Source organism: Pleurodeles waltl, chromosome 3_1, assembly GCF_031143425.1.
Source record: "Pleurodeles waltl isolate 20211129_DDA chromosome 3_1, aPleWal1.hap1.20221129, whole genome shotgun sequence".
NCBI classification, from domain to species: domain Eukaryota; kingdom Metazoa; phylum Chordata; class Amphibia; order Caudata; family Salamandridae; genus Pleurodeles; species Pleurodeles waltl.
Genome location: NC_090440.1, coordinates 53,424,390 through 53,496,478, shown reverse-complemented (window position 1 = coordinate 53,496,478; position 72,089 = coordinate 53,424,390). Strand labels below are relative to the sequence as shown.

General features: G+C 43.6%; 1 pseudogene; it reads right to left on the bottom strand.

Annotated features, from left to right (window-relative positions):
* Nucleotides 1-21,547: 21,547 nt before the first annotated feature.
* Nucleotides 21,548-50,245, bottom strand: LOC138283299 (homeobox protein Nkx-2.5-like; annotated as a pseudogene).
* Between the last annotated feature and the right edge of the window lie 21,844 nt (nucleotides 50,246-72,089).

The window sequence follows — 72,089 nt, the reverse complement described above, 5'->3', positions numbered from 1 at the left end:
AGAGTTGCGGCTGAGGCTTCAAGTGAAATCTCTGTAAAGTTCTGAAGCAAATGTGTTACCCTTCCTGTAGTAAACCGGCAAATTTGTGTTGTTGTTAAAGGTGCTCGCAGTAATTTTGCATTAGTATGGTGTGAGTCCAGTGATGGGCGGACGAGCCGCAAGACTTTGTCAGCTGCAGTGTGTGAGTGTAACATCAGTGGTGCCGCGCTGAGATAGGCCAGTTGTCGAGAGGGGTCGCGCACGGATTGGCTGCCGTCCGTGAGAGGCAATAGGTTGAGAAAGGTAGGTGAAGAGTGTCCTGGGAATTATTAAATACAAACAAAAGAAAAGACACAAATGATGAATTTTGTCAAAGCTTTTAAGAGTGCTGTGAAAGGAGATGCATACGCGAGTGAAGGGGAGCCTACACCGCCTGAGGGAACTCCAGCTTACATAGTTATGGAGGAAAAAGGTGTCGCGCCTTGATTGTGGATGAAACAGTGGAGCAAATTGACAGTAAAAGAGGGATGTTTGGCGTTCCCAGAACACGGGACGTTCAATACGAGAGTTCTAGAGAATCTAAGGTGGATGTTAAGTGTACAGAAACCACCTCCGGGGCCAGCTCAGTATGAGGCTTTAGTGATTTGGGATTTAATGGCTCTTAAACAGAGAGAAAAGAAATTCCAAAGAAGAATAAAAAGGGCAGAAAAGACTTATGCGGAAGCTAGGTGGGATAATGAAAGCAAAATGTGGAGAGCAATAACACAGGGAGATGAGACACATGGAAAGAAAGCCACCTGTAAAACAGACAAAGACTCTAATAAGCCTAAAGAAACTAAGAGATCTTGGGAAGAAGAAGAAGATTCAGATGATGAAGAATTCCTAAATCAGATATTACATGATCGCCCGCCACCTTATGCGGTAAGCGACAATGTCCCGAGCACTAGTGCAGGTCTTGGGAATCAGATGCAGGAGAAGGGAGTTACTGATACAGCACAGACTAGTGATACGGGTTCGATACAGAATGGTGTCATTGTACCCACTGCACCAGACATGCAGATACAGTTGCAACCTCCACCGCAGATACAGAGAATCTACCCAGACGTCCCGGTACTAGAGATTACTACAAACCTGATAGTGCCGCCAGACCCGATATATACAAAATCGAGGTTAATGCAGATTGAGTCAACTCCGCAATTGCTGCCCCAGCCGCAGCCACAACTGATACCGGGGTATAATCCAGCAGCAGGTCCTCCATTAATACCTGCCCCGGCTTCAGAAAATCAGACCTTTGGAGTTACTGCTCCACGAGGTTTGGGACCAGGTCAGACACCAGCTGCGATATCATTGCCAATTACTGTTGGTCCACCGGTGCCATTGTATGCACAAGGTAAGCCTGGTGAATGTGATCAGGGAGTAATGACCCAAGATGTAATAAGAGGAGGGTCTATAGGAACCCCTCAGTTAATGGCCCCAGGAGAACAAGCGGTTGAAAAACCAAGGTCTTTGATAGACCATAGCCCAGTTGAAGCCCCGTTGGAAGAAATGAGACAGGCAGGGCTAGGAGTGTTAACCCCACAGACAATAAATACGAATGCTTCACAGTCGCCAATGATGCATGCAGGAAACATTTCCTTACAAGGTTTTACGGTACAAGAGTTGAATGAGTGGTTAGAGAAAACATTTAGTACGCAAAAGACTAAAGTAACCGCAGTGGAACCGGAAAGGTTGGGAAAAGATGAGTACCTGAATTTTGTGAGACTGGACGTGGAAGCTGCTGAATTAGTGGACGGAACAATGGGGGTAAACAGATTAGAGTCATACACAGAAGCAGAATTGAGATACCTGTGCCCTAAGATTACTAAAGAAGTAGGCAAGGTACATCAGAAATTAGCCAACCTGGCAGACAAATACAATATTGACATTGAGAATACTAAACATTTGAAAATAAATTACAGGTTAGACTTTGACTCAAAGGACTTCGAGCATATGAGGTCTGCCGGAATGAAAGCGCATTTAAAAGAAATATTACAAAGTGCACAAATCTGGGGAGCATTAGAAAAGTGGGAAGGCAGATGGGCTAAGAAAAGAGACAAGGAGAAAGGTGACAGCCCAGGATCAAGTAAAGCTAAAACTACACCAGAAAAGGAATCAGTGAAAATACTACCAATGAGAGAGACAGCTGGTGGGGTTTTAATTCATGTACTGTGGTCCAGGGGAGACATCCTATCTTTTACAAATGATTATCCCAGGTTGAGGGAGAAACCAATCGAGTGGTCCCAACAAACAGATAGGTTTGTGAAGCTTGCGAAATGTCTCTGGGAAGACCTGAATACCTTGTTTGAGATCATTGTTCCGCCCGATTTATGGCTCGAGTGCAAGATAGGGGTAGACTGGCCGACACAGGAACCAGCAAGGGATAAGGTGACCGGAGCACCCTCTGAGAAGGTGATGAAGTACTATCATAAAGTGAATGAGTTTTTGAAGCAGAAAGTGTCGCCGAAAGTGACTGATTGGCAGAAAATCGGCCGGACCTCGCAGGTGGTTAAGGAATCAATACATGCTTACTATGAGAGGTTATTGAAGGCATTCAAACATTACAGTGGTACTGAGACCATTGAACCGAAAGACATGAACCATCTTGTGTTCAGATTTGGTGAAGGGTTGAGACCAGAGGTTAGCCAGATGATTAAGAATCATTTGATCTGTTGGCAAGCGAAGCCGATTGATGAGGTGTTGCAGTATGCAAAATACTGTAGTGATGAGACTGAGCTGAAACAGAAAAAGTTGAAGGAGAAAGTGATGGTGATGCAGATAAGGGCTGCACAGGCAGGAATGCAGGGAAGTGGGGTTCAGCAGATGATACAGCAACAACCACAAGGTAATGGAGTGTTTCAGGCACAACCAAGAGGTCGAGGTTTTGTGAATCGCGGTCCAGACTTAAATACTGTTGTGGTTCAAAATGATGCACAAGGGATGAAAAAGATGTCACCATGTCACGCGTGCGGGTGCTTGGGGCATTGGAAGCGGGAATGCCCAAATGTGGTGCAGGATGGTGTCGTTCAACAAAGCACTAATGTCAGTACATTACAAAATATGAGAGTCCCAAAATTGAGAAATCAAAACCCACATTTTCAAAATAACATGGTTCAGATGCAGGGGTTACAGCCCATGCAGCAAATGCAAATGCTGCGCGTTCAGCCAGTGCAAATGCAGAAAGTACAACAGCAGGTTCCCATGGTACCTAGACAGCAAATGCAACTAGCAATGGCTCCAATGGGACAGCAGCAGGTCACAGGTCAGGTGATGAGCCAAAATAATACAGTACAGCAATTCCCATTGCGTGGTGAAGATGGAATGAATGAGGAATGGTCGGATGACAGTTCAGACAGTGAAGAGTGCAGGCTTGCAGCGTCCCTAGAGGTAGATCAGAGGGGACCGTATGTAGAGGGAAAGGTAATGGGTATCAAGGTTTCATTCTTGGTTGATAACGGAGCTACACGCTCTACGGTCAGGAGTGCAGAGGTTCCGAAATTGGCACTTTCGGGGCATACCATAAGAGTGGTCGGAGTAGCAAACCAGTACTTGACGAATCCAATTACAGATCCGGTGCAAGTTGAGATTGGTAACTTCCAGGGACTACATAAGTTTGTAGTCTGCGATTCAAGTCCGATATCCCTACTGGGAAGAGACTTGCTGTGCAAGACAAAGGGGGTGATTCTCACCCTGGCGGGCGGCGGAGGCCGCCCGCCAGAGTTCCCCCCTCCAAAATACCGCTCCGCAGTCGAAAGACCGCTGAGGGTATTTGGGCTTTTGCACTGGGCTGGCGGGCGACCGCCAAAAGGCCGCCCGCCAGCCCAGTGCAAACCACCCTTCCCACGAGGACGCCGGCTCAGAATTGAGCCGGCGGAGTGGGAAGGTGCGACGGGTGCAGTGGCAACCGTCGCGTATTTCAGTGTCTGCAAAGCAGACACTGAAATACAAAGTGGGGCCCTCTTATGGGGGCCCCTGCAGTGCCCATGCCATTGGCCCAGGGGCCCCACGACAACCCATACCGCCATCCTAATGGGCAGCGGAAAACCGGCGGGAGACCGCCGGTTTTCCGCATCTGACCGCGGCCAAACCGCCGCGGTCAGAAATGCCCTGCGGGGCACCGCCAGCCTGTTGGCGGTGCTCCCGCCAACCCTGGCCCCCAAAGTGTTCGATTACATGTTCCAATGATGGGATTGAGGTGCAGACAAACAGTGATGATGAAGGGGATGATGGTCAGTTCTCAGAGTCGGAAGCAGAAACCACAAATGAAGATTACCCTTTGATAACATTATTCCTGATGCTTACAGTGACTGACTTACCAGCCGAGTTGCAGGGAACAGTGACAGAGAAAGTGTGGGACTTGACAGGAAAGGAAGTGGGACTGATAAAAGGAGTGGAACCAGTTAAAGTTCAAGTGAAGCCAAATGCAGTGTTTCCCCAGGTGCCACAATATCACATGGCACAAGATGTTCTTATCTAGGTGGCACAAATAATTGCAGACTTTGTGAAACAGGGAGTCTTGAAGGAAGTATTAAGCAGCCCATGTAATTCACCGATAATGGGTCTGAAAAAGCCTTGTGGGAAGGTTTGAATTGTGCAGGACTTGAGAAAAATAAATGAGATTGTGGTAAAGTGTTGCCCTACAGTGCCAAACCCAGCAGTGATCATGTTTCAGGTCCCGTGTGATGCTGAATGGTTCACCGTTGTAGACCTGTCACAAGCTTTCTTTTCAATACCTCTTTATGAGGACAGCCAGTTTTTATTCAGTTTCAAATTCCTGGACAAGGTGTACAGTTGGTGCAGGATTCCTCAAAGTTTTTCTGAATCACCGTCCATCTTCAATCAGATATTGAAAAAAGACTTAGAATCCCTAGTACTGCCTTTCAATTCGACTCTAGTACAGTACATTGATGACTTGCTGATTGCGTCCAGGACAAAAGATGACTGTAAATATGACACAATTGCCTTACTGAATCATTTGGGAAAGAACGGACATAAAGTGTCACCCAAGAAGCTGCAGCACTGCCAGAAAGAAGTGAAGTACTTAGGACATTTGATTGAGAGGGGGTCCAGGAGAATATCGAAGGAAAGAGTGACTGCTATTTTGCAAATGAACCCCCCGACAACAAAGAGAGATGTCAGGATGTTTTTGGGACTGGTGAGCTACTGTCGCCAGTGGATACCCAACTTCTCGATTATCTCAAAACCATTGATAAAGCTGACAGGCAAAGAGATTAAGGATGAACCATACACTATAACCCTATCAAAAGAAGAGCTTGAGTCATTCATGGAATTGAGAGAGTGCATGTGCAGGGCACCAGCTTTGGGTATGCCTGATTACACGAAACCTTTTCTACTGTTACCTTACCGGGTGGTTTGCGCGCAGTTGCAGCAGTTGGTCAAAGCCTCACGCAATGTGAAGGCATAGTGATGGGACATCCCTTGACAGTGAGGGTTCCACATTCAGTCGACATTTTGTTGACTCTAACTAAAACTCAGCACATGACAAATGCCCGACTTACCAGATATGAGACAATTATATTGGGGTCACCTAATGTTTCACTGAAACAATGTACTGTATTAAACCTGGCAACTCTGCTTCCTGTTGAAAGTACCAAGATTAATAATGAAGAAGAAGTGGAGCATGATCGTCTTGAGGTAACAGAACTATGTACCAAGCCCCGACCTGACATTCAAGATACGCAGTTAAATGAAAATGACTGCATTATGTTTGTTGACGGATCCTGTTTGAGAGACTCAGTTGGAATGCTGAAAGCTGGTTATGCTGTGTGTACCATAGCTGGTATCATTGAAGCTTCCTGGCTCGAGAGAGTGTTTTCCGCACAAGTGGCAGAATTAATTGCCCTTACTAAGGCATGCCACGCAGCTGAAATTCTGAGAGTCACTATCTATACTGACAGCAGATACGGATTCGGAATTGTACATGATTTTGGCCAATTGTGGTCACAGAGAGGTTTCATGACCTCTTGTGGTTCTCCTGTGAAAAATGGTGAACAAATTAAGGATTTGTTACATGCAATTCAGTTACCTCTTGAAATTGCTGTGGTGAAATGCAATGCTCATGTTAAGTCACAAGACTTTGTGTCCATGAGAAACGGCTATGCAGATCAAGTCGCAAGGTTTTGCGCATTGAACTGTATATCGTTCAAAGATCAGTGGGAATTGTTACCGCAAACAGAAAATGACACGTTTGAACCTTACATTAAGGGTGGTTGATACATTAGACGAGCTAAAGACACTACAGGGTCGTGCTAGTAAGTAGGAAAAACGCTCCTGGCATAGCATGCAATGTTCACAAACAGCTGATGACTTATGGGTCTCAGAGGAGGGGAAAATGGTTTTGACAAACAGTCTTCTGTCACAATTTGCGAGGCTCTACCATGGACAGGCACATCTTGGGAAAGATGCAATGATCAGGTCATTCAAGATTGACTGGTTTAACCCAAAATTCAGACATGCCGCAGAGGTTACCTGTCACAGGTGCATCATCTGTCAACAGATGAATGCCGGAAAAGGGACTGTGGTAACTTTGAGCCACATAGGGAGAGCTGGTAGTCCATTTAGCAAGATGCAAATGGATTTCATTGAGATGCCTGTTTGTGGAGGATTGAAATACGTGTTGGTGATTGTGTGTGTTTTCAGCCACTGGATTATAGCTTACCCCACACGTAGAAATGACAGTCTCACAGTTGCAAAGCTGCTGCTTAGGGAACTAATACCCAGGTTCAGGTTTCTGGTCTCTATAGAATCAGATAGGGGCAGACACTTCGACAATGAGGTGATCAAACTCTTGTGTGCTGCATTAGACATTGAACAGAAGCTGCATTGTAGCTACCGCCCTGAAGCATCAGGACTAGTAGAACCAATGAATGGTACCTTGAAGTCGAGAATGGCGAAGATGTGCGCAGCTACCAATATGAAATGGCTAGATGCATTGCCCTTAGTGCTGATGTCGATGAGGAACACCCCTGATAAGAAGACAGGACTATCACCCCACGAGATCCTTATGGGTAGAGCTATGAGGCTGCCCGCAGTACCTGCAAATGCTCTTGTAAATATCACAGATGATATGGTGTTGGACTACTGCAAAGGTTTGGCTGATGTGGTTCGCTCTTTTTCTCACCAGGTGGAAGCTAACACATTGCCACCGATCAGTGATCCAGGTCATACCCTGCAAGCCGGTGACTGGGTGGTTGTCAAGAAGCACGTGAGAAAATCGTGTTTGGGGCCATATCAAGTAATATTGACAACAACCACTGCTGTGAAATGTGCAGGCGTTCCAAACTGGATACATGGCAGTCACACAAAGAAGGTAACATGTCCAACTGATGAGGAACTTGAAGTTTCTGACTCAACAGTTCCAGAGAGGGAAGTCTCAGGGCCTGAAAATAGCCAAGAGAGAACTGAGACTGCAGGAGAGCCCGCTGAGAACAGCCTTGTCCCTCAAACAGTAAACGAGTTTGAAAGAGGTGACAGTGTGCTTATCTCAGTAGAGGCAGCAGGAGAACTAAATCAAGGAGAGGTTCTCCCAGAAGCAGACGGATACGGGTTAGAGCTTGAACCCGTTACAGATCCAGAAGAAGAAGGGGAAATAGTAGAAAGAGATCAAAGTACACCAGCATCCCCTGAGCCAGTTGCAGGTCCATCAAGAGAAAACACCATAGTACAAGAGGAGGGTGCTGTTCAGCGTCCTGAAAGAACAAGCAGGAAAAATACGCATAAGGGAGATAACTGGCCAGAGAAGCAGGCTGCAAAAGAAAAGGTCGTACCAGGTGAAACAATAACAGAGGAAACCGATACCACAAGAACAGAAGATCTGAGTGAAGGAGAATTTCAAGGCGAACGCCAATTGAAAAGAAAAAGAATCTCAAATAGAAGGTACGCAGGTCCAGAATGGGCATATGCAACAACATCTGAATGGCAACAAGAATTCTTAGCATTCTGTTTTGATCGAGAAGTACCAGGCCAGTACTACAGTACCTGAAAGCAATCAGGGAAAGAGACTGTGTTGGAACAAAAATATTGAAATTGGAAGGTTGAGAAAGAGACTTATAAATTACCGGATGCGACACTGATAACATGAATTGACTTTGAAAACCTGATTATGACAAGCTGCTAACCTGAATTGACAAAAGGGTTCTGGAGTAAGTGAAACGCTGTAAATACATGCAGAGAGAAAGTGACTTTTGCATAAAAAAAAAAAAAAAAAAAAAAAAGGAGAGTTTATATCATCCTCAAGTTGATTGTTGTTCTGTTATCTGTTTCTTTATAGACATGGCTTATAATAGAGGTAGTAACAAAAAGGGTAAGGTGTGTGGTTGGTTGAGTCTTATATTAGGTATTGTGAGTGCGATAATAATTGTAGGTGTGATTGTGGGAATGCCGTGGTTGGATAAGAAAGTGACTAACAACGCTTGAAAACCTGAGACTACAACACTAACACTGTGGGAAAAATTTGAGCAGGATGCAAAACACTTGCATGAGGGAACTAACTCAAAGGGGGAATTTTCCACTAATGTTTTCTATCGCTTGCTGAATGAGTACGTTGAGACAATGGATGCGAAAAACTGTTATGTGCGTACCAAGATTCCTTCATCAGTGCAGGGGGGGGTCACTTACCATAGTCTTCCTCTGACTTATGGGATAAGTTGTAGCTTACTATTAACAAGATTCTATAATCAAGAGCATGTACAATATTTTTATTCAAATTTGGATGTAGTGTTTTCTTTTGTGCCAGTGATTGAGTTCCTGAACAAATTAGCAAAGGAGCATAGTATAACATGAGTTAGGGGTTTCTTTGAACCAACGCTTACATTTGGGACAGCTTATGCACACCGCAATAATCTGACTTTCTTATTGACACCTGTAGAGAAAAGCTTTTTAGATCACACTGATGATAGACGCAAAGCATTGAAGGAAAGTTTAGAAAAAGGGTTAGAGAAACGCACATATGCAAATGATTATGCTTACACTGCAATAAAGACGCAAGGCAAACTAGCTATAGATGCATTACATGTAGGATGGCTTTGTATATACAGGCCAAAATCTGAGCAGGACACTTTATTTGTGGGAACGAGTGAATGCAGGCATGTGTTTTTGTTTCAGAGTAAATGGACATTCATGTTAAATGGACAGGATCCAGCGATCCCTTGGATCTATTATATCTGTGGACTTAATGCTTATTACCGTCTCCCTAAGGGGTGGTATGGGACATGTTATTTGGGAATAGTTTTCCCAAAGATTTACCAGATTGATGACTTAAAACAAATACCTAAAACGTCTGAATTACAACATGCTAGACAAAAACGAGAAACATCGGCTGCTGTCGTTGGTGACATATTTGGAGCCATAATTTCTTCAGTAGGGGTTATTTTAAACTCCATAAAGATTCAAAAGTTGTCTACTATTGTGGATAACATGCTGACAAATTTTACAGGGGCTATACTCCTGGTGGATACTGAACTTGCTGCGGAAAGAGCTATGACTCTTCAAAATCGGCTTGCTTTAGACATTCTTTTAGCAAAAAGTGGCGGAGTCTGCAAGATGCTCAACGAGCGTCATTATTGTTCATATATACACCAGATAATAGTAAAAAAAGTTGAGGTATGCTTACTAACCTAACTAAAGATAGTACAGATTTGAAGGAACCTGGAGTGTGGGAGAAATTAGGAAAAGGAATTGCCAGAGTAGGGAGCTGGTTTACCAACATTTGGAATGGGGTACTTGCAAAAAGTTTAGGGGGTCTATTAATCGTTCTGGCCAGTCTATTAGGATTATGGGGAGCATGCAAAATTTATGATAAAATTAAAAGAAATTGGACAAAGAGAAACAAGAGAAATGAGGAAAGTGAAAGGGAGAAAATGTTTAATGAAATTTGGGAGAGTTCAGATAAGGGACAAGATGTTGAAATGAGCATTGTGCGTAAAGTGAAAAATTAAAGTGAAAGGTCAAAGGAAAAGGCTTGTGTGATGACTAACGTAATCAGAGGAGGGACTGAGAGAGCGTAGCTTATATAATCTATATTAAAATGAAATATTCATGAATCAAAGTGTGATAATGCTGCATAGAAACTATAATGATAGTAATTTTGCTTAGACGTGCACTTGAATGGTGACCACGGGGAGTGGCCACCAATGTATATGTAGACTAATAATAATGACCAAAATGTTTATATTATGTTTAAATGAGTTTATACTAATGATTGCGTTATTGAATCCGTACTGAAATCCTCATAGGCCTTAAGTTAGCATGAGCTGAAGCTTAGCTGCCTTGGCTCTCATATTAAATGCATTTTTCTATTTTTCAGTATGCTGACTCACAAGGGGACATGACCCTGCGTGTTTTTTTTTTCTTCAAATTAGAAGACGAATGTAACCATGTTAGATCCATTCTCACAGTTTTCTCTCGTTTGCAGAATAAATGTTAAAAGTAAATTGAAACAGTGTAGATTAATGTTATGTACAAGGTCATTCAAACCGGTGAAGACAATGGAACTGCTGACCAAAAGATGTGCAAAGAATTACAGAAGGATGAAATCATACCGGACGTGCCACCTCTGAAGACGTCAATTATGAAGACCAATCAAAGACTTGTAAAACAATATGGGGTGAAGAGTTGGATTACCTAATGTATTTTCTGATAGGCTAAAGATAGTGGGGTATAACAGATGACCAATAAAATTTTGGGGGAATGTACAATGGAAAAGGGATAAAAACCCATGTCACGGGGAGTTATTAGGAGGTGGGTTAGGGAATGCTATTGATTTTATCCAGAAACTTTGTCACCCTGTTTGGTGACTTGTTGGTTTACTTAAAACCATCCTCACCCTTAGAATTGTCTATTTTACACTTTACCTCCTTATGAGGAAAGAGACCTTTTTGCTCCGGAACTGAATCCTAACTGATGCCGATTTGACTGATGTCCTTAGGACGAAGACTGATCCTGTGCGCTGACCTAAACTTTGGAGGGTAATTATGACAATACAATTGTGATTTGTCTGTTTGCTTTTACTTTCTAGGTACCAACTGCTTACTTTTGACAGAGACCTTAGATAGATGTTTTCCAAAATAGTGTTCTAAATTGTTTTGCATGAAGCCCAACATGCGAATGCTAATCAGAGGTTAGAACAGGTGTTCACCAAAACTGATGCAAATAGACAAACGACTGAGATTATGCTTTGTTGAACTGACACGTTATTGACACTCTGCTAAACTTGATCTATGTTCACGCCGTGTTATGTTCTGATGTTTGTGATTCTCGCTTTAATGAAATCTTGCCAAAGTTGCCATATCGTGACTATGCTATTATGTTTCTTGGCTTTGAGATTGACATATCTGATATTAGAATTGTAAACAATAGGGAATAAAACTCACAAAAGTCTACTAAACAAGGTGTGCTTATTCATGGCTGAAAGGTCATGGTAGTGTCTTTGAATTGATTAATGACTTTGACTAAAGTGAAATGCATTGTCATGATAAATATTGATGACATTATTGGTTAATTGATTGATATATTGATTAGCTATCTCGTCCTAAGGTGTCTCTCAACTGGGTCAAAAGATTCATTGGCCTAAAACGAGTCCTGATGTGTAATAAATTATCATAAAGGGACGTGTTAACAGTTGCATCATTATTGATGTCTTGGGTACTTAGTGGAATTCACTCTCATTATGACTATGTGCTTGCTTTAGTACAAACAACCATAAATACATTCCCCAGGTACCCCAGGAAACCATAATTGACTCCAAAAAAATAAGGAAATGCCCAAAATGTAGAATTGTGAGATTAATTATTAAACATTTAACTTCACACGCTTTTAATATTAAACCTTTGAACAGCCACTTTAGTCCATGCGTACTCCACAACTGCAGGATCATTGTGGATTAATTTTCTTATGGTGCCCTCACAGGACGCAAAAGGATAATTCTTGGATGCAGTTCTTCTGTGCTTCTGGGTTTCAGTTAAAAGCAAATGCAGGATGATTCTCACTATCAACAGGAGAAGAAAAATAGCAAATAGGTTAAGACCCAGGAAGAGACCTTTGATCAAATTATTGATTTTTCATTTCCTACCCTTTCCGTGAACATTACTTTAAGGATGATCTCCATGAATTCAAGAGACTCCAATGTCAAACGAAGTAGGGCCCATATTTATTCTTTTTGATGCAAAACTGCGCAAATGCAGTTTTGTGTCAAAAAGTATAGCGCAGGCTTGCGTCATTCCAGAGTGCCAGCCAGGCACCATGTTTATGGAATGCCGCAAGCCGGCTCAAAGGGTCTGCTAGCGTACAAAAGAATGACGCTAGCAGGGTGGGGTGGCGGTATGGCGGTATGGGAGAAGGGGATTTTGCACCAAAAAAATTATGTTAGGCTAGTTAGAGCCCAGAAAATGCCTCTAACCAGCCTAACGTCATTTTCTGATGCACAACCATCCATATCACATGACTCCTGGGCATTGCCATTGCACCCTGTGACATGCAGGGTGTCCCAAGTGAGGCCCCGATGGCACTTTAATTTAAAAAATAAAGTACTTACCTATACACACCCTACTTACCTGGGATGGGGTCCCTCATCCTCCGGTGTCCCTCTGGTGTGGGTGTTCCTGGGACTTTAGAAGGGCACCTGTGGACCCATTCCATGGCGTTCAACCATGGAATGGTTCCACAGGTCCCCTAACACCTGGTCTGACCCAGGCGTTTAATAATGGTGCAAAGCAAGCTTTGCACCATTATTGAGCCCTTCCTCCCACCCGTGCATCATTTTAGCAAAGGGGGATACATATGGGGCTATGGGGTTAGCATCATTTTTTAGATGGGAACGCCTACCTTGCATGTCATTTACGCAAGGTAGATGCACGAAATGGTGCTAACTCCAATATTTTGACACTAGACGTATCTAGCTTCAAAATATAAGTATAGAGTTAAGTTTGCACCGAATTTGCATACAAAAAATTGCCCAAATTTGGCACAAATGGAGTATAACTATGCCCCCAAGTTTGTTTGTGTATCTATCGTTACATCATCTTCCCCGTTATAAACAAACATGAAAAGCAATATTCACTGCATGTAAAAGTCTCTATATCTCACAGGCATGGAACCAGTGCAGTAAGTCCTAACATTTCCAGTGAGTCCAATTGGCCAGCACCCTCAGGTGCAGATGCATCAGTATCTCCAGGGATCCTGAGTCCAAAATGTTCTTTCTTGTTACCTGTGACTCTTGGCTCAGAGAAGTTTGATTCTGTAGCCATCCCAGGAGCATTAGAAGAGAGGGAGAAAATTGAGTAGCACTCGCAGAAGAGATATTCTGTTCTAGCACATAGTAATCATCATGTTGTGGACCTCTTTCACATTCAATTATACCTTTGTGTGTGCAGATTTTGAAGCTTGCCCTGGTGCTAGTCTCACAAGGGCCCCTTTGCTCCACTAACCTTCTTAGTACGCAGAACTGAACCTTAAGCTAATTTGATTATTTGTACAGGTTCAGAAAAAATTGATTGACCTTTTTGACTTTAGTTGGACTTTTGATCAATACCCAATCATCCATCTTGAAATCAATATTTTTTATACCATGCATTTTGTCAATGTGAATTTTATGTGCTAGTTGGGCCAAGCCCACCCTCTCCCTCACCATTTCAGGAATTTTACATTGACAATCTATCCCTTTTGGCATACGGGACTCTGTACACCAGGGATAATCATTAAACCCAACTTTGTTAGGTCCTGCCATCCCACAATATGTCTCTCTTTTTCAGCCACATATATCTTGGTTCATGTCTGCCTGCCCAAATATTTTAGGTCATCCATAAAGAAACCAGTCATGTTAATGTCCTGATCACCATAAGCCTTAGGAGACACATCAGGAGCACTTAAAGGTTTGGAATTAGCCCAATTTTGAGTAAAGAATGTATTTGATATAATTGCAATGAGTGCACCTGAGTTTGCCATCCTGTTGACTTGCATGGATATCTGTTCAATACATGCTTTTATGACTATGAAAGTTAGTTGTAGCACTAACAGTCACCTTTTTCATGTTAGAGCCCTAGTGTGTGGCTCTGTGTCTGAAAGTAAGCCACACATGTAATTAGGTTCTGTTTTTATTTACATAGCTTCACACAATGCATACATTTAGATGAGCTGATGGATCACAGTAAATTATCACATTACATGTGAATATGAAGACACATTTAATGTGCAAGTTTATTTTCCAATGCAGTACAATGTCCAGTTCACTGACCCCATGAGAGATCCTGAGCCATTTGATGTACATTCAGAGTCCAAGGGTGAGGGACATGTCATGAGACATGGGTAGGAGAAGTGTGCATTAGTGTGCATTAGTGAGGAGGTGTCCAAATTGACAATAGGTAGGAACTGAGACAATGTCCTTAGCAGATACGTCAACAGTGGTTGAGTGAAGAGGGCACATTATCAGCTGTCACAACACTGGCAAGATCCTAATCACAGAACTGAGGAGATACTGTCCATGTGGCACAGACTAGTGCTACCGGGTAGTTTTACGTGTGAATGTAGTTCCTTCCACATCTTCATCCTCTGATGTGTGTGGTGTCTCCTGTTCCATGGGTGGTGCTGTTGTTGAAGTTGAGGGAGCTACACACACATCAGGGGATAAAGATGTGGAATCAAAGGTCCCAGCAGCTGCCATTTGTGGGAACACATAAGGCATCACTGCAGCAAGGTGATACTGCTGTTCTTTCCTCACCACAGCTACATCCCGGTGGTAGGCAGCCATTTTTTTTTGTATCACCCACAGCCTGTTATCCATCATGCTGCTGCCACTTTAGGAGGGCAACTGTTGAATCCTCTGCCTCATGACAGCAGCTATGTCAGCCAGGGACTGCTTGAGTCCACGTAGTAGGGAGTGGGTGCCTCTGATGGCAGCGGAGTTGTCCTTATTTGAACTGAGTCACCTCTGAATTCCCTTTAGGCTGCCTGCCATGGTCTCCATCCCCACCTACACATGTTTGGCCATCTCCCGCTGGACTCCTACCACTGTCCTTTGAAAGGTGATGTCTGGGTCCCCAGAGTGTAGGGCTGTGTCAGGACTGGTTGCTGCTGTGTGGTGGTAGTTGGCTGGTTCATTTGAACACCCCTCAACGCTGTGTGTCCTACCTGCAAATTAAGGTGGTGTCTGGAAGGAACCTAAGACATTCTGGAAAGTCTTTTCATTGATGGCCAATTGCTGGTCATCCATGTTTTCTGTAAAATTCAGGACAGGCAGGTCGATAGGAGGTAAGGCATCATCCTTTGCAATGGGATAGTGAAATGTCAATCTAGGACTGTAGTGGCTGTTGACATGGCTCATCATTTACTTGCTACATGTGGGTCAGAGACATGCTACATACCCCAGGTTGTAGTTGTTTATTATGTGTTGCATTGTGCATCACACATGGGGCAAACTTTCAAAGTATTTTGTGCATTGATCCCTATTTTCAACTAATTCCTCATGTTATTTCCTGTTAACATGGGAATTGCAGTTTTTTTAAAGTGCTTGTGCTGACCGAACAAAATGCGTTAAAACAACATGGTGTGAGGATAAAATGCACTGAGTGTACATTCTTAGAAGCCTATAATTCCTTACCTAATTTGTGCACATTCAATGCATATGTTCCACATAGCTATCAATATATACTATGATATTTGAGTCCTTCTGGTGCATATGCAGTGAGCAATACCCACTGGACCCTGTAGTTCTTCAAATGTTCACATTTATTTTGTTAATGTTTTTCATTCTTATTGCTTTTCAATTGGGCTAATCTGAATAGTTTCTAATAGGGCTTCTGATAATTGCTATTATTTCCATATCCATACTCATTTCATGGATATCTATTATTTAGTTTTAAACATTGTCCAAGATTCTTTTTGCCCCCTAGTTGGATAATTTTAACAGTTTCTGATGGTTACCTCAATGCTTTTTTATTTTTGATTAAACCAACTGAATCTGTGCCCCATTTATTCAAATACCACATTACTGTTTCCTCTTTATTTCTTATTGCTTATCTGCTCTTTTGTGAGCTGACATCTTATTTGTCAAATTATTTTTACTCTATTCCAAATTTCATTTTCAAAGTTTCTCTTCAAAAAATTACATGTGTGAATAAAGTGGAGGTGCCAAAGCGAAGAAAGTGTCAGTGCTATAAAATGAGGTAAACTTCTTTTGGATATTCCCATTTGGGGTTATACATTTTCAACCAAATTTTTGATACACCTCTGTTGAAATAATTTCCTTGAATAATCTCTTCACAATTCTGTTGTTGTTGATGCATTCCAACACATTCAGTTCTTATCACATTCTAAGTAGGTTTCAAATCCTGTATTTCAGAAATTCCCATTCCAAATTACTTCATTTCTATTTGCTATTTCACCAAATTGCACCCCACAGCGATTCATTTATTTTTCCTTTACCATTCATGGTTTTTACTGATTAGTCTCCCTTTCTTTTTCTTAACTGAGTATTCATGCAATTGTTTTTCATTGATGGACGTGTAGTGTAGCCATTTTAAATATAGCTCCATGCACGTTAGTTTAACATACTAGGCCACTGTGCACTTTGCCCTAGATATATTTTATTCAGCTTCGCACTGTTATTTTACAATAACCAGTCTTTACGGTCTTGTTTTAATTTCTTCTATCACACTGTTTAGCTTAGCCCAGCACTGTGTTCTCAAATAATGCATTCTTGATCACCCTGTGCTTCAGTCAAAGCTACAGTCTGGTACATTGCCGTAGAAAATACACATCCTTACGTAGGGACAATTTCTTAGAATATCTGCGTGTTAGTTATAAAAACACTTTCTAGTCCTAGTACACGTCAAGAGGGAGATTCCAGCCAGGGACCCACAACTGTATGGTGAATGCCCCGTTGTGGATGCTGATGCAGATTACAGGCCTTTGCTCAGGTATGAGGGTCAATGTCCTCCAGGGGGAACCTGAAAGGCAGGCTTAGAGCTTAAGATGCTGTGGTCAAAAATATAACCTATAGAGAGAATAACCTAGCGGCACTATGATAGCTTTATTCTTGTGCTTCACTCTCATCGTCACTATTTTAATATTACTGTGTTGTATAGTTCTGGTTATTGCAGCTCACGCTTTGCAATCTAAAATGCAGTTGTTTTTATTAAACCCATCTATAAAACTTATACTGCCTTTTGTCATTTATATATGAGACCGTATTATGTATGAGAGAACCGGTTGTGACCTGAGTGACCACGACTTCCCTGAGAAGTACTAAGATGTCATGCGCTCGGCTGCCCAATTGTCTCTACCATTTGGGAGAGATGAGGCACTGCTAGTTAGCCGGAGCAAAACCCAGATTTGGAGTGACAAGTGTCATCTACCGTGGGCTAGACTCAGTCCCCCACATTGTGTACGATCTTGTTGCTCAAAATCCAGTAGTCTCATTAGGATAATGAGAGCCTACACGACAGACGTATAGCTCCTCATCCTGGTTGAGCCTATGTGGTGTTAGCGTGCGTAATGATATAAAATATAAAGGGATTATTTTTGTTGCAGGTTTCGTCCTCCTCCTTTGGTTTGTTCTACTCTGTCTGTTGCATAAAAGTTCAGTTTACATCAATCACTCTGATGTTGATACTCCATATGTTGGGCCACCACATTGCTTCTTTATTTATTTTTTGAGGCCTGTACATGTCCCAGGATTCGTTTTTTACATTTGCATATAGTCAATTTACTGCAAGTGCATTCAATCACATTGACCACATATTAACTTTTACATGTGATGTTTTGTCTGATTTTTAATTTTTGTTTTTTTGCTATGATGAATTCCTGTTTTCAATTGCAATTGCACACACTTTGCACTGTTTGCACTTCCAAAAACATGGACATTTTAAGCAAGTTTTTTTTTTTGTTATGAAGTGATTGTGTTCTAGTTTGCCTTTGAAATGTTTGGCTATTCTATAAGTTATACAGGGATGACTGTTCATTATGTTGGAAACTGAAGGATCCAGCTGCAGTAAATCCGAATGTTTTCTCAAAATGTGGCCTAATTGTTTTGCTTCCACTGAATAAGTTGTGATTAGTCGTGTGGAGCCTGTGTCCTTTTTGTTCTTTTTCTCACTTAGAATCTGTGTTCTATTCATTTGTTTTATTCTGGTCAGTCCTGTGTTTATTGCATGTCTCAGCTATTTTCTTGATTCAAATCTCTTGAGGGTCTCCATATTTTGTTTTTCCATTTCATCTTCTTGAGAACAATTCCTTCTAATCCTCATAAACTCCTCAAAAGGGATGCTCTATTTTAGACTCTTGGGCCCAGATTTAAGCGGGCCTAATGTCTTGTTGGCCACATTTGCATAATTTGTTTTACGCTAATGTGGCCAACGAGGCAAAAATCGCCTCATCAGATTTACAAAGTGTTGCAATGCATGAATTGTGCCACTTTGTAACCCCTTGCGCCACATTATGCCTGAGGCAAGCATAATGTATGCAAGGGGGCATTCCCCCATTAAGGGGGCTAAAAAAATGGTGCAAAGAAACCTAAAAACTTTGCACCATTTGTTGTGGCATTTTTAATGTCTGCACAGATCAGGCATTAAAAGGAGGCACACCATTATATATAATGGGACTCAATGTGCTTTGCAGGAGTAGCATCAACATTTTTTACAAAAATATTGATGCTTGTTCCCTAACTACTGCCATGTTGCGCCGTATCTTAAATATGGAGCACACATGGTGGTGTTAGGGGGGCATTAAGGGGTGCAAGAAAAGTGGATACAGCCCCACTTTTCTTAAATCAGGCCCTTAGATTATAGTTAGGCTCAGATTGTACACACACAAAACCATAGAAATTCATCAGTTATAGTTAGCTTAGCTAACTTTAACTTACTTCCTCATAATGCACTGCTTATGACCTTGCATATTACATTACTTATGAGCCTAACTAAAATGTCCCTGTAACCTTTGATTTTTTTCAGTGCAGCCCTTTCTGTAATACAGATAGTGCTGTCACTCATGTAGCGCCAGCACTATCACCAGCCAGAGGGTGTGCCCTTTGCCTCTGCGCCCATGAGATATTATAGACACAGAGGATAAGAAGTTGTCAGTGTGCCCCCTGATGGCAGCCACCTGGAGGAGGGGGGGAGGGTCTTGTGGACCCCACAGACATTCCCTTTCAGGCGAGTGCAGTCACTCACTGCACCCGCCTGCAAAGGGGATGTCTAATCGGTGCCGTCTGCACTGCAATTGCCGTCTGCACAGTGAAACACGGAGTGTTTCTGTTTTTTACTTGAATGCTGTGCCCTATGGCAGTGCAAGTTCACAGCTGCTGTGGGAGCAGCGCATTCAATATAATATAGCACGTTCCTTGTTTGCGCTGGGTGCACCTTTTCAAAGGTGTGCTCAGCGCAAACAAAGAAAACGGGCCTCATTCTGTAATATGGCTCCAGGTGATTCCATGCACAGTGCAAAAAAAGAAGATAGAAAATGGGCAATGATGGTGGGTGGCAGTAGACGACGTGTGGACATACTTTTTAAGGTGCTAATTGAATATCTAGCTGTTGCGTTATTAGCACTTGGTAAACAATGGGTCATTATAGCAACACTCTATCGCAGTCCATTTCTGTGCTATTGAGTAGAAAGTTATAATAAACTTGCCTGCTGTAAGATATTATTTTTCAAAGATGTCTCTTTTGGGATATGATTTCTATAGTTCCATTTAAGCTCTTGTAATAGGACAATGAACCTGAAATTAAACCCTCAAGATACCACAGAACCCAAGGAGGTATTATTGATCAAATTACACAATACTCATTATATGTTTGTGTTTTATGAGTATGTTGTCTTATTTTTTTGTAGGCATCGCATTGGTTTGTATTTCATAATGTATTTCATAATTTATGAATGTTGAAAAGTAATATCACACCCCCGAATTATACCTCCCCAGTCAAGGCAGTAAGGTATATCTTGGGAATTTCTACTGTATGTGAAAAACAAAGTAGCCAAGATTTGAGGGAATTGGATGAAACAAATTGTTTAAATTGTTACAGACTTTTTAAATGCAGTAAATGCCTCAAATGTTCTGTTATGGGCACTTGATTTCCCTTCTTCTATAGCCCATTTGTTTGTAAATAAAGTAGCGTATGTGTATGAGTTTCAACAAATCCAGCAGAAACAAAAGTATTGAGATATATATTTTTACATGTCTCTTTTGTTTCTATGACAAATCGAGCATGTGTATCTGCGTTAGATTTGTGTATTAATGAGAAACAAGCTGTAATACATGAGTCTGTATATGAACATAATGGGCCCAATTCACAAAGGTAAACTTAGACATTCGTCAAACTCCCGATAGGGTGGTTGCCAGCGTGCTGGCTACCTCCCTGCCGACCTTTTAAGACTTTCCAAACCAAGGTTTCCAGTGGTCAGCTTATTGGGAAAGTGGCAGCAGCATTGTCACTGGATCGTAATCAAGCCAGTGGCAATGCTGCCGCTTACAGGGGGCACCAGCACCCTCATAATGCACACGGTCTGGGGTGCTGGGCAGGGGTACAGGCATGGGCAGTGCAGGGGCCCCCCTGCACCTGTTCTCTTCCAGCCTTTTCATAGTGGTAAAACCGTTATGAAAAAGCTGTCAGAGAACCAAGTTGTAATCAGCAGGGTGGCACTGAGCTCAGTGCCGCTCTGGCTGATTCCAACCTGCACCACAGTCAGCCTGTCAGAATCTCCAATCCCGGCAGAGACAGTGGTAGGTTGGCAGGGCTGCCAACCAACCTTGTAATGTGGCGGTTGGACCGTCACAACCACGACTCGTAATTAGGTCCTTAGACCTAACATCTAAGTTTGCAACTCTGGGAATTCACAAGTGGCATTTATGAGTAGTATCTTGTCGTCCGCACTCAGGGCGGATCTCTTCCCTGAGTGCAGATGTAAAGATATTTCATCTAAATGAATTCACAGACCCACCCTACACACTGGGTGCTGACGTGTTCTGCAGTCACCGAACCATTTTCACCTTATAAAATCTATGCCTCAAGATAACATGGAAACTGGGGTTGCCTTGATATATTTTCAGTTCTTTGTTTCACTTTTACTGTTAATATATCAGGTAGACACAGTGTGTGGTTATTTAGGCAAAGGATTACGCTGTATTGACAATGTGAGACACATGTTTTGCAGTTATGAAACTTCCTAAATTCCTGGAGGACACAGAAATCATTTTGGTGTATCTCTCTTAACTCCCCCAAGGCCAGCCAAGCTATGCCTTGCAGCTTCCCATTCCTTGAGCACAATACTGGCGCCGCTTGCTGGCACATGCATCGTGAGACCTTAGCATGTTTTGCTGACACCTTTCATTTGGTTTCAGAATACCAAAATTTCTGATTTGTCTTCATGCAGAATGTTACTTACAATCATATATATTTATTTATATATTTATATATACTCTCTTTAGAGTCTTTTATATATATATATATATATATATATAAAATTCAGTTGCATAGTACCTATAAAAATACAATATTGGCTGATGCAGTCCTCATACTTGTGGTAGTTACGCCCGCGGGCGCTGCAGTCTTGTTTGAGTGGGAAGTGCTGGGCAGCGACTGCGCCTCCCTCTGTTCTCAGTCTGGGGCTGTTGCTCCCTGCACGGGGCCAGAGGGGCCAGGGCTGCAGGTATCCTACTGATGCCCTGTATACTCCCCTGGCAGGATGGCACAGTGCCCCCTCAGTGTACCCGCTGCTGCACTGCCATGCTGAACCGCACCAGGTTGCCGATGTTCATGCAGGGGCTGATCCCTGCACTGAGATGCATGGCTGGGAGGCTAGAGTAGTTGCAGCTGTAGTTGTAGTTGTCCTGGGGGTGTTGCTGTAGCTGTAGGAGTAGGGGCTGAGCCACACTTGTAGGATGTGGTGTAGCTCTGAGAACCCTCAAGACAGGGCTTGCAATCCCACAAATTCATTGGCACAGTCATCCTCTGGGGAAGGGTAGGTGGTGGTGGCCCCCCCAGCTTCAGAGGCTTGTCCCCCCACTAGAATTTGCAGCGCCACTTCTGGAAGCAGATCTATTCATGTGTAGAGGTGAGCTTGCTGGCCAAGTGCTCCCTCTCCGAGGCGTCAGGTTGCGCTGCTGCTTCGAACTAGCACTCCACCTCGATGACTGTGCCTGGGAGAAGAGCACGTGGGGGTTCTGCTGGCTGTACTGCTTCAGTCTGTCGAGCTCTTAAAGGCCAGAGCTCTTCGCCCTCAGAAGACTTCTTCAGGAAGCAAAGCTCTGTGGGAAAAGCAACACAAGACAGTTAGCAATACACACAGACTGGCACAAAAAGTGCACCTATGAACACACACTACAGCACATCTTCCCCGAGCATCACTTCACCATGCAGGACCTGTCCACGCCTGCCTGAGACCTGATCCCCACCTGCTTATGTGGGAAGCACTCACCCTGCTACAAGTAGTCCAAACAAACCCTCACCGGGCAATCTACCTGAAACCTAACCAGGCCCTCTTCCCAAGGTGACATCTTACTAAGAACATTGTAGATGAGTTCTCACACAATTGAGGACAATGGACACTCTATCCCAGCCTTCAGGGGGCTAAGGAGATTGTAGATGAGCCCTCACTTGGTTAGGGACATTCTAGTTGAGCCATCTCTCATCTAGACTCATTCCAACTGAGCAATCACCGAACCAGGAAAGGAAACCGGTTCCAGGATGTTGCTGGAACTCCCACTCGTGACATTCATCTCACACTTGATAATTTACACTCAGAGATGCAAGTGTAAAAAAACACAAAAAGTATTTACTAAATTTTTATATAACGCAATAACTATACACCAAAAAAAAATATGATCCCAGATGGTGTCCCTGTGGGACCCCACCACCAGGCCTAAGGGGTCATGGTATTCCTACCTTGCACCCTTGTACTTTTTTGTGCTCTTTTTGGTGCTCAAACTGAGTCCTGAGTCCCAGCATGCCTGCTACCACTTCCTGGTTGAAGTGGTGCCAGCTAATCAGATCTGTTAGATCCATGGACCCTGCACATCTCTAAACATACATAAAGCTTTTTAGTTTCCTAGCTACTCGACAGATTTACACCATATGAAAAAACAGCTCTTTCTGGACCACGATCTAGCTTTCTACCAAATTTGGTGTAATTCGGTTCAGCGGTTTGGGCGGTAATTATGTCTGAAATCCCGAATGAATTATACATAGGGGAACAGCATTTGGGGACCCCCCCTCTTTCTTCACGCCCCCACTTGACGAATCACCTTAAAACCTTTCAGACTGCAGCGCAATTGGCAAGTACACTAGTTCTGAAAATTTTGTGAAGATTCATCAAAACCGCCACAGATATTGGCAAAGTAAAAAACGCTTTTCCTATGGAATGCGAAAGCGATGTCCGGGGCTGAGATGGGGATCATCCAGGTTTCCGTGAAAAAGGTGAGATGGAGTCGAGCTGGTCCCAGATCGCCACTGTGTGTTTGATGAGGGAGCAGGTGTTGAGTAGGATGCAGCTGAGATGGCAGGGGGCGTGTGGTTGGTGGCTCTGGTGTGTGGAGGCAGGGGAACGTGCAGTTGCGGCAGGTGAGTGGGACTTGTGTGTCCTTAGGTGATGTGAGGTGGCAGCCGGTGGATCATCCTGTGTTGTTGGTGTTGTAGCAGTGAAAGGTGCAGGGACCAGGGTCCGTGGCTCTGGGGATGGTCCAGGCGTGGATTGGCACGGATGGGCTTGCATTTGGCTTGCCAGTGGGAGCACACTGCGTGGCTGCCATTAAGAAACGTAGGAAGATGGGAGAGGCTGGTCAGCTGGGAGGTGGGAAGCGGCACTTAAAGAGGGCGGGGCCGCAAGGATGGACAGCAACAAGTGTCAGGGACGGGAGAGAAATGAGAGAAAAACTGCAGAATAAGAATGGAAATATGGAAAGGAAAATGCCAAAAAGGCTAGAGAATAGAACAAGAAATACAGAGATACAGATGTTGAGGGTGTGGAGGGTGCTGGTGTTGTAGCAGTGAAAGCTGCGGGGATAGGGTCCGTGGAGCTGGGGACTTTCTAGGCACGGATGGGCGCAGACAGGCTTGCCTCTGGCATGCCGGCAGGAGCCACCTGTGTGGCTCCACTGCAGCTGCCATTAATAAATGTAGGAAGGTTAGAGGGGCTGGTCAGCTGGGAGGCGGGAAGCTGCTCTTATAGGGGCCAGGGACGGAGCATCAGCAAGGGCAGGAAGGGGAGAGGAATTAAAGAAAAACAACAGAATAAGAATGGAAATATGGAACGGCTAGAAAATAGAACAAGAGATACAGAGACACAGAGACCGACTCACCACTGAACCACCAGAGATGAGGCACAGGTGGGAGCCTGTGGGTGGAGGAGGGCCTTGAACACGAGACCTGGAGCGCAGAGCAGCACAGAGGAGCAGCAGCTAGCAGGTGGAGCTGCGTGGAGGGGAGCAACTGACACTGACCAACATTCAGAGAAGTGCAAATAACTATATTTTATCATACAAATTACTCTTTACCTGGTACACAATGAAAAAACATTGCAAGGTGTAGCTCAGTTACTGTTGCTGAGTACCTCAAGTTCTTGAAAAACCCACAACCCTATTTATCCTCACAACCAGAAGGGCCTAGCAGATGTAATGGTTTATAGTTTTTGTAAATCTGTCATCGTGATGAGGAGTTACAAATGAAAACATTCTTCACAAATGCCAGTTTTTTCGTACTAATTTTCAATATTTGTTTATTTCAACATTGCTTTTTGGGGAAAGCTTGAAGGATCTACACAAATGACCCCTTGCTGAATTCTAAATTGCAACTAGTTTTCAGAAATGTATAGCTCTCCGAGATCCACCACTGATTTCAGCACTAGGTCCCAGTAATATGCCAAAACTGTGTTAAAAAGTTGGTTTTCTGAATCAGGTCTGTCTGTTCCTGAAAGCTGCGAAGATGGTGATTTTAGCACCCCAAACCACTAGTTAATGCCATTTGCATTAAACAAAATAGACACTTTTTTGGCAGCACTTTTTCCCATTTTTCCCCCAATAAACAACATGTAGCAATGTTTTGCCTAATTTCAGGGGAATCCACAAACCCTTTGAATCCCCAGAACGTTGGAAAAAAAAGAAAGACATTTGGCCTGGATAGCTTACCTGGACACAATTTATGGAGGCCTAAGCGAGAACAACCCCAAAGAAGGCTTAGTACGGGGAGGTGGGGATGAGGCCTCGAAGTGAAGGTGTTAAAGGCTATTTCCTGTGCTCCTAATCCAGGAGTGGCTCACGTGGCTGGGGCGGGGAGGGGGTGCTATGGAGGAAGGACAGATATTATTAGTTCACTAAAGTTAGACAATAATGGCCGGTTGCACTTAACGAGTTGGGATGCTGATCCTATTGAACCTAATTTAGAATGTGTATTTTTACTTTCTTAGAAAAGACTTAATGGCCTGTGATAGGACCAGCAGTGTGTAATTGAGACCTTTGAATAGCACGGTTGTTTTTCTCACTTTGGCTACCACAGCTGAGTGGCTGGGAGTGATGATAAACAGCATGGCTCTGATTAAAGAGCATCTTTTTGCCAGTTCCTGATATTCGAATGGTTTCAGATTTTGAGGCTAGACCCATGTGCAGCAGCGGCACTCACGCTACTGCATCTCACATGGTTTGAAAGTTAAAAGTTAGCTGTTAACGAGGCTATTGAGTGAATGATGTCACAGTAGTTCTCAAACCCCTAGCTGACGTAATCAAGCGTACCAATAGCTATTGTTTATGATGGTTAAAGATGCAGAAATGGGCAAAGAGAATTCTTATTTTCTCCAAACTGAACACCCCTATAAGTGATGAATTATTAGGAAATACAGCCTGTATCTGGAGGTGTCATTCTTCTACTGGAGAAAGTAACAAAATGGATACAACTTTCCTCAGGTCTGGTTCAGCAACTTAAATCCACATGTAGGGTGTATTGCAGTACTTAGGCCCAGATTTATGTTAAATTGGCGCAACACGGTGCTGCGCCAAAAATAGCAGCACCACGCTGAGCCATTTCTGAAATGCAGGGTTGCACCGTATTTAGAGGAATACAAGGCACCCTTGCGTTTCCCCAGGCGCTGGCACTGAAATAAGCTGCCTAGCGCCAATGCAGGCATCCTTGCACTATAGTGCAAGGGTGTCTGCGTTGAGGGTATAGATTGTTTATGTGCAGGAAGAGACACCTTCCTGCACATAAACAATGTATAATGGCAATTTGACATTTCTATGTGTGCTGCAAAATGCAGCACACATAGAAGTACCAAAGCGTCTTCTTGGCATGATTGCACGTAAACAATCCTCCATGGCATTTTGCTTCTTGTATGTGGGGCAGCATCAAAAGCAATGGGGGTGGCAGTTGAATGCCTAATGCAGCACCCATTGCACGCCCCTCTGACACAAACAAATGTGTCGGAGGGGCCCATATTTACAAGGATGGGTAACACCACAAAGAAGTGGCATTACTCTTCCTTGTAAATATGGAGCAGTACTTACCGCCACCGGAGCGTACCAAAAAGTGACACTATGGTGGCGCTAGGGGCTCTTAAAGAAGCACCTAATTTGTAAAAATGTAAGTGCGGAGGCTCAAGGTATTTCTCAGGATGCCACAGCAGAGTGTACAACCCACTGCCTCTGCCAGCACTGCCAAATGTCAGTACCAATATCCGTACCAAATCAGAACATTATTCCTACGAGTCTAAAATTTGGACTACTCCAGACCATCGATAACTGTCAGAGTGGCGTGGGCATGCTATCATTAATTAGTAATGTATATTTAAATGTGAAATACTCTGCCAATGTGCTAACCTCAACAAAAAAAAACACATCGCTATCATGTGTTTGATGTCATAAGTGCCACTGTCGAGAATTAGGTGCTGGAAGACCGGTTTAAAATAAGCCAGGGTATGTTGCCCGCTACCAATACATTCCTTAGATTCATTGGTTCAGTTCAAATGAATTAGAGCACAAAAAGCCTGTAGGGAGGATTTTTTTTAAATGTCATTTAGTGTGACTATATAGAGCTGGCCTGGTAGTAGAAAGTGTTTAAGTGTTTCCAAACAAAGGTACATTTGTACAGCGCCCTACTCTAACCCCCAATGGTAAAATTATGTGTTGCATCTAAAGGTACATTTTCTCTTCAGTGTCTTGGCTAATCTTTAGACAAAGTTGACCATCCATATGCTAGTTTTTTTTTTTAATCTGTGGGAATAATATGTGGAATGTTCTTAGGGTTCTGGGTGTTTATATGAACATTAGAATTATCACACATACTCAACCATCCCTTCCTTGAGAGGTACACGAGCCTTCACATGCTCACCACACCAACGTCAGCCCACACTCCTTCTACATGACCAGGACTGTGGAGACAGGAAGCCTGCATCATGCTTCAAAGATCTTCAGAGAGCTTTCAGATGAACTTAAAAAAGTTAACTTCAGATGGGTCCTGAACTGAATCCAAAATAAAACAGAAGGTAGGACCAAAAAGGATCCTACAGAGAGCAGTCTTTTCCTGATGTATGGTTATTCAGAAAAACACACCCGACCAATATCAATGACCTTATTTGCAAGCAGCAAAATGACGAAGTGCACATGCTTGCGTGTGGGCCACACTCTCTAGTGCAGCCTCAACTGAATTATTAAAAAAGGTACTGGATTGAGTTAAGCATATAATACGCAGTTGCACACAGTGATCCGAATGCTATATTTTTGTAGGTTGATATTAATGACCTCAGTAAAGTGTTATACTATGAGGAAAAAGAATCTAAATAAATTAGATACTGCACTTTTCTCTGTAAAGAAAATCTAATGTGAACCACAGATAAAACACTACATATGTTTGTAAATATTTCTTGTGTTTGTACAGTAGCACACACATAGCTAAAACGGAATGAGGTACACTAGAGGGCGCTAATGGGACCTGGGAATTATTGGACTTATTTGGAGGAGAACTGGCAAATCCACTAATAAGTGTTTGGCACCTGATGACTTCCAGTCCACAATCAATCCTATACCCAAATTATTTGTGGTGCATCTGACACTTGGACTTCATTCTCATTCCAGTTGATTGCTTAACCAGAGGTTTATTGATGTTCAGAACATTGGAGTGTTGAGAGCTTCTATTGGAGACAGTGGAGTGCTCCGGGTTTCTAATGGCTGGTTAAAGTCCGGAGCCTCAACATTCCAATGTTCTGTGTTCACAACAACAGCAGTGAACAAAGGCGAAAGGGAGTCCAAGGGGTCTCCGGGAGGCCTTTATTTTGTTTATTAGAACTTTCTACCCTCTTGTGGCGAAATGTTCTAATAGCCTTACAGTCCTTCGTAGATGGGCTTAATTAGCCATTAAAGTCCTGCTCCCTTGTTAAACGCCGGATTGGGCCTTTAATGGCCAGTTTAGCCTGCTACGGCGGGTTCTAAGGTTATATTAGATTAAGTAGAATACCACTGCTTGATGTGTATTAAAAACTATAAAAAAAGTGTATTAAAAACCAAATGATTTCCTCATAACCTGCCACTACATGCTGTGGTTAAAAATACTTTTGAATAAACAACATGAGGCACAATTTGTGACAAGAACATATGAGGATAAAAACAGCAAAAACTGTCTTAAATAACCAAATGGTTTATATGTAGAGAACCTTCAACCTCTAAAAACAAAATCTCTATATCAAGTGATTTAGGGCCTAATGTATATGATAGCAGAGAGGCAACGCTGTCATAATGGTGATGGTGTTCCCTCTCTGCCAACATAGTTGTTCGCCAGCCCAACTTAAATGCGAGCAGACCGCAGGTTCATTCATGGTGGAGTCTACTCCTTCTCTGCTGTGACTAAACCCCTACGATGGCCAAGGGGAGGAAGGACCTTTGGAGGCAGACCTGTAGTTCTTCCCTCCTGATTTAGATATGCTAGATTACAGGTCATTCTTTACTATCACCGCCAGAAAAATCCTGGTGGTAAGAGGCACTGAAGCATGCTAAATGCTCCCCTTGGGAGAGGACTCCAAAGACAAGAGGAGCATTTTTTTTTTTTTTCTGAAACAAAGTCCCACTTCAGGATTTTCTTTTTGAAACGATTTAGCACTATTTCTCACTGCAAAATGCATCCTCACTCCCATTTTGTACGTGGGGGAGATTTTGCGCTAAGAAAATAGCGATATATGTAGAATTACTCTTTTTCCATAATTCCACAGAATCCTGCATACCTTTCTGGTAAGTACCCTTGTTTTGGGGTTACATTTCCACTCCTTCTTGCTGGTTGCCCTGTAAAGATTAGCATTGTTGTGTTTTCTCAAGACATTTCTCCACAGTTGCTCCTCAGTGCCAAAATCAACCCTTTTAAAGACTAACATCTGTCTCTCTATTAAATAAAAGGAGCAGATTTTCCTCCACTGATTCATCAATGGAGGGATATCTACAGGAATTATGGGTAGATTTACTGTCACTCAAACTCTAAATCAGGATCTTTTTATAGGAAAAGAGAGAAAATGATTCAGTAGCGTGGGAGGGAGAGCTCTATGTTTTCTGTTTGGAATGTGCCCCGGTCATAACTGCCTTGCATGACTATACTGTAAGGGCATCAGCATTGCATTTATCAAAATGATGACTAATGCTGAGTGTTGGAAAATGGGTTATTGGTAGGGCAGGTAGGTACCTACACCTAGCAACAAGCCACTAACCTCCACATAGGTACAGTTAGGTCTCAGTAAATTAATCCCAGCTCAACCCTTGGTAGCTTGGCAACGAGCGTCAAGGCTTAACTTAGGAGACAAAGTGTAAAGCATTCAAATATCACAAAACAGTAATTAAATAAAACACATGAAACAGTTTAAAAAATCCAAAACCAATTTATAAAAATAGCTTATATTTTTATCTTTAAATGACACAAAAACGATTAAAATCGGTTCAGGGGAACCGGAGATATGAATTTTTAAAGTATTATTATTTTCTAGCGCTTAGAAACAAAAAGCGCCAATCGGGTCATCTGGTTGCACCAGGACCGGGGCAAAATCAAACTTTCAGGCCGACAGCGATGGAGCCCTGCTCGGCTACAAGTCGCGGGAGGCCTCGGTTATAAAGTTACCTTCTGACTTAGTCTCTTTTTTGATGTTTTTCTTCCCCGGGACGAACCTGCCAGTTGGATCCGACCTCCTGGAGCCCTTGTCCGGATACGCGAAGTCGGTTTCCTCGGTGGTGATTTTTACCTTCGGACTTAGTCGTTTTTTCGAGATGAAAATCCTTCGACCGGGGTAAACCTGGATCTTGATCCGACGTCCGTGGAGCCCTTCTCGGATACGATGGCTGGAAGGTCCCGGTCAACTTTTTACGTTCGGACTTAGTCTCTTTTTTGGATGTTTTTCTTTACCGGGACGAACCACGAAGTCAGGCCGGGTCACGGTTGAGGCAAGCCGGCTAGAATTTCCGCGTCGGGTCGGTCACTTTATGGAGCTTTTTTTAAAAAATTCTCCAATCTTTTCTAAACTTCTGGGGCTTCACCCAGATGTTCTTTCAAGGTTCTTTTGGGGTCCACAGCTCACCCCAAGGGTCCAGAAGTTCTGTGATGGTCCTTGGGAAGTGCGGACTTCAACTCCCAGAATGCACCTGGCGCAAACTCCTTTTTGGCCACTGGACAGTGGTCAGCTGGTCACTTTTTCAGGAGTTGGTGCAGGGGACTCTGGATAGCAATTTTTCACCTGTAGCAAACAGGGAGTCCCTCCTTGAACCAGTTGAAGCCAGGCAAAGTCCTTCTTGTGGTGAAGCCCAAGTGTGCAGCTGGTGCAGTCCTTCTGAGTGCAGGGTCCAGGTGCAGGCCAGGGGTCCAGCAGGGCAGTCCTTCTTCTCCTTGTAGTTCCTTCTTCTTGAAATTTGGTGGGGATCTGAGGTGTGGGTGCAGGTCTGCCACTTTTATCCTTGCTCCTGGGTGAAAAGCAGGGGGGTCCTGGTTCTCCAATCAGGGACAGGGTCGTCCCCCTGTGATGACCACTTCCTGGGAAGTGTGGCAAAAATCCATCCCAGAAGGCAACAGTCTCTAAAAATCCAAAATGGATGAATCTGATTTTTGGAGGATAGATCTGGCTGAGCCCACCCACTGGTGTGGCTAAAAATCATAAACACACCCCTCTCCTGCCCTCTCCTAATCTAATTAAGGGGGCACCTAATTGTCTGGGGTTGCAGGATGTGGGGGTGTTGCTGGGTGCTGCAAATGTCCTTCTCTGCCTTTGAAGACCAGTTTGGCAGCCCTCCCCCTTCCTGCCTCACCATCTGCTGAGGGGAGATTCTCTCCCCCAAGCACATTCCTTTGTGTGAAGCCTGGCCACTTCACACCTAATCAAGGCAGCCTGGCAGAAGCTGCTGCAGGCTGGCCAATCAGAGCACAGCAGCAAAAACAATGCAGAGCTGAAATTGGCAACTTTTTAGGTAAAGTCTAAACTTTTTACCTGGACAAGTTATATTAAATCCCACAACTGGAAGTTGTGGGATTTATTACAACAATCAATTTGATACCAAATTCTTGGTATGTAACATTTAAGGAGACTTTAAAATTTAAAATAAAGTCTGCCCATTCTAGCCTATGAAGGCCATTTACTTCAATGAGGGAAAAACGAATTTGGCTGTTTTTACCTCACCAGGGCTTATAAATCTATTTTTATAAAGTCCCTGCTTATAGTTACATGGCACCCAGCCCTAGGGGCACATAGGGCACACCTTAGGGGTGACTTATATGTAAAAATAAGGTAGTTTAAGACTTTGGAAGTACCTTTAATTCCAAAGTCGAATTTGCATATAACTATAATTTAAAAGCAGCCAGCAAGGCAGGCTTGCTTTTAAAATGACACTGGGCACCTCAGCAGTGCACCTAGGTGTGCACCACCTATGCTGTGGTCCCTAAACCTACATGCCCTACCATATACTAGGGACTTATAGGTAGGTTAACTTAGCCAATTATAATTAGCCTAATTTGCATATCCATTTTACACAGAGCACTGGCCCTGGGACTGGTAAGCAGTACCCAGGGCACAGCCAAAAGTCAGTAACCACCAGTACCTATCCAGAAAGAGTGGGGGTGATCAGGCAAAAAAAAAGGACTTTCCTACACTGAGGCTGGCGGACAAAAATCTAGGGCCTGCATCACAACAGCATATATCAGTAGAAGTAGTACTACAGGAGTTCTCTTTTACATACTCCTCCATACTTGTGTGAATCGGCTTTCAAACGCCAACCTCACTATTACCAAAAGCATCAAGAGGTCCCTCATGTGTGAAGTAATTGTATATAAATATTCACTGACTATTATCTTTTTACTGCCTTTTTAGGTCTTTATGGGTCATTTCACAAAGGCTCGTAAGAGTATGCGAAAGACTACAACAAGAGTGTTTACTTTACGTTCTCCAAAATGCTTTTTGAGTTGGGAACGTAGAGACCTGTGCCTCCAGGCATGTCTGCTACCCCTGTTCACACCTACTGGTAGCATTTAGGGGCATATTTAAGAGCCCCTAGCACCATTACAGTGCCAAATTAGTGTCATTTTTGTGACACTAATGTGACGTTAGAAGGCCAAAAACACTGCAACATATTTACAATGTGACGCAATGCATGCATTGCGCCACTTTGTAACTCTTTGCGGTACATTATGCCTGCACTAGGCATAATGTATGCAAAGAGGGTGTTCTAAGAGATTTCCTTGTGCCATGTGTTTCTGCACTTTTAATGCCTGCTCAGAGCAGGCATTAAAAGGAGGTTTCCATTAGTTACAATGGGCCTCTGGGTGCTTTGCAGGATTAGAGTCAGAATGTTGTACGCTAATCCTGCAAAGTGCAAGACTAGTGTCAAAAATTCTGACATTAGTCCCCTAACTACCGCCATGGTGCGCTGTATTTTCAATATGGTGTCGTAGGGGGGGCGCTAAGGGGAGCAAGAATAGTGGCGCTGCACTGTGTGCACCACCATTTCTTTTAAATGTGCTCCATAGTGTCCTCAAATGATTTATTTTGTTGGTACAGCAAGATTTATACTCATGGTCCAAAAACTCCCGTGGTCTGCACGCCCTCCACCATTATACCTCAAAATAAAAACAAATAAATACTTAATAGTCTTCTTTACATCAGTCCCAAGGGTGGGTGCAGACTTTTCCTATTATTTACTTTTTAGAGGTGAGCGCAGTTTCTGTTGCTTACAGGGGTCATGGAGTCACCACACAGCCCCAGGTTCGGCTGCCACATTCCCACTGTGGCAACAGAGCTCTCGAAAAAGAACATTTGTACTGGGACATTTTGCTATTCATAATCGGTTATAGAAAAAAAGCCTTTCTGGCTGCATTTTTTCCACCAGTATCTAGATATTGCACAGTTCAGTTCAATTACAATGTCAGATGAAGGTGATAATGATAAATCCTTAAAATGTATTTCTGACCTGCCCAATGGCTGTATGATGGAACAAAACATATCTTTACCATGCATGCCTTCACCACTCAGTCCTTACCAGGCATATACCAATACCACCCACGTCTTCACCACCCATCATTACCAGAAACTTACAGCGAGATACATTATAAGTACCATTATCACGCAAACCCTTACCATGCATACTGCTATCACGCAAATCATTACCTCACATTTTTTAGATACTGGAAAAGAATATTTAATATGGAAAAAATGAAAAATATATTAAAATTACATATTAAAATGCTGCACACATATTTATGTTTGCAATGACTTAAGTATTCCACCATATTGCATAATAGTAAACTATTTGGTCTTAAAGTAATTTAACATGGGGCTTTTTTGTTGCATGTCACATCCCCACACAACATACTACATGAATTTACTGAATTTACTCACACAAAACCATAGAAATTCAGCAGTTTTAGTTATGGTTATCTCAATTCACTATAACTCGTAATCTAACTTGCTCCCCCGACATGTTCAGTTTTCTCATTAATAGTTTTATTGCACATGTTGGGGTGATATTATCAATGATGTCATAAAAGATGTCATGATTGATGTGATATGTGGTGTAATGAACAGTGCATGGTGAGGGAGCAACTTATAGTTACTTGAGATAACCATACCATAACTGCTGAATTTCTGTGTTTTTGTGCACGTAAGTTCAGAACTTAACTATAATGTCCCTGTAACCTTTCTTTTTTTCAGTGAATTTCTATTTTTTTCTCTGTAAATTAATTTTCATTATTATACGTTAATCTAACCACAACCACTCACAGCATTTGTCCATGAGCTGTGGGGATTGGCCACAGGGCCAGTCCTGGGACCAGGCCCTGCGGTCAACCCTTTTAACCCTTTGCCACATTCAGCCTTTGGCTGTTTGCAGTGGGGGTTGGTTGCAGGACCTGGTCTGTGGCCAAGCCCTGCAGCCAACCCACCTGTAACCACCCAACCCCTCGCCCTGCATGGCCTTTGGACTTGTGCGGGGGTGTTGGCTACAGGGCCTGGCCTGCAGACGACACCCTATAACCACACCAACCCCAAGCTACACACGGGCAAAGGGGTTTTGAGATTAAAGGGGGCAACATTATATATATATACATATTTAGGGGGGCCGCATGGGACCCCACAGGCCCCAGGACGACCACCTCCCCAGGCTACCTAACAAACATTTTTGGAGAGTAAAGCAAATGCCCCTTAGGTCCCAGGGACCACCCCCTAGCCGGGACCATATAAAAAAAATATATGGTGGGCTGCACAGACCTCCCCCAGGCACCAAGGACCACCACCTCCCCAGGTCTACATAATGGAAAAACTTAGGGGGACTGTGCAGACCCCTCTCTAAGGACCACCCTTTCCCCATGACAACATTTAAAAAATATATGGCACAGTGACCCTCCTGGGCCATGCGAACCCGAACCCCCAGGGCCACATTATAAAGTAACTTCGGGGGTGCATAGCCCCCCCCCCCAGGTCCTGAGGACAGCCACCTCCCTTAGACAACATTAAAAAAATATATGGGGGATGGCACGGACCCCCTGGGACCTGGGGACCACCACCTCCCCGGGGCTACTTAATAAAAAAAACTTAGGTGGGCCGCGCCGGCATCCCAGGGGACCACCACCTCCCCAGGACATTTTAAAAATATATGGGGGGATGCATTACAACAAAACACCCATGGGTCCCAGGGGCTACCACCTCCCCGGGACATTAAAAACATATATGCAGGGCAGCACAGACATCCCAGGGCCTCACCACCTCCATGGGCTACGTAATAAAAAATGTAGGGGGCCGCTCAGAGCCCCCTAGGACCAAGGGACCACACCTCCCTGAGACAACATAAGAAAGTATATGGAGGGGCTGTACAGACCCCCCAGGCCCTGAGACCACCACCTCCCTGGGGCTACATTTTAAAACAATATGGGGGGCCACACAGACCCCCCCCTGGTCCCGGGCACCACCACCTCCCCAGGGCTATCTTTAAAATATTTATGGGGGGCAACAAGAACTCTCCCAGGCCTCAGGGACCACCACCTGCCCAGGGCAAAATACTTTTGTTTAAAAAGGGAGGGGGGCACATGGCCACCCTTTCTTAGGCCAATTTTGGTCACAGGGACCCCATCCCCCGGTTCCCAGCCCCATGTTACTGTGCGCCACAGGTCCCCAGTATAAAGTTAAAGGGACCAATAGGGAGCCTCAAGGCCCCAACTGTCCCACCAAAAACGTGGCAAGGTCGTTGCAGAGGTCTTGGGAGGAGTGGTTGTCTGTGGTCTTCATGCTGGGTTTGGTGAATTCTTTGATCACAGTGAAGAGTTCTCTGCTATTGTGTGCGTTGGCATTGATGCATTCCTGTATGGCCGTTTTCGTTGTGGTTCTGATGAGGTGGGTGTTTGGGGGGATGGTGGTTTTGAAGGCTGCATGGTCAACCGGGGACTTGCTGCTCCTTCATCTTCTCTCAAGCCGTCTGCAGTGCGCTTGGACTCTTGGAGGGCAGGAGAGAACCAGCTGACTTTCATGGAGGATTGTTTGTTGGAGGGTTTCTTGAGGGGAGCCAGTGTGTTGGCGCAGTCTGAGAGCCATCAGTGGAGATTGCCTACTGATGCGTTCGCATCCGTGGTGGCCGGCGATGGTGTTTGGCAGAGGGCATTGGCGAGATGGTCTTTGGAGACATTGTTACAGCTTCGTCATGGGTAGCTGTGGGCGTGGTGGGTTTGTTGAAGGCAAAGTGGATGCAGTGGTGGTCGGTCAAATGTAATTTGGAGGTGTGAATGACCGAGATGGTGTTGCTAGTGGAGAAGACTGGGTTGAGTGTGTGTCCTACTGAGTGGGTTTGGGATGTAACCAGTTGCTTGAGTCCCAAGGTTGCAAGGTTCTCCAGTAGGGATGATGTGTTGTGGTCATTGAGGTTAAACAGGTGGAAATTGAGGTTGCCAAGGAGAATGTAGTCCAGTAGGGTGAGAGCTTGGAGTACGATGAAATCGGCAATGTATTTGCTGAAGAGGGGACAGGGTCTGGGTTGGTCTGTAAATGAGGGTGCCACAGACGGTGTAGTCCAGGTTGGTCTGGATTTGAAAGTGTAGGTGCTCTATGTCAGGTGAGTGGTCGATGGAGCTAGTTGTAAGGCTGAGAGTGCTTTTGTGAACATTAGTGATTCCTCCTCCCGTTCGGTTGATGCTGTCTTTGTGGATGATTTTGTAGCTGTCGGGAATGGCAGTGGCCGTGTCTGGGGCTGACGTGGGGGTCATCCAGGTTTCCGTGAAGAAGGCAATGTCTGGGGAGATAAAGTCGAGCAGGTCCAAGATCTCCACCACATGTTTGATGAGGGAGCAGGTGTTGAGTAGGATGCAGCTGAGATGGCAGGGTCCAGTATTAGTGGGGCGTGTGCTTGGTGGGTCCGGTGTGCGGAGGCAGGGGAAGGCGCAGTTGCGACAGGTCTCTGGGGCTTGTGTGTCCTTCGCTGATGTGAGGTGGCAGGCAGTGGATCGTACGGTATTGAGAGTGTGGACGGTGCTGCCATTGTAGCAGTGAAAGGTGCAGGGACTAGGGTCCATGGTGCTGGGGACGGTCCAGGCACGGATGGGTGCGGATGGGCTTGCATTTGGAGTGCCAGCGGAGCCCACTGTGTGGCTGCACAGCGGCTGCCATTATGAAACGTAGGAAGTTAGGAGAGGTTGGTCAGCTAGGAAGTGGGAATCGGTGCTGAGAGGGGGCAGGCCGCAAGCAGCAGCAGCAGCAGCAGCAGCAAGTGGCAGGGAGGGGAGAGGAATGAGAGAAAAACTGCAGAATGAGAATGGAAGTATGGAAAGGAAAATGCCAAAAAGGCTAGAGAATAGAACAAGAAATACAGAGATACAGAGCACAGCTTAAGGCAGAGACACACTTGCCACTGGACCACCAGGGATGAGGCACAGGTGGGAGCCTACAGCTGGGGGAGAGCCTCGAACATGAGACCTAGAGCACAGAGCAGCACAGAGAGGAAGCTGCTAGCAGGTGGAGCTACATGGTGGGAAGCAACTGACACTGACCAACATTAAGAGATTTGTAAATAACAATATTTTATCACATGAATTACACTTTACCTAGTACACAAGGAAAAACCATTGCAGGTGTAGCTCAATTATTGTCTCTGGGTACCTCAAGTTCTTGAAAAACCCACACCCCTATGTATCATCACAACCAGAAGGGCCTAGCAGATGTAATGGTATATAGTTTTTGTAACTCTGTCATCATGATGAGAAGTTACAAATGCCAGTTTTTTCCTACTCATTTTCAATATTTGTTTATTTCAACATTGTTCTTTTGGGGGAAACCTTGAAGGATTTACACAAATGACCCCTTGCTGAATTCAAAATGTGATCTAGGTTTCAGAAATGTATAGCTGTCCAGGATCCACCATGGATTTCACACCCATTTCCACCACAAACTGGAAAAAGGTTGAAAGCACAAAAAATAGAAAGAAAGGGCTATATCCCGGTAAAATGCCGAAACTGTGTTAAAAAAGTTGGTTTTCTGAATCAGGTCTGTCTGTTCCTGAAAGCTGCAAAGATGGTGATTTTAGCACCACAAACCCTTTGTTGAAGCCATTTGCATTAAACAAAATAGACACTTTCTTTTGCAGTACTTTTTCCCATTTTTTCCCAAAAAAACAATATGTAGCAATGTTTTGCCTAATTTCAGGGGAATACAGAAACTGTGGCTACCTTTGAAATCCTCAGGGTGTTGAAAAAAAAGACAGAAATTTGGCCTGAATAGCTTATGTGGACAAAATTTTAAGAAGGCCTAAGCGCGAACAACCCCAAATAGCCAAAGAAGGCTAAGTACGGGGAGGGGAGGGCAAGGCCTAGCAGTGAAATTGTTAAAAGCTATTTCCCTGTGTTCCTAGACTCCTTTCACCACTCAATGTCGCTGCCAGAAGGTGGCCCACATGATTCTATCTAGCACAGAAACTAAGATAGCTCACTTGGTTCATGATATGATATGTCCTTGATATATAACCAGAAATATAACACAGGCTTCGATTCCAAATGTTTGTGAGCATCAAGTATTAGGGGAAGGTGGCTTTCTATTTCTGGCAACTTTATAAAGTGCCTCGATGCTCCAGAGGAAGTTCTGTGTGCTGTGGATGAAGGACAGACATCATTAATTCACTAAAGTTAGACAGTAATGGCCAGTTGCACTTAACAAGTTGGGATGCTGATTCTATTGAAGCTAATTTAGAATGTGTATTGTTACTTTCCTAGAAAAGACTTAACAGCCTGTGATAGGACCAGAAGTGTGTAATTGAGACCTTTAAATAGCACAGTTGTTTTTCTCACTTTGGCTACCACCGCTGAGTGGCTGGGAGTGATGATAAACAGCATGGCTCTGATTAAAGACTATCGTTTTGCCAGTTCCTGTTAATCGAATGGATTCAGGTTTTGAGGCTAGGCCCATGTGCAGCAGCGTCAGTCTTCTCGCGCTACTGCAACTCACATGGGGGGATATTTATACTTTTTGATGCAAAACTGCAAAACGCAGTTTTGCATCAAAAGGTTTAGCACCGGCTTGCTCCATTCATGAGCGCCAGCCAGGTGTCATATTTATGGAATGGTGCAAGCCGGTGCAAAGTGTGGGCTAGCATAAAAAAAACTTACTTTAGCTGGGTGGGGGTGGCAGTATGGGAGAAGGGGGGTTTGCACCACAAAATGACGTTAGGATGGTTAGAGGCAAAAAAAATGCCCCAACCAGCCTAGCGTCATTTTCTGATGCAAAACCATCCATACCACATGACTCCTGTCTGAGAAAAGACATGAGTCCTGCCTACCACCCCAATGGTCAGCACAGGGGACCAGTGTCCCCTGGGCATGGCCATGTCACCCTGTGCCATGCAGGGGGCCCCAAGTTGGGCCCCCAATGGCACTTTAATAAAAACAAAATACTTACCTCTACTTACCCTACTTACCTGGGATGGGGTCCCCCATCCTCTGGTGCCCCTCTGGTGTGGGTGGTGGTGTTCCTGGGGCTTGAGGTGGGCACCTGTGGACCGATTCCATGGTGTTTGACAATGGGAATGGGTCCACACGTCCCTTAATGCCTGGTCTGACCCAGGTGTTGAATAATGGTTCAGAGCAAACTTTGCAGCATTATTAAGCCCCTCCTCCTACCCGTGCATCATTTTAGCATGGGGGGATAACTATGGGGCTATGGGGTTAGCACCATGTGTTAGATGGGAACACCGACCTTGCATCTCATTGTGCCATGCAGAGGGCCCTAAGTTGGGCCCCGATGGCATTTTAATTAAAATAAAAAAAATGTACCTATACTTACCCTACTTACCTGGGATGGCGGTCCCCCATCCTCTGGTGACCCTCTGGTGTGGGTTGGATTGTTCCTGGGGCTTGAGGAGTGAACCTGTGGACCCATTCCATGGTGTTTAACCAAGGAAAAGGGTCCACAGATCCCTTAGCGCCTGGTCTGACCTAGGCGTTAAATAATGGTGCAAAGCAAGCTTAGCACCATTATTTAGCACTTCCACCCACCCGTGCCTCATTTTAGCATGGGGGGATAAATATGGGGCTATAGGGTTAGCCCCATTTTTTAGAAGGGGCCGCCCACCTTGCATCTCATTGACTCATGGTAGGTTCATGCATCTAAAAAATGTTGCAAACTTGGCACAAATGGATTATAAATATGCTCCATTGTTTGAAAGTTAAAAGTTAGCTGTCTTATTACAGACAATACAAAACCCATTTTAAAGAGACTATCCAGTGAATGATGACACAGTAGGTCTCAAAACCCTAGCTGACGTCATCCATCAAACCAAGAGCTATTGTTGATGATGGTTAAATATGCAGGAATGGGCAAAGAGAATTCTGATTTCTCCACACTGCACACTCCTATAAGTGATTAATTATTAGGAAATACAGCCTGTATCTGGAGGAGTCATTCTTCTACTAGAGAAAGAAACAAAATGGATTCAACTTTCCTCAGGTCTGGTTCATCAAATTCAATCCACATGTAGGGTGTATTGCAGTACTTAATTTGTAAGAATATAATTGTAGGGGCTCTAGGTATTTCTCCGGATGCCACAGCAGGGTGCACAACCTAGTGCCTCTGCCAGCACTGCCAAATGTCAGTACCAACATAAGTACCAAATCAGAACATTATTCCTACGAGTCTAACAATTTGGACCACTCCAGACCATTAATAACTGTCAGAATGGCGTGAGCATGCTATCATTAATTTGTAATGTATATTTAACTGTTAAACACTGATGTGCTAACCTGAAAAATAGACAAACATTGCTATCATGTGTTTGACATTAAAAGTGCCACTGTTGGGATTCAAGTGCTGGAACAGTGGTTTAAATTAAGCCTGGGTACCTTGCCCCCTCCAAATGCATTCCTTAGATTCACTGGTTCAGTTCAAATGAATTAGGGCACAAAAAGTCCGTACGTTTTTTTTTTTTAATTTCATTTAGTGTGAGAATATAGAGCTTGCCTAGTGGAAGAAAGTGTTTAAGTGTTTCCAAACAAAGGTGCATTTTGTAACCCCTTTATATCAGTGCCCTACTCTTACCCCCAAACGTAAAAAAAAGTAAATTTTCTCTTCAGTCTCTTGGCTAATCTTTTGACAAAGGTGACCATCTGATGGCAGTTTTTTTTTAATGTTCATACGGTTCTGGGTGTTATATGAAAATTAGAATTATCACACATACTCAACCATCCTTTCCTTGAGAGGTCCAGGAGCGCTCACATGCTCACCACACCAATGACACCAACTCTTTCTATATGGCCAGGTCTTTGGAGAAAGGAAGCTTTTATCATGTTTCACAGATCTTCAGAGATCTTTTAGATGAAGATAAAAAAGCTAACTTCAGCTCGGTCCAGATCTGGATCCAAAATAAAACAGAAGGCAGGACCAAAAAGTCTCATACAGAGAGCGGTCTTGGCCTGATGCATACTTATTATTCTGAAAAAAACACCCAACCAATGTGGATGACCTTATTTGGAGCCAGCAAAATGACAAAGTGCGCATGCTTGTGTGTGGTCCACACTCTCTAGTGCAGCCTCATCTGAATTATTATAAAAGGTACAGGGTGGAGTTAAGCATGTAATACACAGTTGTACACACTGACCTGAATGCTATATTTTTGTAGGTTGATGGTAATGACCTCAGTAAAGTGTTATACAACGAGGAAAAAAAGAATCTAAATATATGAGATACTGCACTTTTCGCTGTAAAGAAAATCTATTGTGAATCACAGATAAAAAAAACACATATGTTTGTAAATGTTTCTTGTGTTTGTACAGTAGCACACATGTAGCTAAGATTTAATTAAGTACACTAGAGGGCATGAATGGGACCTGGGATTATTGGATTTATTTGGAGGAGAACTGGCAACTCCACTAATAAGGGACCTGATAACTTCCAGTCCACAATCAATCCTATACCCAAATTATTTGTGGTGCATCTGACACTTGGACTTCATTCTTATTCCAGGTGATTGCTTAACCAGACGTTTATTGATGTTAAGAACATTGGAAGGTTGGGAGCTGTATTGGAGACTGTGGATTGCTCTGAGTTTCTAACGACTTGTAAAAGTCTGGCGCCTCAAAATTCCAGTGTTCTTTGTTAACAACAACAGCTGTGAAGAAAGGCCTCAGGGAGCCAATCCCCTTAGGTCGGGCTCCACAAGGCCTTTGTTTTATTTATTAGACCTGTCTGCCCTCTAGTTATGAGATGTTCGAATAGACTTCTAGTCCTTCGTAGCTGGGCTATATCGGCCATTAAAGTCCTGCTCCCTTGTTAGACGCTGGAGTGGGCCTTTAATGGCCAGTATAGCCTGCTACAGCGGGCTCTAAGGCTATATTAGATTAAGGAGAAGACCACTTCTTGATGTGTATTAAAAACGATTAGAAAAGTGTATTAAAAACAAATGATTTCTTCATAACCTGCCACTACATGCTGTGGTTAAAAATACTTTTGAATAAACGAGGCACAATTTGTGACAAGAACAAATTAAGATAAAAACAGCAAAACCTGTCTTAAATAACCAAATGGTTTATATGTAGAGAACCTTCAACCTGTAATAAAAAAAATATCTATATAAGGTGATTTAGGACCTAATTTATATGTCAGCAGAGAGGCAACTCCGTCACAATGGTGATGGTGTTCCCTCCCTGCCAACACAGTTGTTCGCCAGCCCAACTTAAATGCGGGCAGAGTGCAGGTTTATTCATGGCGGAGGCTATACCTTCTCTGCTGTGATTAAACCCCTCTGATGGCCAAGGGGAGAAAGGACCTTTGGAGGCAAACCTGCAATTCTACCCCCCAGATTTAGATACACTGAGTTAGAGGTCAGACTTTAGTATCACTGCCAGGAAAACCCTGGTGGTAAGAGACCCTGAAAAATGGTAAATGCTCCCCTTAGGAAAGGGTTCCAATGAGGAGCATTTTATTTGTTATTTTCAGAAACACTGTCCCACTTCAGGATGTTCTATTTGAAATGATTTAGCACTATTTCTTACTTCCATTTTACATGTGTGTGTGGGGGGGGGTTACGCTAAGAAAGTAGTGATATGTGTAAAATTACTCCTTTTCCGTAATTCCACAAAGTTTTGCATACCTTTCTGGTAAGTACCGTTGTTTTGGAGTTAAATTTCCACTCCTTCATGCTGGTTGCCCTGTAAAGATAAGCATTGTTTGTGTTTTCTCAAGACATTTCTCCACAGTTGGTCTTCAGTGCCAAAATCAACCCTTTCAAAGACTAACCTCTGCCTCTCTATCGAATAAAAGTAGCAGATTTTCCTCCACTGACTCGTCAGTGGAGGGACATCTACAGGAATTATGGGTAGATTTGCTGCCACTCAAACTCTAAATCAGGCTCTTTTTATAGGAAAAGAGAGCAAATGATTCAGTAGTGTGGGAGGAGCTTGAGGGTGAGCTCTATGTTTTCTGTTTGAAATGTGCCCCGGTCATAACTTCCTTGCTTGACTATGCTGTAAGGGCATCAGCACTGAATTTATCAAAAAGATGACTAATACTGAGGCTGACATAAAAATCTAGGGGCTGAATCACAACAGCATATATCAGTAGAAGTAGTACTACAGGAGTAATCCTTTAAATACTCCTCCATACTTGTGTGAATTGGCTCTGAAACGCCAACCTCACTATTACCAAAAGCATCAAGAGGTCCCTCATGTGTGAGGTAATTGTATAAATATTCACTGAATATTATCTTTTTATTGCCATTTTAGATATTTGGCGGCCATTTCACAAAGGCTTGTAAGAGTATGCGAAAGAGTACACAAGAGTGTCTATTTTACGTTCTCCAAAATGCTTTTGTGAGTAGGGAACGCAGAGATCTACCTCCAGACAGATGTCTGCTACCCCTGTTCACCCTTACTGGTAGCATTTAGGGGCATATTTAAGAGCCCCTAGCACTATTCTAGCACCACATTAGCGTAATTTTTATGACACTAATGTGACGTTAGAAGGCCAAAAATGTGGCGCATATTTACAAAGTGGCGCAATGCATTTATTGCGCCACTTTGAAACCCTTTGCGCTACATTATGCCTGTGCCAGGCATAATGTATGCAAAGAGGGTGTTCTAAAAGATTTCCTTGTGCCATGTTTTTCAGCACTTTTAACGCCTGCTCAGAGCAGGCATTAAAAGAAGGCTTCCATTGGTTACAATGGGCCTCTGGGTGCTTTGCAGGATTAGCGTCAGAATTTTTTACACTAATCCTGCAAAGTGCCAGACTAGCGTCAAAAATTCCTGATGCTAGTCCCCTAACTACCGCCATGGTGCGCTGTATTTTAAATACGGCGCACACATGGTGGCGTTAGGGGGGGCGCTAAGGGAGCAGGAAAAGTGGCGCTGCACTGTGTGCAGTGCCATTTTTCTTAAATATGTCCCATGGTGTCCTCAAATTATTTATTTTGTTGGCACAGCATGATTTATATTGATGGTCCACAAAGTCCCATAACCTGCATGCCCTCCACAATTATACCTCAAAATAAAAACAAATAATTAGTTAATAATCTTGTTTAGATCACTCACCAGGGTGGGTGCAGACTTTTCCCATTATTTACTTTTTAGAGGTGAGTGCAGTTTCTGTTGCTTACAGGGGTCATGGAGTCACCACACAGCCCCAGGCTTGGCTGCCAAATTCCCACTGTGGCACCAGAGCTCTTGAAAAAATACATTTGTATTGGGACATTTTGCTATTCATAATCAGTTCGCCAATAGGAAAAAAAGCCTTTCTGGCTGCAGTTTTTCCACCATTATCAAGCTACTGCACAGTTCAGTTCAATTACAAAGTCAGATGAAGGTGATAATGATACATCTCTAAAATGTATGTCTTACCTGCCCAATGGTTGTATGACGGAACAAAACACATCTTTACTATGCATGCCTTTATCACTCAGTCTTTACCAGGCATATACCACTACCACACACACGTCTTTACCACACGTCATTACCAGAAACTAACAGAGAGATACATTATAAGTACTATTACCATGCAAACCCTTACCATGTATACTGCTATCATGCAAATCATTACCACACATTTTTTAGCTACTGGAAAAGAATATTTAATATAGAAAAAATGAAAAATATATTAAAATTACATATTAAAATGCTGCACACATATGTATGTTTGGAATAACTTAAGTATTCCACCATATTGCATAATAGTAAAATATTTGTTATTAAAGTCATTTAACATTGGACTGTTTTGTTGTGTGTCACATCCCCACACAACACACTACATTAATTTACTGAATTTACTCACACAAAACCATAGAAATTTAGCAGTTTTAGTTATGGTTATCTCAAGTAACTATAGCTCGTACCCCCGACATGCACAGTTTTCTGATCAGTATGTTTACTGCACATGTTGGGGTGATATTATCAATGATGTCATAAAAGATGTCATGATTGATGTGATATGTGGTGTAAGGAACAGTGCATGGTGAGGGCGCGACTTATAGTTACTTGAGGTAACCATACCATAACTGCTGAATTTATGTGTTTTTGAGCAAGTAAATTCAGAACTTAACTATAATGTCCCTGTAACATTTCTTTTTTTCAGTGAATTTCATTTTTTTTTTTACCATAAAGTAATTTTCATTACTATACATTAATCCAACCACAACCACTCACAGTATTTGTCCATGAGCAGTGGGGATTGGCTGCAGGGCCAGTCATGGGGCCAGGCCCTGCGGCCAACCCTTCAAACCACACCAACCCTGTGTTACACACAGCCTTTGGCTGTTTGAAGCGGGGGTTGGCTGCAGGACCTGATCTGTGGCCAAGCCCTGCCGCTAACCCCCTGTAACCACCCAAGCCCTCACAGTGCATGGCATGGCCACGGGCGGGGGTTGGCTGCAGGGCTTGGCCTGCTGACAACACCCTGTAACCACACCAACCCCGAGCCACACACGGGCAAAGGAGTTTCGAGCTTAAAGGGGGCAACATTAGATATATATCTATTTAGGGGGGCCACATGGGCCCCCATAGGCCTCAGGACGACCAACTCCCCGGGCTACCTAATACATTTTTTTGGGGAGCAACACAAATGGACCTTAGGACCCAGGGACCACCACCTCCCCGGGTCTACATAATTAAAAAACATAGGGGGACCACGCAGACCCCCTCTAAGGACCACCACTTCCCCATGACAACATTTAAAAAATATATGGCACAGTGAACCCTGGGCCATGTGAACCCCACCCCCAGGGCCACATTATAAAGTAACTTAGGGGGTGCACAGTCCCCCCCCCAGGTACCAGGGACAGCCAGCTCCCTTAAACAACATTAAAAAATATACCACCACCTCCCCGGGGCTACTTAATAAAAAAAACTTAGGTGGGCCGCGCTGGCATCCCGGGGGACCACCACCTCCCCAGGACATTTTAAAAATATATCGAGGGATGCATGGACCCCACAGGCCCCGGGGATGACCACCCCCCAGGAGCTAAAATATAAAAACACTTAGGGGGGGGCAAACAGACCCCCATGGGTCACAGGTACCACCACCTCCCCAGGACATTAAAAAAATATATGCAGAGCATCACAGGCCCCCCCGGGCCTCACCACCTCCCTGGGACTAAGTGATAAAAAAATGTAGGGGGCTGCTCATACTCCTTAGGACCCAGGGACTACCACCTCACCGGGACAACATCAAAAAAGTATATGGGGGGCCACAGAGACCCCCTTTGCCCCGGGCACCACCACCTCCCCAGGACTATATTTAAAATATTTATGGGGGGGCCAAAAGAACCTTCCCAGGCCTCAAAGACCACCACCTCCCCAGGACCAAATACTTTTTTTTAAAAAGGGAGGGGGGACTCATGCCCCCCTTTCTTAGTCCAACTTCGGTCACATGGACTCCATTCCCCGCTTCCCAGTCACATGTTACTGGGTACCAAGGGTCCCCAGTGTAAAGTTAAGAGGACCACAGGGGGAGCCTCAAGGCCCCAACTGCCCCACCAGCTCCTGCAGGAGTCGGCATTGCACCCACATGCAGGAAACTGCTACAAATAGTAGCTTCTTGCATGCAGGAGCAATGTTTTCATCTCTTTCCCTGCCCACGTTAGTGAGCATGGAAAGACATGAAAACTCCACTTTCAGCAAGTGGGGGCATGTTTAAAGCTCCCTCTTGTTGAAGTGGAGTGTTTGCTTTTTGCTTCGTGGAAGCTGTCAGCTCCCCAGGGTGGGCACCTTGGAAGGTAGCAGGAGCTGGACCTGTGTGGTGTCTGTCCCCAGGGCTATGTCTCCAAGATGGGGGCCATGTGCCCCCCTCCATTTTTCTATCTTGCCTGGAGCAGGTAGTGGTCTTTGGGGACGGAAATATATACGGGCCCCCTCTGTCATTCATTTTATAGTCCAGAGGAGTTGGTGGTTCCCAGGACCTGTGAGGGGTCCGTGTGTCCCCCTTTTAATTTTTTATATATGTTGCCCTCAGGAAGGTGGTGGTTCACGAAATTATTCAATATCTAGCCCCGAGAGGAGGGTCCCGGAGTGCAGGAGGCCACCAGCATATTTTTTAATGATGGCCCTAGGGGGGATGGTCCCCAGGGTTACTAAAAGATCTACCAGGCGGGCCCATGTGCCCCCCTCCTATTATTAGCCTTCAATGCCCCCGGGACCTGGCCCGTCCAGGGGCTAAAGCATTTATCAACGCCAGATAACATGTTTTTTTTTTATAATATCAAAATCTGCAGATCCAGCCACAGATTTCTCCATGATTAAAAAAAAAGGCTTTTTAACCGTGGGAGTGGCTAAAGCCAAGTTCCACAATGGCTGTCAGCACTTCTTGTTTGGAGTGTTATCATCCAATCAGATCGCAGCAGGAGATCTCTCTGGATTGGAGGCTTTAGATATACACATTTAATTTCCCTTTAATATTTCAAAAACTACTGAATGGATTTACACCAAAGTAACAAAAGGGTGATCTGCAGACCAAAAGCTACCTTTTTACCAAATTTGCTCAGTTTCCAACCAACGGTTCGGGCTGCAGGCGTGTCTAAATAGTCTTTGGGAATTAACATGGGAACACAGACTTTCTCGGACCCCATTTTTCCTGGCCCAGGGTTGATGCTCATCCTGGCACTTTCTATGCACAACAAGACTGAACTTGACACTTTTTTTGGAAAATTTGGTGAAGTTCGAAAAACGGAGCCAAAGATAAAGGCAAGTCAAAAAACACTTATTCAATGGAAACTAGGTCCTCACCATAACAATCAATATATATATTCACTTAAAAAAACAAAGATTACAGGGACATATCATTTAGGTTCTGAATTTACTCACACATAGAAATTCAACAGTTATAGTTAGTTATTTCAAGTAACTATAACTGAAGTCCAAAGGTAATTATAAATCGCTCCCCCACCACGCAGTTTCTTCTTCAATAATTTAACTGCGATTGTTTCATTGATATTTTTAATTACGTTATAAAAGTTGTCATGAGCGCTATAATATCTGTAGTAATTAGCAGTGCATGGTGAAGGTGCGAGTTATAGTTACTTGAAATAACACTAACTATAACTGTCAAATTTCTATGGCTGTGTGCGATTAAATTCAGAACCTAACTATAACGTCCCAATAACCCTTGGCTTTTTAAGTGAATTTCTATATTTTTTTTACATAAAGTAATTTTAATTACTATACGTTACTCCAACCACTGCCGTGCATGTGCCTTTGGCTGTGTGGGGCAGGTATTGGCCGCAGGGCCTGCAGCCAACCCTTAGAGCCACCCAACTCCACAGCAGGGGTTGCCTGCATGGCCTGTCTCTCTTGGTGTGAAAATAGGTGAGAGGGTTTCTCTGGGTGTGAGAGTTGGTGTGAGACTGCCTGTCTGGGTTTGAGAGTGGGTGTGAGAAGGTCTATGTGGGTGTGCGACTGGGTGTGAGATTTTATGTCTGGGTGTGAGAGTAGGTGTGAGAGGGTGTCTGTGGGAGTGGGTGTGAGAGTGTCTGTGAATGGGTATGTGAGTGCCTGTGTGGGTCTGTGAGAGGGTGTGTGAGAGTCTGAATGGGCGCATGAATGTCTGAGTGGGTCTGTGAGTGGGTGCATGAGTGCCTAAGTGGGTCTGTGAGTAGCTGCATGAGTGTCTGAGTGCATCTGTGAGTAAGTGCATGCGTCTCAGAGTAGATCTGTGAGCGGGTGCATGAGCCTGAGTGGATCTGTGAGTCAGTGCATGAATGTCTGAGAGGGTCAATGAGTGGGTGCGTGGGTCTCTTGAGTGGGTCTGTGAGTGGGTGCATGAGTGTCTAAGTGGGTCTGTGAGTGGGTGTGTAAGCCTGAGTGGGTCTGTGAGTAGGTGCATGAATGTCTGAGAGGGTCTGTGAGTGGGTGAATGAATGTTTGAGTGGACTGTGAGTGGGTGCATGAGTGTCTAAGTGAGTCTGTGAGTGGGAGCGTGAGTGTCTGAGTCGGTCTGTGAGTGAGTACATGATTGCCTGAGTGCTATCTGAGTGTGTCTGTGAGTGGGTGTGTGAGTGTATTTAGCTGTGTGAGTGTTTGGCCATAAAGGAATCTCACCTGCCATTTTATCCAACAAGAGTCCACAGTTTTGCACAAAATATCTACCCAAGTGGCGCTCTTTCTGCCTCCTTGGGTAAATGTTCAGTACGTATTCTATACTACAGCTGTGCAATCGAAAAGAAGGAAATGTCACCCGTGACCTTGTGTGTGTTTTTGCAATAGAATTGTTCCTGGTGCGTCTTTCTCTAGAAATATGTGATAACACGAATCCTCCTACAGAGAGGCCAACGAAACTACAAAGATATAAATCTCTACCAAACCAGGGTCCTTCCTGTTGTCTATATGACATAAATGCTCCTTTCTTTAGGGGTGATGGCCTCATATCCCTCTCCATAAGAACGCACCACCAAACTTGGCAGCAAACAGACTTGGTGGCCCTTTGGTAAGCTGTCCATCATCCTGGTAAAAGGTGGAAAGACCTTTGCATATTATTAAGGTGGACGGTGTGGGGCCAAGCAGGCGGCGCTTCCAGGTGATTTGCACATTTGCATACCTGTAGCAATTCAAAGGGAGAACCATGGACTCTGCACTGACCAGGAGAGGTCAAGAAAGAACTCACTTGCCACAGTCACATACAGATTGCGCTTCAATAGATCAAAAATTTTATTCACCACCACGAAGGATTTCAAATCATTTTTCAAAATGGAATTACTGACTAAACATACTTCGTAAAAGAGGGGGGCCAAGCGCACGCCTGAGCCGATCTCGGCCACGCAGATCCCCTTCCCTCGGCAATCTGAGCCCGAGGACCCCATTCCCTGGGGCCTGGCCTTCAATCAATAGAGGAGGGCCCCCCCGGCTAATTTTGGTCCCAGGAATGCCATTCTCTGGGGCCTGGTCATAAACAAATAGAGGAGGGGGGCTGCCCTGGCCCCCTCCCCGTGTTGATTGCGGCTCTGGGGACCCCAGGGGCCTGGCCATGTCTCCTGGGTGCCCCTCCAGGGCACCCAGTGTGCAATGGCATCCGAGGAAAGAGCCTCAAGACCCCGCAGTCCCAGTCTGCCTCATTCCTCCTGTGGGAGCTGGCACTGCTATTGCATGCAGGGAGCTGCTAAACATGTAACTTCCTGTTTGGAAAAGCAATCGTTTCATCTCTTTCCCTGCCCATATCCCTGCAGGCAGAGTAAATGATGAAACCTCTGCTTCCGGCTGGCGAGAGCACTTTGACAGCTCCCGCCCGGTGGCAGGGTATTTTTTGCTCTGACTTGGTGGGCACCCACCCCAGGACATAGCAGGAGCCGGATTTGGGGGCGGTGGTCCCCAGTGCCATTATCGGAGCCACACAACACCTTCCAATGTTTAATGTAGGCTTTGGGAGGTGGTGGTCCCTGGGGTCGGGGTCAGCGACAAACCCCCTTCATTATTTTATTTCATCCCTGGGGAGGTGGCGGTTCTCGGGGCTGCAGGATGGCCACATAGGACCCCAACCAATATTTTACAGCATTTGACCCAGGGTGTGTTCGTGGGCCCAGAGGGCCCACCCGCATACATATACAATTATTTCCCCAGGGAGGTGTCATTCCCAGGGCATGGGGTGCCGCATGGGTACCCCCTGTATACAATTCAAACAATAGAGGAGGCAGTGCCGTTCCCCTCTTGGAGCCATATATGGCCCTGAGGACTGCCACCCCTGAGGATCAGCTCCTGTTACGTCCCGAGGTGTCCATACTCATGAGGAAGCTGTTTGCTTTTGTTTGGTGGGAGCTGATAGCTCCCACCAAATCAAAGAAAACAGTACTCCACTTTCTGCAAGCGGGAGCTGTCAAACAGCTACAACTTGCAGAAAGTGGAGTTTTCATCTTTTTCCCTGCATGTAAATATGCTATTTAAAGCAGCTCCCTGCTAGCGGGAGCAATGGTGGCTCCAGCAGGAGTTGGAAGCCGGATGGGACCGTGGGGTCATTGAGGCTCCCCCCGCGGTCCCCAAAACATTAAACAAAAAATACACTAATTTTCAAGGTGGAACTGCAGATCTGTTCTACCTTGAAAACTATTTTGTGAAGACGATCAAGGAACTGTCACCTTGGGAAACACAAGGTCACTGGAGACATTTCCTCTCCATTTTTACGCAGCTGTAATGTAGGAGATGAACTATACATTTACCCAAGGAGGTAGCACTCACTAATTAGCCAGTAGAAAGTATTGCAGTTGGGAAGACATTTTGGACAAGACGGTGGCCTCTTCTTAGATAAATACGCATGGCAGGATTCATTCTGCCACAATGCTCATTTAACAGAAATTAACCCTCAGCGACAAGCACAGACACATATAAAGCAAGTGCCCACATTGAAGCTCTACTTCTGTAAAGTACTAATTAGCCTAACTTTGTAGGCATGGCCAAGGCAAAGAAAGTGAGTTTTCTCTGCATTTCTACCTTGAATAGTTACCTGTATTTCTTGAGGGATGTGTTTGCATCCTTGCTTTTTTCAAGCACAATATCTCATTTAGTGACTGTGATAAGTGGTTTCTTTCTTGTCAACTGCTGCTGAGACCCAACCCCACCTGTGCGACGTGGGGTTGGGTGATTATAGGGGGCCCGGAGGCCAACCCCTGCAGTGCACATCCAAAAGCCATGCACGACACAGTGTTGGGTGATTACAGGGGGTGTCTGCACGGCTTGGCCCCAGGCGAAGCCCTGCAGCCAACTCTCACCATGCACGGCTGAAGACCATGCCCAGCAGTGGTAGAATTAACGTATAGTAATGAAATTTACTTTCCGGTAAAAAAAACATAGAAATTCACAGAAAAAAACAAAAGTTACATAGGTTTTATAGTTAGGCTCACATTTTAAATGTACAAAGCCATAGAAATTCACCTGTCAGAGTTATCTCAAGTAACTTTAACTCGTGCCCTAAGATAACTATATATTGTGCCCTCACCATGCACTGCTAATTACCCCACAATTTACAGCATGACATATTTGATAACATCATTGATAATATCACTGTAATATTTGCAGTAAAGTTTTTCACGAAAAAAATATGGGTTATATTTATACTTTTTGGTGCAAAACTGCATTAAAGCAGTCTTGCACCAAAATGTTTAGCACCAGTTTGCGCAATTTCTGAGCACCAGCCAGGTGCCATATTTATGGAATGGTCGAAGCCGGTACAAAGGGTGGGCTAGCGTAAGATAAAATGACGCTAGCCGGGTGGGGCTGTTGGAGTGGGAGAAGGGATTTTGCACCAAAAAATTATATTAGGCTGGTTAGAGGAAAAAAATTGACTCTTATCAGCCTAGCTTAATTTTCTGACGCAAAACCATCCATACCACATGACTCCTGTCTTAAAAAAGACAGGAGTCATGCCCACCACCCCATTGGCCAGCACAGGGGACCAGTGTCCCCTGGGCATGGCCATGTCACCCTGTGCCATGCAGGGGGCCCCAAGTTGGGCCCCCAATGGCACTTTAATAAAAACAAAATACTTACCTCTACTTACCCTACTTACCTGGGATGGGGTCCCCCATCCTCTGGTGCCCCTCTGGTGTGGGTGGTGGTGTTCCTGGGGCTTGAGGTGGGCACCTGTGGACCGATTCCATGGTGTTTGACAATGGAAATGGGTCCACACGTCCCTTAATGCCTGGTCTGACCCAGGTGTTGAATAATGGTTCAGAGCAAACTTTGCACCATTATTAAGCCCCTCCTCCTACCCGTGCATCATTTTAGCATGGGGGGATAAATATGGGGCTATGGGGTTAGCACCATGTGTTAGATGGGAATACCGACCTTGCATCTCATTGACGCAAGGTAGGTTCACGCATCTAAAAAATGATGCACACTCAATACTTTAACCCCTTCGCTGCCAGGCCTTTTCCCCCTCCTGTGCCAGGCCTTTTTTTGGCTATTTGGGGCAGTTCGCGCTTAGGCCCTCAAAACTTTTTGTCCACATAAGCTAGCCAAGCCAAATTTGCATCCTTTTTTTCCAACATCCTAGGGATTATAGAGAACCAGACTTTGTAGGTTCCCCTGAAGGAGGCCAAGAAATTAGTCAAAATACAATGAAAATTTCGTTTTTTTTTTAAAAAATGGGAAAAAGTGGCTGCAGAAGAAGGCTTGTGATTTTTTCCCTGAAAATGGCATCAACAAAGGGTTTGCGGGGCTAAAATCACCAGCTTCCCAGCTTTCAGGAACAGGCAGACTTGAATCAGAAAGCCCAATTTATCAAAACAATTTTGGCATTTTACTGGGACATACCCCATTTTTACGATTTTTTGTGCTTTCAGCCTCCTTCCAGTCAGTGACAGAAATGGGTGTGAAACCAATGCTGGATCCCAGAAACCTAAACATTTCTGAAAAGTAGACAAAATTCTGAAATCGTCAAGGGGTAATTTGTGTAGATCCTACAAGGGTTTCCTACCGAAAATAACAACTGAAAAAAAAAATTGAAATTGAGGTGAAAAAACAGCAATTCTTCTCTACGTTTTACTCTGTAACTTTTTCCTGCAATGCCAGATTTTTTAAAGCAATATACCGTTACGTCTGCTGGACTCTTCTGGTTGCGGGGATATGTAGGGCTTGTAGGTTCATCAAGAATCCTAGGTACCCAGAGCCAATAAATGAGCTGCACCCTGCAGTGGGTTTTCATTCTATACCGGGTATACAGCAATTCATTTGCTGAAATATGAAGAGTGAAAGATAGCTATCAAGAAAACTTTTGTATTTCCAAAATGGGCACAAGATAAGGTGTTGAGGAACAGTGGTTATTTGCACATCTCTGAGTTCCGGGGTGCCCATACTAGCATGTGAATTACAGGGCATTTCTCAAATAGATGTCTTTTTTACACACTCTCTCATATTTGGATGGAAAAAATGTAGAGAAAGACAAAGGGCAATAACACTTGTTTTGCTATTCTATGTTCCCCCAAGTCTCCCGATAAAAATTATACCTCACTTGTGTGGGTAGGCCTAGCGCCTGCAACAGGACATGCCCCAAAACACAACGTGGACACATTCCATTTTTTGACAGAAAACAGAGGTGTTTTTTGCAAAGTGCCTACCTGTAGATTTTGGCCTCTAGCTCAGCCAGCACCTAGGGAAACCTACCAAACCTGTGCATTTTTTTAAACTAGAGGCCTAGAGGAATCCAAGACGGGGTGACTTGTGGGGCTCTGACCAGGTTCTGTTACCCAGAATCCTTTGCAAACCTCAAAATTTGGCTAAAAAAACAAGTTTTCCTCACATTTCGGTGACAGAAAGTTCTGGGATCTGAGAGGAGCCACAAATTTCCTTCCACCCAGCGTTCCCCCAAGTCTCTCGATAAAAATGATACCTCACTTGTGTGGGTAGGCCTAGCGCCCGCTACAGGAAATGCCCCAAAACACAACGTGGACACATTCCATTTTTTGACAGAAAACAGAGGTGTTTTTTGCAAAGTGCCTACCTGTAGATTTTCGCCTCTAGCTCAGCCGGCACCTAGGGAAACCTACCAAACCGGTGCATTTCTGAAAACTAGAGACCTACGGGAATCCAAGATGGGGTGACTTTTGGGGCTCTGATCAGGTTCTGTTACCTAGAATCCTTTGCAAACCTCAAAATTTGGATTAAAAAACACGTTTTCCTCACATTTCGGTGACAGAAAGTTCTGGAATCTGAGAGGAGCCACAAATTTCCTTCCACCCAGCGTACCCCCAAGTCTCCTGATAAAAATAATACCTCACTTGTGTGGGTAGGCCTAGCGCCCGCGACAGGAAATGCCCCAAAACACAACGTGGACACATCAATTTTTTTGTCAGAAAACAGAGGTGTTTTTTGCAAAGTGCCTACCTGCGGATTTTGGCCTCTAGCTCAGCCGGCTCCTGGGGGGGGGGGGGCAGAAATGGCCTAAAATAAATATGCCCCCCCCCCAACCCCCCCTGGGGAGCGACCCTTGCCTACGGGGTCGCTCCCCCTGAGTGACATTGGCGCAAAAAAAAAAGATCCTCATAAAAATAGTCCAATCTGCCCCCACGGGGGGCAGAAATGGCCTAAATGTAATTTGCCCCGTAGGGGAGTGACCCTTGCCTAAGGGGTCGCTCCCCACCTCTAAAAAAAAAAAAAAAATATTTGATCCCTGGTGCCTAGAGGTTTCTGCCCCAGGGGTGGCAGAAAAGGCCTTAAAAAAAATGCCCCCCCTGGGAGCTACCCTTGCCCAAGGGGTCGCTCCCTTATGCCAATTTCCCCCCAAAAATAAAATCCCTGGTGTCTAGCGAGCGTTTCAAAAGCCGGATTGCTTTAAAATCCGGCTTTTGAAACTCTGCGAGAGACTTTAATGGGAAGGAAATACATTTCCTTCCCTTTGAAGCCTCTCCGGGCCTCCTCCACGTGATCGGAAGAGAAATGCTTTGCATTTCCCTTCCGAGCGCACTGGAAGCTGAGCTTCCAGCGCGAAGGAGGAGGCCTCTGTGACAATCAGCGCGCGGGTTGGGTGGGATTCCCCTTCCATCCACGACCGTGGGGTGTGGGTGGGAGGCCCATGGGGGGAGCGCTAGCGCTCCCCCCGGTTCCCAGGTGCAGGACGAGGTGATCTCGTCCAAGGCACCGTAGGGGTTAACATTAGACATGTCTAACGTAAAAAAATAAATATGGACTTAGTTTTGTGCCAAATTTGCGTTAAAAACAAATTACGTAAATTCAGCGCAAATATGGAATAAATATGCCCCTATGTATGGCCGAATGCAAGTTATAGTTACCTTAGGAGATGAGTTATAGTTACTTGAGATAACATTAATAGGTGAATTTCCATGGCATTGTATATTTAAAATGTGAGCCTAACTATAACACCCCTGTGAATGAATATATATTTCTCTTGTCCCCAACCAAGATGGCTGAAGCATATTGTGAAGAAGATCAAAAACATGGTATTTTTCACACAAAAAAATAATTATACATTCAGTCATGGTTGAGGTCATGAAAAAACACTTTTCAATGCATATTTCATTGTAAATTATTGAATACACCATAAAACACATATAAGCCATCTGCAATTTTGTAATCAGTAGTAAACTGTCTTGGGACATAACCACATGCACCTCTGACTCCAGAGAAGATCAATCTGCCCATTTGCAAAAAGTGCCATCTAGCTACACAAGTAAGTATAATATTACTTTAAATCATCTTAATACAATATTAACAATAAAACTAGAACAAATATATATATTTTTTTAATTATTTCACTGGCAATCTAAAGGTTCTCTTCAACCTCCACATTCAAATCATGTACTACTGTTGGAACGTTGTAAGTAACCATTCACACATTATTATATTAAAATGCATTGGTATACTTAGAATTTCCATATTCCTGCAGAGCTCGACCATCCCGTCTCCCATTATGTACTACAGGCACTGTTGTCTCTTAATTTAATTTTGTGTTGGAAATTTTCTAAATGGCCCAACTCCTTCATAAACACTTCTGGGAATTTTTCACATATTTTTGTGCTAATAAACAGGTTCTGCACCATTGGGGACTAGTTTCATTCTCTCTGATGACTCCAATCTAGTAAACTAGAACCTTTCTCAGCTATGTATAGTCTCCCATTTGTGGAACGATCTTTGATGAAAATATGCATGTTTAACATTCCCAATAAAGATATAGGAGCTTGATTTAATATCTACCCATTGAGGTGTATAACCCTTGTCCTTAAGCTTGCAAACACCTTTACTTTAACTCCATCTAACAACACATCATATGTAGGATAATCCTCTCCACTTTCCATTCCTATAGTCAGAACCTGTAAAACTAATTTATTTACATTAACATCCACATCTTCAACCATATGCATCTGTTTGTGATCAACTTTCAGATTCCTGCACAATCTGGCATTATGGGGGTTATTCTAACTTTGGAGGAGTGTTAATCCGTCCCAAATGTGACAGTAAAGTGACAGATATACCACCAGCCGTATTACGAGTTCCATAGGATATAATGGACTCGTAATACGGCTGGTGGTAAATCCGTCACTTTTCCGTCACTTTTGGGACGGATTAACACCTCCTCCAAAGTTAGAATAACCCCCTATGTCCCGTTTTGTTACACTTCATGCATAATCATGCAGGACAACTGGAAAATGTGCTAAATGGTAGTAACTTTAACAAGAATAACACTTATTTTTTACCTTGTCTTTGTCACTGTTCATTTTATTTTTGTGTTGTGTTTCATGACCTCTTCTACTATTCTCTATGCCTTTTGTAGCATCCTCGCTTCCATATTGATTTTTCTCTAAATGAATAGTTTCTGAAAGATTACTTTGATTAATTTCTTTTATCCATTCTGCTGTATGTTCTACACTTTTAGCCATGTCTACAGCTTCCTTCAAATCTGGGTTACATGTTAATAACTTTTTGGTGCAATGTACTAATTGGTCTGTAATCAGAGAGTCACATAAGGGACCAAACTCCTAAATTGTGTAGTTGTATGCATTGTTTCCTGATCGAGGAACATTTTTCTCCTCCAATTGCCATTAAGTACAATTGAAATAGTTTTGCCCCCTCCTTCCATGGTAAGAAAGGTTTGCCCACTTTATCTGAAAATGCTAGCAGCTAACATGCCTGAATAAGGCACAAAGTTATTATTTACATAAAAACTGGTAAATTACCAGAGCACACATATGATAACTGTGGCATCAGTATTTAACGATCGTCAACAGTATTTATAAGCACCAGTATCTTCAACCCACTCTAACTTTGTAAAAATACAAGTCTCACCCTTGTCAGTCCTCCTTCCTGAGTCCTGATTCCACAATTATCAGGCTAGCTTCAACCCAGAGGCACAGTGAGCCCAGGCCCCTTCTCTGGCCATATCCATCGTATTTAGGGTGGCAAATGCAAAAACAACAGGGTGATGGGTGGAATGCTTGAATTAATATCAGCCTCTGGCTGATTCGCGAACCACATCCCAATCCATCGATTCTTTGCACACCATGCCACCACATTCAAGCTTGTCTGGGTGATGATTGATGATACCCCGGAACCAATCCCAGGATGCTTGTATCCAGTCCAGAGAGGACCTGGCATCGCAGTTCAGCTGGACTTTTCCCAAGGGGAACAGGGTCAAGACTGATTTGCAAATAGCTGGGTCCAAACTGGAATGGCATATCAAGCAAAAAAATTATTGATTAAACCCAGATCTGACTATGGGTGAATGTTTGATTTGTTTAGCATTCTGTATACCATCTGTTCGTTTTGCATTTGTTGCCCCAACTAGTAAGGGTATGCCCAAACACGGGTCCCGTGCTTGCTATGCCAGCTGATTTAAGCTAGTCTGGCTGATGAGGGTTGATACCCTGAAACCACTCCCATAATGCTTTTTTCTGGTCCAGAAAGGACCCGGACTGGCAGTTCAGGCTGGACTGTTCCCATTGGGAACAGGGTCAAGACAGATTTGCAAATGACTGGGTCCAAACTGGAATGGCATTGCCTGCAAAAGAAATTTGATTTAACCCAGATCTGTGACTGGGGTAAATGTTGGATTTGTTCAGCTTTCTGTCCATCATCTGTTATTTTTGTACTTTCAAAACCAGAGCACCCACTCAGACTTTGACACTCACCCTTCAACAGCTTTCCAGTGCGGGGTCCCTGCTAAATTGGGAAGTGCAATGGCTGCCCCTGAGAGATCCTCCTGACCTGGCTTCTGGGTGAATAAGCTACCCAAATGTAACTTAGTAAACTTGAATAAGTCACTCTCACGACGACATGTCCACAATGCTTTAAATAAATGCCAAGCGCATCGCACAACACACATCAGTGCGTTCCTCACAAAACAATACCTGCTCCCTCACAATGTTTTTTCAGAGCTCCAACATTTCACTCAATTTTCTCAATGGTCATGTCAGATGAAAATCATAATTTTCTACAGCAATTTTCCTGTATACTTGACAAAATACAGATAAAGACAGTTGGTTTGTGAACTCAGTTAAGATGAGGTTATCTCATTAATTAATTCTTATGTACTTCATCTGAAGCACGCTATGGTCAGTAGTCACTGACTTTCAGATCTTCAGGTGTGAGGTTGTCCCAGCTGTCACCTCTACAACCTGAATCCCATCTTCGTCACCAGTGGTCCAATTATGAGATGACTCCGACTTATTAAGATATTACTTTTTTAAGTCTCTAGTTGACAACATCAAGCCACTAGATATGACATCTGAGTAATTACAGTTCTAAATATCAAACAGACTATGGAATGTACCATTAACTGGAAAGGATAGGGAGGAAAAAGGTACTCTGCGGAAGAGAGAACATAACACAAATATGAGGAAAAGGATCAGGTTCACAGCCTGCATAAATTGCATACAGCATAAGATGTCGTGAATTACATGACACAAATTACAACAGAACACTTTTCACCTAATGAGGAAAAATTGGCTTCACTCATAAATTATTTTGAGAACACTTGCTTTGGCCATCTAAGCAGGCCGGGTCACAGAAAGAAGCCAAGGTTCCCAGTTCAATAATGGAACTGTTACTCAACCTGCTTAGAGGGAGGTGCAAAAACAAACATTGCCATAGAAGGGTGGCATAATTCCTTCAAAAGTTCTGTCGATAAATCTCACCCTAGCCTCTATCATTCTCTGGAAACAGTGAAGAAAAGAACAAGGTTTCCAGGAAATTAGACTGGCACACCTTTTGTCAGGTAGCCTAAACCCTTGTATATCAAACAAAAAGCAAATAAATATCTGAGAAGCTACTGGACAAAATCCATCAATTTCCTTTGATGGGAGCTTCAGACTTCCAGAACACTATTGCCTACATTTTACACAATAAACATATACTAATTACGCTCTAAAATTACTTGCCTGTTTTAAAACAAACTCAAAAAATTCAATTGCCATTTTTGCATTTTTGTTTATCAAATTTAAACAACAGTATTTGATCCTACCTACTTTTGTCTTCTTTCTTCCACTGTTGGTGATATTTCATAAAAGCTGCCACCAAGAGCCACGAGCAATCCAATAATCCAAAGGGTTAAATCCAAATCCAAAAAAAGGCCACCAAACTTCTTTTAAAAAAATAAATAAAAATAATGTTCCATTTAATCTGTTCAACACTACACAGCAAAGCAAAAAAAATAATAATAATCATAAAAAATCCACGAGTCCAATTTCCTCCAAACATCCAGTTGTTACATCGGAGTAAAAGCATACAACTCCCAAAATGAGTTTTCTTCCACAAATCTGCCTGCAATACATTCACAAATCCTGAGTTTTTTTCTGCAAATCAGAATTCTTTGTCTTCTTAAAAGGCAAAAATGTGAACAAACCCAATGCAAAAAAGATGTTGCTTTTTTTCTAAATAGGTTTAAAAAAATTGTAATCATGGTTTTATCCAAAGACTTTGAACACACAATGCATGGAGGTGAAAAAGTGGTTTTAACAATACAAAAATAAATTTCTTTACTATACACCATTTCTCTACCTCCCCACATGTCTTCTTACAATAAACTTTGCCACCAAAATATGTAAAGAAATCAAGTAAAATTTTCTTACTTGAATGCAGATCTTCCTAGCATCCAATCTTGACTGCGACACTCCACTGCCTGTAGAAACAGATGCAAAACTGTGTGCATCAAGCCTGAGAGTAAAAAGAAAACAAGCATTAGCAAAGCCAATAGGTTTCGCCTCTGATAAAAGTGTTATGATGCAGACAGCATTGACTGTGTTACATCGCTTTTTTTGCTGCATCATAGCCAAACAAAATGGCTAGTGTAGCTTTCGAATGCATAATGAGAAGCCTTCCAAAGGAGTGTCGGCCACCTTCTATGCTTATCTCGAAGGGAGAGCATGTGACACAGGGGCTAGAGCACCCAACCATGAAGCTGGAGAACCGAGTTCGAATCTCGGCAGAGGCTCACTATCTTGTGATTCTCAGCAAATCAGTAAATCTCATGGTAATGAACTGGTGCCTGTGTGCTCTGATACCCGATGTATAATTATAAAAAAAAAAATAAGTAGATAAATAAATAAATAGGCATAGAAAGCTAATTAAACAAAGTAAATAAAAGTACGGATGAGGAAGCAGAGAAGGGGCATTCAGGAAGGGAATGAGGTGATGGGAGGGATGAGCAAGCCACTGACTGGAATGCAGGAATGTGATGCAAAAAAAAATAAAAGTACCTTTAAAAGTGGAGAGGGACAATGAATGAGCCCGAGGGGGGAAGTAGTTAGGAGTGAGCCGGGAAGACGCTGCAAAGGTATGGCGAGGAGAAAGACGACAGGTCTGCAGATGCATAAGGAGTGTTAGTTGATAAATTAAACAAAAGTACCTGCAAAGTAAGTAGTCAAGGGGAGGACACTGACCAGTGTCAGTGACTGGAAGGAGTACTTGGTTAAGAATCCACGCATCAGCATAGACAGCAAAAGCAGAGCAGGAAGTGAAAGCAGAAGGGACCGCAAGCCTCGCGGTGGCAGTCAGACCGCAGCATCTGTGGTGGTCCAACCGTCACATTACGACCCTGGCGGATGGACCCACCAAGAGCCCACTGTTTCTGCCAGGAACATTGATCCTGAAGGGGTGACGGCGGTTGGAATTGTATCCAGCCAGAGCAACGCTAAACTCAGCACTGCCTTGCTGATTATAGCCCCATTGTCCGCTAGCCTTTCCATGACGGGGACCCCCTGCAGACACTGGGCATTCTGAGGGTGCTGGATTGCTGGATATTGGCATCGGTTCCCTGAACGGGGCCGAGGCCAAAATCCTAGCACAACGCATATTAGAATGCGGGAACATTGTAATGTGCTCAGGGATTACACCACCGGTACGATGGTGGCATGCTCCCCTTGGCTTTGGAGGTCTGCTTTTAGGACCATCAAAGTTGTAACAAAGTTATAATGAGGCCCTTTGTTTTTGTGAAATCACACAAGTATGTTCCGAAACTATTGAAGAAGTGTGTTGTTTGTTTGCTTGGGCATGCACCAGTATTTCTTTGTACTTTAATTTGATTTTGAACATTTATAGTTGTGGGTGGCCTGGAGTTTAAGTATGGACCTAGTTTTTTATTTTGCATTTTATTGACTGTTCATTTTTTATAAAGGACAATTGTTGCACAGCTCAGTACCTGCCCATTTCTACATGTTTGTAACATTTGCAATACTATTTTACAATGTGGCCTGGATTTTCAAAGGATCATTTAGCCAGTAGGCCCAGTACTCGTAGTTATCAGTGCATGAAATAACTGTTGCAGTAGTATATGTTTTTAAAACGTAATTTAGGGCAGGGACGACATTGGATTACATTTAAAATGTTGGCTATTGTTTGCATTTCATTGTGGGGTATTATTTGATGGCATTGGAGGATGTTGTTTGACCATGTGGCTGGCAGCCACTTTGTGCATGCAGCCAGCGTCCGTTTCCAATAGGCTTGCATGTGTTCTTTGTTTGCCATGCCTCCTTGCTCCTTGTTGTTGTTGTTTGCCCATGTGACTGGCAGCCATTTTATGCATACAGCCAGTGTTCCTTTGACAGAGGCTTGCAAGTGTTCATTGTTTGCCATTTCTCCTTGCTCTGTGTTGTTGCTGTTTGACCATGCGGCTGGCAGCCATTTTGTGCATGCAGCCAGTGTCCCTTTGTCATAGGCTAGCATGTATTCTTTGTTTTCCATGGCTTCTTGCTCCTTGCTCTTGATATTTGTCCATATGGCTGGCAGACATTTTGTGCATGCAGCCAGTGTGTCTTTGACAAAGGCTTACATACAAACATTGTTAATTATTGATAAAAAAAATTGTACTTTTTTTTACAACTTTTTTTCTATCCTAATTTTATTTTTTTATCTTAACTTTTAATTGTTTGTCATTTTTATTTCATTTTTAAAAAAATTTATTGATTTTTTTATTTACATTTTTGTATTTCTGTTTTTAATTTTTTATATTATATTATTTGTTTTAGCTTTTTTATTTTATTTTTAATTTTTTAATTCAGTTTTTTTATTTTGTTTTTCTTTTCATTTTTATATTTTTCTTTTATTTTTTAAAAATGTATTATGCTTTTTAATTTTTTTTATTTTCTTTTTTCTTTTGATTTTTAATTGTATTTTTGTATTTCTTTTTTATTTTCTTTTTTATATATTATTATTTTTTAAATTCTGCATTTTGCCTTGATCCATCTAACCACATCCATCCATTCCTCCATCCATCCATCCACCAAAGATGCACAGCTGCACTGCAGCATTATGTTTCTTTAGGAGCGCTTCTATTTCCTCAGAACACCCTGGCTGCAGAGCACGCAGACAAATCAACAGCATAATTAATTTTCCTAATGATTATTCCATTTCCCCTGGACCACCTTACCATCATAGGTTATTTAAAGGATTATTCCATTTACCCATGCAGCGCTCTCTGACTACCCCAGGTGTCTCCTTTAAAACAGATGGCGATAAAGCAAAGAGCTAGCTGTGCCTCTTGTGCTTTCTGATTGATTTGAAATGTAATTTTTTTATGGTGGGGTGGTGTAGTTTGCCTTTACAATGATTGATTAAATAGGTATATTACATAAGTTATCCACCGCACTAAGATTGCATTTCTCTGTACTGTTTCAAACTGCAACAATACCACGTTTCACTAACTACATGTTTTTCTTGCTTGGTTGTTTTTAGGTGTACAAGAGAAGAGATCCCACATCATCCACAGTACTGCCAAAGAGAAAGCCTTACAGTTAATTCAGTCCACCAAACTCTTTTACTTGTGCATCTTAGTGCCGCTGCCTACGTAGAGCTTAACATGGCCCCAAAGAAAGTTTCTCCCAAGAAAGTGACCATTGAGAAGAAGCAGCTTTCTGCCATTGGCGTGCTAACTGCAACCTTTTTCAGGAGACGTGTGCCTGCCACACCGGCGTCTGGGAAGGAACCTGTGAGCAGTACTACCGCACCAACAGCACCATCCCAACCCAAGCCCAACACTGTGTCTGTCAGTGAGCCTGCTACTGCAATCATGGCAACGCCGATGAGCAGTGATATTGAATTGGATTAGTCCCTATCGCAAAGTAGTCCCCAATTGTTTCACGAAACAGAGAAAAGCCACAGCCAGAGCTTCTCAAAGTTGGAGCATCCTCCATGAGGTCGAGCTTCCTGCTGAGCAAGAGTCTCTTCTTTTAGAATCAATGGCTCCCAAATCTCCAGCAAGAAAAAGGAAGGGTTCTACTGCACCATCTTCTCCAAGCACCACTTCTGATTTAGATAAAGGGACATGGAGTGGACCCCGGTAGAGTCTGGGAGACGTCAGGAGAGGCAAGGGAAAAGAAAAGTTCTACAAAGCCTTAGAATCATGGAATGGGGTGATGATGATGAGGAGGATGAATATAACGAGCCAGTCATTGTGAAAGCTGGCACAGAGGAGTTCGACATAACTATCCAACCTGCTTCAAGGGATGTGGCACAGGCAGCACTGCCAGCTCCCATATCTGTAAAGACCCAGCAGAGACCTGCACCAACCATACCTCAGTAGAAGTATGCACTGCAAAGAGGCAATGGACACACCCACTTACATCCAGTTCTTCTTCAGGCTTTGGCAGTGCCCAATAAGAAAGTACTCCTCCCCAGTTTAGGACATATTTACGATTAGCCAACAGTAGGAGAATGTTGCCATATGCTCCATTTTCCACGCAAGTGTTCATCTATGTAAGCCAGGTTCACATTATGGTACTCGAGGCCAGTACAACCCTTATGAAAAAACATTACACTAATGAGAAAGCATCAGTGGAAGGAGCACCTTAAAAAACCTATGTCAACGTGGTTGCTGTGGTGAAGGTGAGGAGAGCAAGGAAACATCATCTACAACTGGTCAAATCACGGTGGAAGGTGAGGAAGAAGAGGGTGACATCCTCTTGCAAAGCAGCTCTGTCCCCAGCATTGTGCCAGAATCACCCACCTCAGCCATCTCACAATTGCACAGGAAGACTCAGAGTCAGATGGCGACACCACAACATATGGTGACTGCACCATAACGCGCATTGAGTATACCACCAACTACATCTCAAAAGTCGCCTGCATCAGTGGCCCCACTAAAGCAGAAAATTCAGCCTTGAATTATGGGCATGTTTAGGCAGGAGGGGTTCCTACAACCGGAAACACCCAATGGCACATTTATACAATGGGAACCTGGCAAAAATGTTAGTGCTGGACCTCTTCCTTTTTTCTTTTGTGGAAGGACTGGGATTCTTAGAGTTTGTGGTACCCCTCTGCCCAAAATGGAAGGTTCCAAGTTGGACCTATTTTGCTAGAGTTGCTGTTCCAGTCATGCATCACAGTGTGCTGCAATTGGTTGGACAAGCTTTGCAGCAAAGTGTTGTCCACACTATCCACCTGACGACAGACATGTGGACCAGTTGTCAGGTGGCTGATTACATGTGCATCACTGCACACTGGATCTCTTTTGTGTGGGGAAAAGCAAAAGCTATCTACAGGTCTTGGCCCTGAAGTCATTTTTAAGAGCATTCATGGGCATGCAACAATAGAAATGTTCCCCATGAAGAAATCACACACAGCTGCAAACATCTTGGAGAAATTTAAAAGCAAGATGTCTGAATGGCTGCAACCCAGAGGTCTTCGACTAGGATTCACTGCCAGGGACAATGGCAGTTACATAGTGAATGCTACGGAAGACAGTGGCTATTTCAGAGTTGTGTTTGGCACACTGCATCAACCTGGTCGTGCAAGACTTTCTTAAAAAAGAAGACAAAGAGCCTCATTACACCTCTGGTGGTCTGACAGTAAGACTGCTGCGCTTGTGGCCATCAAAGAACAGCTATGTTGGCAGTCATTCGACCTCCGTATGAAGAGATACACAGCTCAGACTGCCAAAAACAGACAATTTCCCGGAACCGCCAGGACACTGGCAGATGGAAAAAAGGCGGTTCGACCACCAGCACCACCAGCACGACAAAAATCTACTGATCTAATTACGATCCACAAATCACGTGAGCAGTTCTTTCATGGCGGAAAACCATTGCTGGTGCCAACTGCGGCAGTCTGAACACACGTCAGTCAGAACCCCACACCACATTGGATAATTCAAATAGTCCACACCTGACACACATTCATACACCCAACACACCTACACACTGCACTATGAAACACATCTCTATACAACCTGCAATCCTTTACAACCAGAACACCACTCACAGCCAGAGACTACCCAAAAAAAATAGAACTCGCTAAACAAACAATAGGCACCCCTACACATTACACTCAGCACACATCTCACATCCCACATTTGCACAACAAACACAACACACAATTTACAAACCCTGACAATACACAACAACCATCACCTACTCACATCACAATACACGCATAAACATTCATCAGCCTTTTATTCACTACCTTACCATCTTTACCACCACTACCAGGTCCCCACAAAAACATCCATGTTTCACTGATGATGAGTTGAGGGTCATGGTGGATGAAATTGTCAGAGTAGAGCCATATATGTTCGGATTACAGGTTCAGCAAACATCAATAGCCAGGAAAATGGAGCTGTGGCAAAGGATAGTCAACAGATTGAATGATGTAGGCAGTTACCCATGCACAAGGGAGGACATCAGGAAGAGGTGGAACGACCTCAGGGGGAAGGTTTATTCCATGGCATCCAGGCACCAGCTGGAGGTTCTCAAGACTAGTGGTGGGACCCCACCTCTCACCCCCTTCCCGATGGTATATTGTGTGAGTGTACATACATTGACAATATACAACAGTTACAGGTAAGTGTGTGTACTTACGGTTGCTGTTGTCGCCGTCAGCGAAGATTTTGTTATCTTTGTGCGAGCAGGAGCAGTGGTATGACGTTTACTTCTGGTTCCATGGTGGCTTCAAACAAGTATGGCTTCCTGAAGGTGAGTGTCTCCTTTTATGCAGTTCATTCCTGCCTGGGCTTCCGTGATGGTGTGACCACGCAGAAACCCTGGTAGTGTGCTGCCTTGTAATCTGTCCCAAGGTAACAGGGTATCCACCAGCCTGCAGGTTCCTTGCATTAGCTGTTGAGGTCTGACCATGGTGGCGGTGCCAGTGGTGTTTTGACTATTCTGTTGGGAATTCCGCCATGGTCATAATTTGGCAGTATTCTCTGCCAGCCTTATGGCGGTACAACCACCAACATGGCCGTCCTGAAACTGCTGAACTCATAATGAGGCCCATAGCCAGCAACATACTGAACACCTGCCGACATCTGCACTCATTTCAGCATTTCTTTTGATGGCCAGAAAAGGTTGCAGATTATTCAGCATGGTAACAGAGTACCAGTTAAAGCCCTGATACAAAAGGTGTTAACACATTGGAATTCAACCTATTATATCTTGCAACATCAGTTTGAGCAGTACAAACAGATCAATGACTATGTCATTCAAAGAGGAGCTGATGCAATTAGGAAAGCTATGACCATGGATGCAGACAAATGGGGCCTAGTCAAATGCCTCACACAGATGCTGCTCCCTTTTGAGATTTTCACATGAGAAGTTAGCAAGGAAGACAGTACAATGGGCCAAGCTATCCGGTTACTGCATCTGCTGCAGGTGCAACTATAGAAGGTGTCTGAAATATACGCATTCGGGGGTGTGAACGAAAACCCAAAAGCGCTTGCCTTGGTTGAGAGCCCAAGCTATCTGTTGACTTGTAATCCAAGGCATTTGTGCCAGCCTACTTGATCCACGCTACAAAAAAATTCTTTCCACTTTAATTCCTTTTTCTGGAGGGGATGTTTCACAATACAAGAGGTGGATTGTTGAGCAACCAGGAGAACTGGAAGAATAACAGCTGGAACTTAGAGTCTCACTATGCAATTCTGGGGTGCTGCCTTCAACTTCCAGAGAGGGCAGTCTTGTCTCACATCCACCCACCCCACCCACCAACAAGAAAACCGTTGACAACAGCAGCAGAATAATCAGACTCATCCTCTGTATTGGCTTGGTTTCAAGTTGCAGGGCTTAAGTCCAGTGCTGTGGTGAAGGAAAAAGCGACTGAGCAGGTGGCAGCACTAATGGCTGTTCAGAGGCTGTTCCAGAAGTATCTGGATGACGCGAAAGAGATGTATGTCGATTAAAACCCATTGGTTATTGGTAGGCCAGAGTTCAGAAGGCTGCCAGTAAAGTTTCTGGCTTGGCCTGTAGCCAGTGTGTCTGCTGAACGTGTGTTCAGTGCAGCTGGTGGAGTTGTTACAGTGAGAAGGACCAGTCTCTCACCTCAAAATGTGGAAGGATTGGCCATGATAAAAATGAACCAGCATTTTATACCACCTGATTATATGGTTCCCGAAACATGACAGGAGGAGGAAGAGGATAATTGGTCAAAAGTGTGTTAACTGACCAACTTCTGGGGGAACCACCAGAGTTAGAGGACAAACTCTCCTTCTCCGACTAAGCATGCCAGTGCCACCATAGAACTTTTGAATTATTTCTCATTCAGCTTCTTTTTCACTTTCTTTGTATGCACAAAAAGAAAAATATGCTAATTCAACATTATGTTTGTGTTAAACTTATGCTGCCCCACCGATTTATAGTCACATATAAGCCCAGATTGGAGTTGGACCGATGTGCAGTGAAGAAGCCCCCACATACCCTTCAGGAAATTGGAGACAATGCCTGCCTCCCTCACATGCCATTGCCTATCCTATTTTTTATATTACCTAGGAGGGCTGCCTTAGAAGATCATTGATTAAAAGACTGCCAGTGCCAATGCCTAATTCCAATGTGTGGATACCATCAAAGAGGAGAAATTTTGTTTAACCACCGGGCTTGGATTGGAAGAGGTAACTACTAAGTAACTATTGCACCAATGAGTGATGATAAATTGAATGATCATGAATTTGTGAGTGATGACTGATGTATGTGGTGGCTGGCAGTGAGGGAGGGAATTCAACAATTTTGTAAACTTGTTTCCGATGATGTGCAATGTTTTGGGGCTGATGAGTGATAATTTTTTCCTGAAAGTGATTGGCCTTTCAAACTTCGTGAAATTTGTCTGCAAGGTCCACTCCTTTTTTCTGGTTCCACAGAACAGACCAGCCACTTTAGTTACAATATCCAAAATATTCCAGTTCTCTTTCTCTATTTGAACTTCAACAGCAGTGCGCTTCACAGGTCTTTCTTGCTTGGTTTGGGACTGGGACAAAGGTTCTCATAATCTGGAGAAGGAAGATGGAAGGACTCAGGGCGGGACTACCTCAACAGCTACAAAGGAGAAAGTTATTGACTTCAAAGAGAACCCAGGATGATGGTGAAGACTCTGAGGCCTAGTACTCACTCAGCTCTGTGAACTGGAGAGAGGTGCATTGTTTTGGAAATGCTCCTGAATATGTGTTTGCTGCATTGCTGGCTCAAACGTGAAACTCCTTTCTGGTACACTCTTGACTCCTCATGAAGCTTATCTTGCTTCCTTTTGTCCTTCTCCTTTATTCTATAATACATCTACTGTTTTTATTCAATGTGCAGGCTTTCTCCTAGTCCTCTCCTGCACAAACAAAACATGAGGAACGCTCAAGACTCCAGCTTACCTACCAGACAGGTTCAGACAGACACACAAGAATGACAGACATTCCAATAAGAATGGAGCTGCATCCCCCTATTTGTCAATACGTAATCATTTCGCTTTTACCAGTCATAATTTTTAGAACTGGGTGGGTTATATTCAATCTTCCATATTTCAAAACTAGAAGACACAACACTTAGGATATACTATTTGGGGTCTCTCTGGGGCACAAGTACTGTATGCAATGCATTTAACTGAACTGTGTCATAGTTATCCCTTTGTTTCCTTCCACAACAAATTGATGATGGTGTGCTGCTCAGCGCCCCAATGAATATTGTTTTTTTTTGTGTAATGTTTGTCTTTGCCACACCTTTTCCCAAATCCCTTTTCCCCAGGCTGTGTGATTTATTGAGATGTGATCTAATTTTACTCCATAAATGAATCACACACTTGCTAGGGCAGATGTGGTGAAAGCAACACCAACTCACTGTACCTAACCTTTCATTACCTGAGTAATATTCAACACCGGCCCCATTAACATCATTCATGCCTTGTGTATGTGTTCTGTAAACACTTAACCTGGTCCAACCACTCTTTAGTATGAACCCACTTCTCCTGATTTCATGGTTTCATTTCCTAAGCTTAGTTTCATAGTTCCCCACCATTGCTCAGGAGAAGTTGATATTGCTAGATCTTATTATCATATGGTCTTCTTTGTTGTGTGTCTTCTTCTGTCACTGTAGTAGTCTAGTCTCAATATTTCTTAAGTTAGGATATATGACCCACGATCTCACTGTTTTCTTTCAATCTAGTTGACAGTGATGGATAACCCTTTAATTAATCCTGCAGTTGGAGTTCGCATAGTTGGGAGTGGCTCATTTTATCTTCCCTGATAGCACGCTAGCCTGCTACTACTACCAGCCCTGCCACCCCCTTAAGATGCCACCTTAGAAAAAACTCCAGAAAAAAACGCCACCAACTGTGCAACGTGTGGTTTTAAATACAACCCTTGTGGACCATAAGCCGCCATATTTTTGCACTCGCAAAACACCGTTGGAAAAGGTACATAGATCCTGACATGTTGAATGGCATCCTCTCAATACATGGTCACCTGCACCAGGTCAATGACCCAGGTCTTCTGCTTGAAATTCTCTTAATTGAGTTCAACCACATGCTGTACTTAAAAAAATATAATATGCATTGCAAACCTATTGAGTAGTGGTGTGGTTTAAATTAATGAAAATGAAATGATCTTTTATAAGCCAGTCAGAAGGGATAAAAGGGATGAATAGGGATTAGAAGGAATGCATAGGGAAAGACACTGGAAAGCTGAGGTAAAGAAATTATGAGCCTGATTCACAAAGGCAAACTTACACTTTAGTAAGTTTAAGATTGTTTGCTATTTCAAAGGGATATATGAGTGGTATCTTTACGTGTGCATAGTCTCCACACAAAACAGACCTATATTTCTATATGCTGAGCTTCTGCAGTCGTAAAGATACTACTTGTAACTCCCTTTGTGAATAGCAAACAATCATAAACTTAGAAAGAAAGTGTAGATTTACCTTTCTGAATCAGGCCCTATGTGTTTTTTGAAGCAGCAGAGCACAGGACTGCATATGAGGCTTTTGAGGGATGCACTTAGATTTGTGAGGCCTTAGATGAGAGCTGAAGATGTATAAAAAGTATCTGAAAAGTAACAATAGAACCTCATTTCATTGAAAACCTGATAGAACAGAGAAACTATTCATTCAGTTAACTTTAAAGGCAAAACTAAATTGAATTAGAAATGATAAAGAGTTTTATGGTGCTTCCAAACTTGTAGTGAGATTAAAGACTGCAAAATCAAAAGGTAGGGTTAGCATTGAACTCTTAAAATAAGTGAAAGTATAACTGTGCCAGCAAAACTGAAAAGTATGGGCCATATTTACAAGGCCCTAGCACCACCGGAGCATCACTTTTTGTGGCGCTCCGGAGGCGCTATGCAGTGGGCCACATATACAAGGAAGTGCTAAGCCACTTTATGTGGCTTAAAGCCACCTTGTAAATAGGGGCCTCTATGATGCAGTTTTCTGTGTCAGAGAGGCATGCAATGGGTTTTGCTGTGGGCGTTCCACCACAACACCCATTGCTCTCAACGCTGCCCCAGATTTACAAGAAGGTGTAAATCTGTTGCAGCGC